At 36.7% G+C, this 72,089-nt stretch overlaps 2 protein-coding genes across 3 annotated transcripts in view; one reads left to right on the plus strand and one right to left on the minus strand.

The window, feature by feature from the left end:
* Window positions 1-900: 900 nt before the first annotated feature.
* On the plus strand, window positions 901-34,583 carry LOC106069526 (collagen alpha-1(XII) chain-like). Of its 2 annotated transcripts, none has more exons than XM_056010279.1 (19): window positions 901-1,049; window positions 2,304-2,372; window positions 4,626-4,846; window positions 6,656-6,806; window positions 6,978-7,169; window positions 8,249-8,381; window positions 8,922-9,073; window positions 10,745-10,965; window positions 11,790-11,940; window positions 22,243-22,434; window positions 22,895-23,036; window positions 24,475-24,749; window positions 25,425-25,645; window positions 26,861-27,011; window positions 27,354-27,545; window positions 28,665-28,806; window positions 30,779-30,930; window positions 32,017-32,152; window positions 33,779-34,583. In XM_056010279.1, exons 2-19 carry the CDS (start codon window positions 2,312-2,314, stop codon window positions 33,903-33,905), a joined length of 3,012 nt encoding a protein of 1,003 aa, XP_055866254.1. In that variant the 5' UTR covers window positions 901-1,049; window positions 2,304-2,311; the 3' UTR covers window positions 33,906-34,583. The 2 variants fall into 2 exon arrangements, with proteins under 2 accessions (XP_055866254.1, XP_055866253.1); XM_056010278.1 differs by having other exon boundaries at window positions 905-1,064.
* A 24,476-nt stretch (window positions 34,584-59,059) lies between these two features.
* LOC106065892 (von Willebrand factor A domain-containing protein 2-like) overlaps window positions 59,060-72,089 on the minus strand; it is a 23,499-nt gene continuing 10,469 nt past the window's right edge. The window contains exons 8-13 of the mRNA XM_056010960.1: window positions 71,469-71,601; window positions 70,688-70,860; window positions 69,103-69,220; window positions 67,163-67,341; window positions 64,371-64,491; window positions 59,060-59,335 (exon numbers count right to left, since the gene is read on the minus strand). Of these exons, the coding sequence (XP_055866935.1) occupies window positions 59,266-59,335; window positions 64,371-64,491; window positions 67,163-67,341; window positions 69,103-69,220; window positions 70,688-70,860; window positions 71,469-71,601 (794 nt within the window). The 3' untranslated portion in view covers window positions 59,060-59,265. The remainder of the gene's footprint in view (window positions 59,336-64,370; window positions 64,492-67,162; window positions 67,342-69,102; window positions 69,221-70,687; window positions 70,861-71,468; window positions 71,602-72,089) is intronic.

Below are 72,089 nucleotides of genomic sequence, written 5' to 3' on the forward strand. Positions count from 1 at the left end.
CGTTTACTTTCCCCAACTATAGTCAGGTTCCCATAAGAGTTGGGTGGACTCTAAGAAAAATCCAAGTATTCACCGAGATTCGAATCCAGGATCCCAGTTTCGGAAGCCGAGCGCTAAACCACTCAGCCACCGCGCCCCCTAGACTTGTTCATACGTTATTCGAAATGAGACAAAATCAAAGTCACATAGTTACGTCTGACGAGTAGATCGACCTAGGATTTTTACTATTTTCATAGTGCCGGTTTAAAAAGGCTGAAAAACCCTAATTTTGAAAGCCGCAGTAGCTTGCTCTTTTTTTTAAAGCACTTAATAATAAAAAAATGCGTGTCCAGCCGCCTTTGTGAGAGCTCTTCAACTGTCTCTTTCCTAGGCCATCCGCTACCAGCCACATTCCTCTAGGTCATTTAAGGCGAAATGGTGCCTGAGTTGATCTTTATAGCGCTTACAGGGGGGCAAGAAAATTTAAACTAGACCCCCGGCTGACAACGACTTTGTCAGATGTAGAAAAGTTTGTAGATTGCAAGTGCGTTTGCGTACCCATGTGAAACAGTGCATTCAGCATTAATCTTCGGAATCGAAGACATTACCATTATTATTATTATTATTATTATTATAAAAACTGTAAACTGCCATATATTCTTGTCTTATAAACTAATAAAGTTTCTAAAAAAAAAAAAGAAGAAGTCTATAACTTTCTACGCCTTTGGAGTCGATAGATCACTTTACAATAAAGCTACATTTATTAAAAAGTTTTGAGATTGTTATTTCTGTTACTACCATAAAAAGAAATAATTAAACACAATGGGGCAGTAAGCTTCTCTATACTAAATGCATATCTCTATAATTACTTCAAGCCGAGAACTGCATATTTTCCCATTGCTGGATAGGCGTCGACATTCAATACCAAAGTGGTACCCCAGCTGTTTTACCTTAATTACTGATTAAGTTACAGATCGTGAGCATTCATTACTAGATCAGTGCTACAAAAATCCGTTTCGTTAGAACGAAGGGGCTTTCAGTTTGCCAGAAGTCAAATCAGAAAGAACAAAGTGTTTTTACTGCAGGTAGGTAGCTGAACTTAGGTCACTAAGTTTAATAGTCATATGTCTTTTTTTTTTTTTTTTTTTTTTTTTTTGAAAATCAATAATTACATGTAGATCTAATTGAAGTCAATATTTCTTACATAGATAAAATTATGTTTTATGGAGGATTTCAATATTTTAAAAGAATTTTAGTGGGGAAAAAATGGAATAGATTGGGTATTTTATAATTACTAGATTAATTAGTGCTTTACTTGCAATACCTGCAACCAGATTTGACTAAATTTATCGGTCAGATGCTGTCTCTTTCAACATCGTCATAGCATGGCTCTAATAGCCAGTATTAGTTTTTTTGTGGTCTGTCTGTCTGTCCGTCAGTCCCGTTTAGATCTTAAAACCTAAAAACGATATAAAAAATCCGATATTGTGATGCAACAGCTACTTTATTTCTTTTCTGAAAGCGAAAGGTTAAATTGATAAAATTAACTATGTCAGCAGGTTTTTTTTTCAAAAGAAACTGTCTTTCTGCATTTTGAATGCTAAGCGTAAAAAAAAAAATGAATTGGTTACTGATATCGCATTCGCAGAATATGGGCAGAAATTTCAGCCTTTTTTTCTGTTGGTAATTAGCAGAAGTAGAACTTCTGTGAGTGAAAGCTCGAAATAAATTACTTTCAGAATTCTTTTGAGCTAATTTGCTGAGACACATTCAAGATGTGTTAACTAATGCTTGTCAAATGAATTTCATGGGGGCATTTGATTGTAGAAAATATATTCAGATTTACAGAAAGCGAGTGAAGGATAAATAGACATAGAAAAGAAAAACTAATTTATAAGATAGATGCCTTGACATTATAAAACTTACCTTCTTCTTATCTTATGAACTAAAGACGTCCCTTCAGAACAGAAGATAATTACGTCCTACGCGTAATCCTGTGTCAATCTTGTCGTGCATGTTAATTAGAGACCTAAAATATGCAAACACGTTAATTTTCCTGTCTGATTCAGGCAACTTATTCTCTAATGATACTAGGTAACAAGGAGCACTTGCAAGAACCCGGCTGGGCATTTGTAATAAGAAATGTGCAGTTATCTTTGTGTCTTTTTATATGTATTTTATTTGGTTATGGTTCAGTGTTTTATTTATTATTTATTAAAATTGGAAAAGTTTAATGTTGTAAAGCTTAATAAACAAAAAAAAAAAACAAAAAAAAAAACAGAATTAATTAAAACGCATCAAAGTTTGTATTTTTCTCTTCGCAGTTGGCAAGATGCTACTACCTGTGAACATTTTCGTTAGTTGTCTGTTACTAACCAGACAAGTCCTCTCAGGTAGAACATCGTTTTAATCTTACAAATGTTTTGATACCTGGGCATAAGCTATGGTCTTCTGTGTGAGGTCGTCAATACAGCAACCTCTCTTCCTTATTTCCTCGCCGCTGATGTATCAGCAAGTCCAGTTTGGGGTCAGCGTCGTCGTAGGCTCTGCTCAAGGTTTAGCGTTGTGTGCTGCAAACTGCCAAAGGGTCGCCGGCTCCTGATTTTCCTCAGGGATATCTCCCGAAACGTTTCCCAAGATTGGGTATAGTTGCAAAGCAGCAGAGGTTTGAATTGAGTTTTTCCTTGGTGGGTAGCTAACAAGCCCCTCCTGCCCGAAGCTTTCTGGTTAAGGCGCCAGTAACTGGTCTTTGCCCCTTCTCCTGTTAGTAGGCCTATCAACAATTCCAACGGACTAAAATCCGAGCCACACGCATCTATTGTATAGATATAGTATACATACAATGATGGATTAATCGTAAGGCCTGGAGGGTGATTGTTAGGTTCCTAATGTGCTAGTTTGAAGAACTGGCGTTTTAGAATGTGTGTGTGTGCCTGAAGATTCTTCTTCTTCTTCTTCTAGCCATCTTTTTGCTGCTGAGATGTGAGCTCTTTAGCATACTGTGCCAAGTAAAAAAAGTGTGAATTTGGGAAGGGGCATTCAAAGAGGAGTGCCCGGAGATAGAAAGAAACATTTGAATAGAATTATCGCTAATGAGTGGATTCAAGGGGAAGAATGGAAGAGAAATCGATGATAGAACCTCGTGACCACGTGTGTGTATTGTACCTTGAAAGCAGATGTTTTGAAGTGAGTTGAAATAGGCCTATATTGAAGTCGCTCAGTGGTCGCGGTGGTTGAGTGGTTAAACCCTTGGCTTCCAAACCTGGGATCCTAGGTTCAAATCTGGGATATTGAATTTCGGGATATTTATGGCACCCCTGAATCCACCGAAATCTAAAGGGTAGTAGATTTAAGGCGGTTGGTCGTTGTGCTGGCCACATGTCACCCTGCTCGTTAACCGTTTGCTAAAAAAAAAGATGACCTTAACATCATCTGCTCTATAGATAGCAAGGTCTGTAAGGGGAACTAAACTTTTTTACTTTATTTAAATCATTCAACATTTTATGTCAAAAGTGTTCTCATATTAGTACATTGAAATAGAAAATATCTGTTAAGTAAAGGTAAGTATATTTCGCTTGAGCGAAAATGTTTGAACGTTGTCCAAGTTTCTATATCAAGTTAAATAATACGCCTGGTAAGTTGGACTAGATGTCTTAAGCTGCACCCCCCCCCCCACACACACACACAGCTCAAACAACAAATGATAATGACATTAGGGTCGAAATTCAATACATGAGCCCTGCAATATATTCACTATTTCATAATCGCTAGTTAAACGCAAAACAACATTTAAAAGAAAAACATTAAAAAATTATTAATGAAAGTAAAGTGCCCATTCCAGACTTTGTGATCTAAAGGGCAGATGATGTAAAGGTCATCTGCTGCTGTTGCCGAGGGATGGCTGCATAGTCATGCGGTTTGCGCGCTGGACTGTAGTTCAGATTTATTGATGGTCCGGGGTTCAAACCCTGCACGCTCCCATCCCACGTCGTCCTGCGGGAGGTTTGGACTAGAAAGCAAATTATCTTTAACTTTGAAAGAACATCCGAAACATAACATTTCTACAAAAGCATAACATAAAAAAAAAAAAACTTAACACTTTTACAAAAACATAACATTTTTACAAAAACATAACATTTTTTACAAAAACATAACATTTTTACAAAAACAACATTTTTTCTTTTACAAAACATAACATTTTTTTACAAAACATAACATTTTACAAAAAAAAATATAACATTTTTACAAAAACATAACATTTTACAAAAACATAACATTTTTACAAAAACATAACATTTTTACAAAAACATAACATTTTTACAAAAACAACATTTTTACAAAAACATAACATTTTTTTTTTACAAAACATAACATTTTTTTTTTACAAAACAACATTTTACAAAAAAAAAAAACATAACATTTTTACAAAAACATAACATTTTTAACGAGGGAGTCATGTAGTTTACACAACGATCAACCGTCCCGAAAACCACGAAGTTCAAATGAAAAAGTTTGGAGTTTTTAGCCCGTGACCCCCGCCACCCTTCAGTTCGGATGTCAAATGCTTAATCACTTAACCATCACGCCACATGTGTAACTAAAATACTAAATATAGATCTAGCTGTTATTGATTTCTACGTTTTCAGACACATCCTGCCAAGGTCAAGCTGACATCCTGCTGATCGTCGATGAGTCAGGAAGTATCGGGAGTGACAACTTTGACCAGGTGCTTGACTTTTTGGCAGATTTTTCAGGCAAATTTTCAGTGGGAAAGGATTTCATCCACTTCAGTGAGCTGACGTTTAGTGACAAGAGTACAGTCGTATTTGACTTCAACAAGTATCAGACCAACGATACGTTAAAAAAGGTAAAACACTTTTTGATCTCGACTGTATACAATGAGCCCTCTCTCACAAAAAAAAAAAGATTTAACAAAAGTCGTGATATGCAGAGAATACATTATATTGCTATTGATTATTTGTAAAAATTACAGTTCTCTTTTCAAACCTTACGATCTATATGACTGATGATGTTAAGGTCATCTGTCTCTTTGGCCAACGGTTAACGAGCAGGGTGTCATGTGGCCAGCACAACGACCAACCGCCTTTACTATACACAACTAAAGTTAGGTACCCATTAGAGTTGGGTGGACTCAGGGGCGCCCTAAAAATCCCGAAATTCAAAATCACAGTCTTCACCGAGATTCGAACCCAGGACACCAGGTTAAAAAGCCAAGCGCTTAACGACTCTACCAACACGCCCCATCGTGCAAGCCATGGTAAAGTAATTGAACCCCAGCATTACAGTAAGAAACAGTTTCTAATAATGTAAATATTGTAATACACCGGTTCTAGAGGGCCAGCAGAGACCCTATATAAGGAATCGAGGAGTCACAACTTACCGATCTACGAGAAGGTTCACTACAGACGGTTCACTACAGCCCGGTTCACTACAGTCCGGCACAGTTCAGTGTGGTTCATCGGTGCGGTTCTGTACGGAGCATTACGACCGTTCAGTGCGGAGTACTGTCAAGTACAGTCAAGACGATCTTGGTCTGCCATCGAGTCCGACACAACGAGCCCTGTGTGTGAAGTCAGTCCTGAATTATAGAACCCAGTGCAAGCCCGGAACGAGACGGAGAGGCCAGTGCAAGAGTTGATACGTCGGTACGGTGTTAACGGAGAAATATTTGTACTGCCTGTGTTACGTGTTGCCAATTGTACAGTCTTGGCTGTTATTTATTCAACTATTAAAGTGTTACGTTACTTTGGAGCCCTGAGTTGTCAAGCTCTTTAAGTTGGTGGTGTAAGGTGCAGTTTGTAGTGAGCCTGGATAGTGAGATTCGTTACAATATCATGTAAATGACTCGAATAATGTAAATGGCAGCAGCATTATACTAATATTAATCGTAATGACACTGACAATGTTAATGACACCATTTAGGTAGATGACACCTAACCTAACGCAAAAGAAATTTAAAATGGAGATTCAGTCGAATCCTATTGGTTGGATCACTGTTTCATTGTACCAGACGATTCTAAAGATTAAGAATGAGTGCAGTGTTTCTCATCACTATGCAGACCCAGTTGCGACCTTCATTTTTTTCCGCAGCTTGTGTAGACAAAGCCGTTGTCCGCTGGAAGTCTATTGAAGATTTCTTCCCGTCTTCTGCGCGTGTCTTCAACAATGGCTTTCCTTCGAGTCTCAATAGTTTGTCCTTTGTGAGAGCTCTCCAACTGTCTCTTTTAGAGACCATCTTCTGCCAGCTACTTTCTTCTATGCCAGTGAGGGCGAAATTGTGCCTAATTTGATTACAAAAAAAAGGACCGTTATTCCAAAGTACCCAAACAAGTGTTATAGCTCGTTTTTTTAATACCAAGTAAAGTTAAAAATGTGTCTAGCCTTTGCTAAGCATTCTTATGTACAATACCAATAGGCTACAGACGGAAGAAAAAGTATCTTGAATTTACTTGAATATAGCTCTTCTAACCCGATATGGATAGTCTTTACATCTTTATCAATTACTACGAAAACTCTTAATCACGATATTAAGTTAGAGTTGGGTTAGACCCCGCCTTTGACATAAGCCAATCAGCCACTATACAAATATAATATCAATCAATTTAAAATTCATAATCCGTTATACTTATGCTAACATAAAATTAAAAATCTTAAGGCGATTCTAAGCACTTCCTACAATGGAGGATCAACCAACACTGGAGAAGCGTTGAACAAGGCAAGAACATTTGCATTCACGTCTGCTAATGGCGCCAGGTCTGGTGTCCCAAAACTTGCTTTGGTTTTGACAGATGGCCAATCGAATGACAGTAAGTACGGGCAAAGCGAACTATGTAGACCTAATTACTGCCTTTGCCGGCGTAGCCGGTGGTTAAATGCAAGAATGACGAAATGATATTTTTAAAATTTATTTTAGCCCGATAAATTGTAAACTGAGTAATCTTTGTTACAATAAATGTCTCCATCTTTTCATCAAACAGGATCGTACACTGTACAGGAGGCAGGCCTCTTGAAAAACTCTGGCGTGATTGTCGTAGCCATTGGTGTTGGCTCTCAAACAGACGACATCGAGCTGAAGGCGATAGCTACGTCACCATCTTATGTGTACAACGTCAAGAACTTCCAGGGACTTGACAACATTATATATAACGTATCGAATACAGTGTGCAGAGGTTTGTTCTGTGACTTTAAGATGTTTTCTATATGAAATGTTGCAACCATAGACATAAATAAATATAGACTGGCCGAAGGAAGTAACTTCATGTAACTTGAAAACATGTATATCTATTGTATTCGGATTTCCGAATTATGAAAAATTGCATGATCTTCATTCTTAGAGATTAAACAAAACTACACTGCCTCCTTATTTACAATATATATAGGTGTGTGGCTGAAATAGAGATGAATACTTAACTTTTATACTGCTCATAAATGCTGTATAATAAAGTACACACAATTGCAAGTCACAAATTTTCGTTTCATAAAACTCTTTAATCGGCCAGTCTATATTTATTGATGTCTATGGTTGCAACACGCAAACTAAGAGACATGGGGACATAACTATGATTTTAAACCAGTTTAATGACTGTGGCATTTAGGCAGAGGCGTAGTGAGCACAACGTGCGCCCGGGGTAAGAAACTTTATTGGCGCCCTTTTACCCCCATTTTCCATGAACATTACATAGAACTATAGACTTATAAATAAAAAGTATTTAATAATAATATAAAACAAATAACCTTAGAACGTATTACCTAACTGAAATATCTACATTATTTATTTACACCCATCTGCGTGTGGATATTTCCACATGTTAGAAATTAGGGCATCGTACTCCCTCTGCCCACCCTACTACGCCTCTGTATTTAGGCCTACTAAACGCTAAATAAAGGTGCCTTTGAATAAACGCTTAGATGTCAATGGTATTGGAATTGACATAAAATAAACACTAAATATCAGTGATATTGACTTAAATCTGTAATATTAAATAAACATGATTTGTCTGTCATTTTAAACAAACAACCAGATATCAACAACTTTGATTCAACTCATTAATCAGAAAATGACGATTCATTTTAATGGATACTATTACTATATGTCAGTGATTAAACACTAGATGACACCACATGACTGCTATTGATTAAGCACTAGATGACAGTAGATGAGAGCGACATGTATTTAACGCTAGATGACTAAATGACATTAGTTGAAATACTAAAATAAATCTACTTTTTTTTTCAAATGTGCCTCTAGTTCAGACAGAAGCCGCCTTCAACGTCAGTTCTCTGCTTTGTTTCGGGAGAAAAGATGGCGACTACCCTCCTTGTTCATCAGAGTGTGCAGATGGCTTCTATTACTCATGTGTCAATGAGGTCGCATTTAAAAGGTCCTATTTTACATGCATAACAAATAATGAAACGCATTAAGGTAGTTATCATCTTAACCTTTTCAGTTCACAGAGACGTTATTCCTGGTCACGGCAAGATCCGCAATGCAGGGCCGGCCTTAAGGCCGATTGCTCCGATTTGGGCCCCGCGCCAGGCAGGGGTCCGCCATTTACATTTATCATATCAACATCATCAATGGCTCTTTTCACAGGCTTTAAAAGATGTAGTACTTAACCGTTTAAGTAACCGTAAGTTTAATTAGGCCACCCTCGCCTTTGCGTTTGAGTTGCTTCTTATGCATGTTGTATAATACATGTTGATATAATGATCTAAAATCTAAATGAATACATTCATTGTTAATTATGATTGCCTCAGTGACACAACTAAGCCTGAGTAGGACTTGATATGTAAGATTCTAGACAGCTGGATGCGCTCGTTGAGCGTGTAATGTAATGTAGAACTATTACTTATAAATACTTTTTCAAGTAATTTCATTTGGTTTCTAGTATTTATTTATTTTTTGATTGATTGGATTGTAGGCAATGCAAGTCGAATATCTATGTGGATGTCAACAAACAAAGCCTTGAGGCCAAGATGGTATTTGAACCAGCTCTTACAAGTTGCCAGCCCACCTCCCAGGCTTGCCCTAGAAGTAATTTAACTCCATCTATTACCCCAACAGTGGCTCCAGGTGAGTTTTTTTTTGACCAGGTGTTGAGTTTCATTTTGTTTGATTTAGTTGACCTTCTTTCTGGAGCCGTCACGAACACAAATCTCTGTATCTTTCTCTGTTCCCTCGTGTAAGGCTTTCTTGCAATGGTAACCCTAAACACATATTGAAAATACAGAGTAAAAATTTGAAGGGTTTACTGTAATATCGATCCCATTTTTTTTTTTGAAAAGGGGGGGGGGTGGAGCAAATAAGTTGAAGGAAAGAAGCCAGACTTCCATAAGGTTGGGATAGAAGACTTCCATAAGGTTGGGATAGAAGACTTCCATAAGGTTGGGATAGAAGACTTCCATAAGGTTGGGATAGAAGACTTCCATAAGGTTGGGATAGAAGACTTCCATAAGGTTGGGATAGAAGACTTCCATAAGGTTGGGATAGAAGACTTCCATAAGGTTGGGATAGAAGACTTCCATAAGGTTGGGATAGAAGACTTCCATAAGGTTGGGATAAACATAAAGTCTAGCCCTCAGAGCTCTTCTTTTTCCGAGTCACTGCAAGGCCTTCAAAACGGTCAAGAATCTCAAATCAATTTGTTTCGACTCGAAGAAGAGACGACACTAAAATCACAAGCACCACAAACAATACCAACACACACTGACACTTATATATCAGAACCAGTGGCGTAGCAAGGCACCCATTAAAATAAGTAAGGTAAAGTTCCCCCTCCAGACCTTGTGGTCTACAGGGCAGATGATGTAAAGGTCATCTGTTTATGTGGCCTACGATTTACGAGGGTGTCATGTGACCAGCACAATGACCAACAGACTTTATTTTCCCCAAAGATCCCGAAATTAAAAATCCCAGTCTTCACCAGGATAAGAACCCAGGACCCCCGGTTCGGAAGCCCAGCGCTTTACCGCTCAGCCACCGCGCCTCCATTGGCACCCATTGGTCATGGCTTAATGTGATGTTCGGCTCCCCTTATACGCTGAAAGGTTGAGGGTGACTAAAACCAAATTGAGCCATGTTTCGAGAGACACAAAGTCTCCCCACAGTCAGAAACAAATACCTCCTACAGTCAGAAACATATACCTCCCACAGTCAGAAACAAATACCTCCCACAGTCAGAGACAAATACCTCCCACAGTCAGAGACATCATATACCTCCTACAGTCAGAAACAAATACCTCCTACAGTGAGAAACAAATACCTCCCACATTCAGAGACAAATACCTCTCACCGTCAGAGACATATACCTCCCACAGTCAGAAACATATACCTCCCACAGCCAGAAACAAATACCTCCCAAAGTCAGAGACATATACTTCCTACAATCCGAAACATATACCTCCCACAGTCAGAAACAAATACCTCCCACAATCAGAGACAAATACCTCCCACAGTGTAGCAGGTCTTTTATCCTCACGTTTGGGAACTTTTGATCATTGGATGGGCGCAATAAGCCCCTTCGAGCCATGTGAACAATACAATAGATCCTCTATCATAAACAGATAGTGTTCATAACAAGATAGAACACTAAAAGTAACCGAAATTTTACCAAAATGTTTATTTAAATTTTTACTCTAGAGCTTCTAACTCTGTCTTATAATCTACTTGTAAGCATATTTATTTTATATCATCCTTTCTAGCATGTAAATGAGCTTCTACTACTTTGAATTATTTTTTTCGCAGTGCAATCCTGCCAAGGTAAAGCTGATATATTATTGATAGTGGACGAATCAGGAAGTATCGGACTTGCCAACTTTAACCAAGTGCTCAGCTTCTTGGCAGACTTCTCCACCAAATTTGCAGTTGGCAAGGACACGATCCACTTTAGCGGGCTTAAGTTTAGCGATGCCAGTACTGTCGTTTTTGACTTCAACAAGTACTTGACCAACGACACGTTGAAAAAGGTGAGACTACAAAGGGCAGGGGTGTGTGGTGGTTGAGTGATAAAGCGTTTTGCTTCAGAACCAAGTAGCTTTGAACTCCGATAAAAATTGGGACTTAATTCGGGATTTTCGGAACTTTTCTCAGTACATCCAACACTAAATTTTGTGGAAAAATAAGGTGGTGGGGTTGTTGTGCAGGTCACGTGTCACCCTGTCACCATAGAAACAGATGAGATTTACGTCATTTGCCCCCTAAAGATCGCTAGGTTTAAAAGGTTTGACTTATAAGATAGGGCAACTAAGTGGTTGTGATGTTTAACCATTGGTTTGGCACCACAGATCTTGAGGTTAGAATCTTACCAACGCCATTAACCCAATGTTTGCACTTCTTTTTTTTTTTTTATTGAATCTAATTTTTTATTTTCTCTCATAATTAGCTTCCTTTTTCTTATTGATCTGTGTGTCGTTTCATATTGAACAAAGCTAGTCAATCATTATAGGTCAGTGAGTCTTTATGTTTGATGTTTACATTTTAAGGCTTTTCTAAATATCAAGTAGGCCTACAACTGTCGGACAACGAACACAGGTGGCGCCCTAGGCTACAGACGAAAACAAAAAAATCTGTTGAATTTCTTGAAAACAGCTCTTCGAACTCGATGTTGATAAAGTCTATGCGGCATCTTTAGCAATTACTATGAAAACTCTTATCACGATATTTTGGGTTAGAGGTTAAGGTTAGACTTCCCACCTCAGCCAATCAGCCACTTTACAAATATAATATCTATCAATTTAATATTTCAAAATTCGTTAAATGTCATACTCAACATAACATTTAAAATCTCAAGGCGATTCTAAGCACTTCCTACAATGGAGGATCGACCAGCACTGGCGAAGCACTGAACAAGGCAAGAACATTTGCATTCACGTCTGCTAATGGCGCCAGGTCTGATGTTCCAAAACTTGCTTTGGTTTTAACTGACGGTCAGTCGAATGACAGTAAGTATCTTCTACTATAACTATAAATAATGGTATATTTTTAAAAAAAAGAATACATACGAAGAATATTAATGCGCATGATACAATAATTCGCTCCATTTTCTCGTTAAGTTGTAATGATCTTATATCTAGAATCTATATATGTGTCTTTATTGTTTCTTCCTATTCTCGATTCGTATTGTTGTGGTTATTGGTTCAGACGAGTAGCTCTACATCCGAAGAGAACTGTGCAGTGAATTACTGATCAGGCATCTTTCCTTATAGTTTCTGTTTAGGTTTTACATGCATGATGTACACAAATGTCTTGTTTGGAAAGGTTTAATGCCAGGGTTTGTAGTTTCGGTGTTCTATTATCAGTCTACCATCAGTCTATCATACATCTATCAACAGTCTACCATCAGTCTATCATACATCTATCAACAGTCTATCATCAGTCTACCATCAGTCTACCATCAGTCTATCATACATCTATCAACAGTCTATCATCAGTCTACCATCAGTTTATCATACATCTATCAACAGTCTATCATCAGTCTACCATCAGTCTATCATACATCTATTAACAGTCTATCATCAGTCTATCATCCGTCTATTATCAATCTATCATCAATCATCAATCATCAGTCTGTCAACGGTCTATCAACATTCCATCATCAGTATTATCATGCTATCATCAGTCTACCATCAGTCTATCAACATTCTATCATCAGTCTTTTATCACGCTATCATCAATCTATCATCAGTCTATCAACATTCTATCATCTGTCTATTATCACGCTATCATCAGTCTATCATCAATCTTTTATCAATCTATCATCAATCTATCATCAGTATATTATCAATCTATCATCAATCTATCATCAGTCTATGATCAATAATCAATCTATCATCAGTCTATCATCAGTCTATCATCAGTCTATCACCAGTCTATCATCAGTCTATCATCAGTCTATCATCAGTCTATCACCAGTCTATCATCAGTCTATCATCAGTCTATCACCAGTCTATCATCAGTCTATCATCAGTCTATCATCAGTCTATCACCAGTCTATCATCAGTCTATCACCAGTCTATCACCAGTCTATCATCAGTCTATCATCAGTCTATCATCAGTCTATCATCAGTCTATCACCAGTCTATCATCAGTCTATCATCAGTCTATCATCAGTCTATCACCAGTCTATCATCAGTCTATCATCAGTTTATCATGTCTATCTTTAATCATCAATCTAGATCTTTTCCCTACTTCCATTTTGTTTTTAAGCAGCAACACCTTATCTTATCTTATCTTATCTTATCTTACCTTATATGGGCTATTAATATTTTAAGTGTCTATTAAACATGACGTAATTGATCTTCTGAAAACTATCACGATATTGATCCTGTGAGCCCTTCACTTTTTGTTACAAAGTGGTTGTTTTACCCTAAAACGTTAAGATTTTGCATCATTTGATGTTTCGTACTAAAGTCATGATGAGTATACTAATAATGATAATAATAATAATAATAAGGCTAGTCTTCGAGTCCGAAGATCAGTGAGGAATGCAGTATTTCCCGTGGCTGCGCAGTCCCATCTGTGACCTACATATTTTGCCACATCCAGGGCAAGCATAACCATTGTCCGCAGGTGGTCGATTTAGAGTATACTAATTGCAATATGACATGTCAGGACGTAACCATTTGAGATGTTACACTGCAAAGACTTTGTTCCAAGCCAATAGTTTTAGGCAAAACATGCAACGTAAAACGACACGACGTGAGCTGTGTAGGGGGAATAATCACCGTTTATAATGTCACATAGAGCTAAAATAACACAAAAGCAACTCTTCGGATTGGTTGTCTTAACCCGATCGTTTATTCTCGTCATTACAAACATATTTACAAACTGAGCACGTGTACATATCCTTCCTTAAGAATTTATTTAACCGAGCGAGGCTCGGTCACCTGGTACTTATCGTAAAGTGGTGAGTCCTAACCATATATGCCTCAGCTGCAGTTGCGTGTTTTGACTTCTCTCGTGAGTTTCTTGGTGTGTATAGTGGGCGATACGCAGAGGCGTAGCTAGAGTGGGGGAAGGGAGAGGGATAATTTGAAAATCCCCCCGGCCACCACTTGAGGGGGACCCCAAATGAGTGTTTTTTTACATTAGATTTTAAATATTACGCAAAATGCTGGGGCCCCAAAAGAGGTCAACCCCCAGGCCCTCAAACGATGGAACATTCCTAGCTACGCCACTGGCGATACACTATTTATTTTATATCATTGAAAGCCTCAGATAATACCCTATTGTGTATCTACGTTTTCTCTTGACCTATACGAACATATTCTTTCTGTGGCATTTTACGTCTCGAGAGACGATCTTTTCCCTTTGCAACTTCTTGTGTGACTAAAGAGGCCAATCCTTGATACACAGCTGCGATCGCAGGTTGGGCATATATAATCACCAGGCGCCGTTGCTATTTCACCCTTCTTTCTGCTTCTGTTGTGTATGACATCTGCAATCCGTGACCCTTCCTTTATGCTCTCTCTCCATATGGATTTATCCAGTGCCACCTCTTCCCAGCTGCCAGTGTCGATTTTGAAGAGCTTCAAGTCGCGTTTGCATACATCCGTATAACGTAAAAGTGGGTCGTGCATACATCCGTATAACGTAAAAGTGGGCGACCAGCGGCTCTCCTGCCTTCTATTAGATCGCCATACAGGATGTCCTGTGGAAGTCAGTCTACTGGTATTCTACGAACGTGGCCAAGCCAGCCGAGGCGTCTGCTGCTGATAACAGAGCGGATGTCCTGGCACCCTGCTCTTGGTAGCACCTCCTCACTGGTTATCTTATCTTGCCACCTTATTTTAAAGATAATTTTATTTTTCAACAATCAGATAAAACCCTTGTCTTCTAAACTTTAGTGTTTGATTTATTTTATAGACAGCGTATAGACTAGAGAGCCCTTAACAATGGATACAGGAATAGTTTCAATCATTTTGGAGAAAGTGGAAACGAACAAAATGTCTTAAATTTGGCCCCATATCTTTAATGGTTTAGGGCCTTTTTTTACCTTTTACCTTTACCTATCCCTTAGTCTGTTGGACCGTTGGGGCACCAGGCAAGACTTTTCGACCGTCTTTCTCCATTCCTCCCTTTTTTTTTTTTGCCTTGTTTAGAACCTCTCTCAATGGCAGGCCCGTCCATTCTTTAATGTTGTCCTCCCATCGCTTTTTCTGTCTGCCTCTTCTTCTTTACCTGGCACTGTTCCCTGAAGGAAGGTCTTTGCGAGCCCCGTAGATCTTGTAATGTGGCCATAGGTTTTAAGCTTTCGTCTTTTTACAATAGTTAGCAGGTCATCATGGGCTCCGATCGCTGCAGTAACCCTGTCTTATTAAGTCTAAATCAGGCTCTGTAACCGTTGGACTATCGCGGGTCAACTGTAGCTGAATGGCATTTGTTCTTGATGGTAGTGACACTGGGTGACCTATTGCTTGCCTTTACAACAATAGCAAAAGCAACTCTGATGGTGTTTTCTTGTCGCAGTGACCAGAACTTTATATACCTTGGGGTGCGCTCATACTTCACATATTTCAATCAACTGGGAGTAATATGCAAAACCAATTTTTCTCACACAAAAAAAAAACAAAAAACAAAAAAAAACAAAGAATCCCTGCGATTATGCTAAACATGGTTTTCTTAAATAGGCAATTGGTCACATACCTGTTTGAAAGTCCCATTTCATTTAGATAATCATTTAATTAACTATATCCGCTTTTCGGGATACATTCACCATTGCAAAACTGCCGAAGTTGTGGCGAGGCCGGAGGACGAATCCCAAAGTTAGTCCATCGTATAGCCACTAAAAGTTTAAATACTCTGCGTGCGTGCGCTGCATGTGAGGAGCAGCGTGTTTGTTTGATGGGACCTAGCACTAACGAACCCTTTTCTTCTTCTTTGCCATAATGGAAACGCCACTGAAGCTCATTCTACAAAGACACAAAACCAAGGTTTTGAAACTAGCAGAAAAACTTGTTAATACCATTGGTTTGATTGAACATGAAACTAAATCCTTCGAGTTATATAAAAGAGGTGCAAACTCGCCAGGATTCCGTTTCCATAAATTGCTGTTTCCATAAATTGCCCATCTTGTAGTCAAAATATTGAAGATCATATTTCTTCCAAAATTTGTTCTGAAAATGTCTAAGCTTGTCTGATTGACTACATTGCGGGCCCATGGGCGGACCTATTGTTATATGAACGAATCAAAGCAATCTATTTGGATTCAAGAAATATGCCTTTAAAACTGACCTATACAGAACGTAGTAATAATGGCACTTTATAATTCATCCAGGACCAACACATTGGACACACTTTAACTTTATTTTTTTTAAAATTCAGATTATACTTTCATTTATTTAGCACACAAGACAAGCATGTTAACGCATCCACGTCCAGACCATATATTACTGTTTATTAATGCTAAGTACATTGTCCAACTATTCCACACCATATAATACTGTTAATTAATGCTAAGTACATTGTCCAACTATCACTATTCATAATTTGTCCAGAGAATTAGGGTCTTTTTTTTTTTTTTTTTTTTTTTTTTTTCTCTTTTCTTTTTTAAAAGGAAACCTCAGAATTTGCGCTATTCAGTTTTAGCTTTATCATCATAGGAATCCTTGGGCTTTATGCCTCTTTCCTTTGCCTCTTTTTTGGGCTTTATATGTCTCTTTTATTTATTGCCTCTTTTGTGGGCTTTTTTTTTTTTTTTTTTTTTTTTTTTTTTAATATGTTTTTATTTGTAAGTTATCATAATTCACAAGTATTAAATCATAAACAATTGCAAAGTGATTAACCTAAAAATATAATAACAGTAATAGAAATATTATTTAATATCAAAGACATACTACCTAACCAATGAACCCACTAAAGACAGAAAAATGATACAAATATACTCTACTCCAGAACAATCAACACAATATCAGATATCCCTGACCCCCAACACCCTATTTCTGAAAAACTACATGAGCATTATACAGGTATATGAAAATCAAACTAGATAATTCTCTACCCTAAAGTCCATTATTTTTCTAAATGTTAATTCCAAGTGATTAGGATCAAACACCTTATTATTATGTAGACATTTGAGCCAGCTAGCCCAAACAAGATTCCTGTATTCGGAAACAATAATCAAGTTAAAGTTATGTATCATTTTATTTTTTAGTTTTGGCAGCTTGTTTAAAATAATAGACAAGTTAACATTTACATAATTGCCACAGTTTGCTTCCAATAGGTCCATTACAGTACTTCTAACTTGAAGGAATAATGGACATTCCAAATACATGTGTTTTTCGTTATCAGCATTTTCAAGGTGGCATAATATACATTCACGGTCATTTGCCCGTCTTCTAACCATAGGGGTCATCCCAAAGATAAGTCTATAACTAATCTCTCTAGCTTTTAGTGGGATATGTTTACTGTGTAGGTTTATGAATGTGTCCTTGAATTCTGTCACCCCAAGAACTCTCCCCCACTTAATCCTATTCACTAGGCTTTCCTGTAACAGCTTTTTAAGTGTTGTGTATGATTCTTTGGTTTTGTTGTGTATTAAATGTTCATTACCAGGTAAAACTCTTGAAATAGATCTGTAAAATGGATGAGTGACTGTACCAAAATAGTGAGGAGTATCATTGTGTATTGGAAGAAGACTACTTAATCTTAAACCATAATAGTAAATTGTCAAGGGAAAGTTTGTTGGGTTTCTAACTACTTGACCTACAAATTTTAGCCTTAGCGACTGTATTTTTGTTTTAACATCTTGCAAGTTTATCCCCCCATCCTCTTTGTTTTGAATGAGTGTAGTGTGCTTAATGCTCCTAATAGTGTTTTTAAATATAAAGCTTCTAATTAACTTGTTCAGCTTGTTTATGAATTTAGGAGGTGGCTCTGTAATGTTAGCTAAATAGACAATCTTTGGAATGACCAAACTATTTATCAATACAGCTCTACCAAATATTGTAGAACCTGTGTGCTGATAAAGTTTAATTAAGTTTGAGGCTTTGACAAAAATATTCTCCCACTGGTCTTTACAATAGAACAAAGGATTACATGTATAGACAATACCACAAATCTTGATTTTATCAACAATTCTGAAAGCGCAATTCTCTTTGAATTTCCATTTCCCTAGTCCCATTACAGAGGATTTATTTATATTTATTTTTGAACCACTAGCTTCTCCGAAAAGTGTAAATTTCTTTAGTATATTCTCAATATCTTGCTCTGAAGATGGAAAAAAGGTTGTATCATCCGCATAGGCTTTGACTTTGATGGTTGAGAAGGAACGACCCGGTATATTTATCCCAATAATAGATGGGTCAGATCTTACAGATTCCAAGAAGGGTTCCAAGCAAAGGATATACAAGAAGGGGGATAAAGGAAAGCCCTGTCTGACAGACCTTTGTATGAGGATACTCCTACTGAGAGAATGATTAATTATCAATCTACTTGTTGCATTGGTATAGACAAGCTTTATATATCTGATTAACAGGGAACTTATTTTACATTTCTCAAGCACCTTGAACAGGAAGCTATGGCTTACTCGGTCAAAGGCTTTTTCTTGATCTACAGATAAAAGAGACACATTGAGGTTTTTATCCTTACTGTACATGATAAAATCCCGTAAAAAATGCGTCATGCCGTCTATATTTCTGTCCTGGATACAACAGTACTGGTCATGTCCGATAAGTTGGTTTATGAGTGGTTTCATTCTTAGGAAAATCATTTTTGTGAGAAGTTTATAGTCCGTGTTGAGAAGTGAAATGGGCCTATAGTCGCTAGGTGAAGTGTTATTTTCAGATTTCTTAGGTAAAAGTGTGATGTATGCTTCGTTAAAATTTGGAGGAAAATGTCCCAGTTTAATGGCGTCGCTATATAGTCGCAGTAAGAGAGGACCAAGCAGGGGGGAGAAGGTTTTATAGAGTTCAAATGTTAAGCCATCTGGACCGGGTGATTTATTGTTCTTAGTCGAGTCCAGGGCAGTCCTGAGTTCGTCTAGCGTAAAGTATCCGCCATCGTGAAAAACGCTTTAAATGATTTGTACATAAGTACATACAATTTATGTCAATTTACATAGTTTTAGTTTTTTTAAATAAATAAACGTATTTAAAAACATTAAAAATACAAGCACATACTTGAAAAAAAAAACGAATTAGTTTGGATCAGTCATGTTATCAAATTTTTAATAGTTCTAGACTAATAATAATAAATATGTTCGATTAGAAATATTTTTTGACCAATTGTTTTTGTTTAGCGTAATCTCATGTTTTTATCTTTCTGAATAAGCAGTGATACTATCACTTGTCTGGATTTTGGCCAGACAGACAGACAGATAGAGTGAGTTCATATAAGCTTTGCAACAAAAAAAAAAAAAAAAAGAAGGTCGTGAAACTTGCAGAAAAACCTGTTGCTGTATGTATGAAAGTAGATTTACAATGTTTCGTATTATTTAAAGGGGAGAAAACTCACCAGGACTCCGTTTCCGTAAATTGCTCATCTTAAAGTCATGTTGTTGAAGACCATGAAAGGCTCACACATAATCTCATCTTTTAGGTCGAATTCTTTACAAAGTAAAGGCGCACCATCCCTCATTCATCAGATTTCACAATTACGGGTATTGTATCATGCCGCTTTTTTATCGCGCGTAGGATTGGCGTTTTCCATATTGAATGACACCCCAAAATCTGGTCTATATTTCTGGATATTTTTATGAATTGTCAAAAGATTTAATAATTTCCTGACATTTCCAGGACTTTTTCGTACATTTTGCAATTTCAGGATATTTCCAGGAGCTCCTGATAAATCAGGAGGCCGAGGAAATCTCTTATAAGTTATAAAATGGTTTCATTTTACAATTTACACCTAGAATTACGGAGGGGCTTATGAAAGTGCGTGGCCCACTGCTGTCGCATAGGTTTCAGTGGCTTACGGTGGCCCTGCTAAATAGCGGCATATGCTACGCCGCTGGTCGACTAGTAATAAATATAAGCCTTAAGCAAACCATTACGTTAAATCTGTTCTGGCGATAACTTTTCTCCCTTTAAAACCCGGGACAACCAATTACTACTAGTTAACACCGAGATCTTGGAGTTCTGGTTAACCACGGATACGTAGTGTACAAAGAAAAAAGTATCTGATAGTGGCAACTAAAGTATAATAATACATAGAATAACAGTACATTGATGAGTCATTTCTTGCACAAAATTATTGTAAGGATTTCTGCCTGGTCGTGCGGTTTGCGCGCTGGACTGTCGTTCGGATTTATCGACGGTCGAGGGTTCAAACCCTGCCCGCTCCCATCCCCCGTCGTCCTGCGGGAGGTTTGGACTAGGAAGTAAACTATCTTCAACTCTGAAGGAACATCCGAATTATGTAAAACATTTTACAACAAAATTATTGTAAAGAGTAACTTAACTGAACATGCCATATTAACAAGGAACGATGATAAGAATTACTACACCAGTTACTGACGTTACAGGTCTTTATAGTTAATAACAAAACTTTATTAAACCAATAAAAAACACTTTAATAAAATAATGTTACCATAATAAATAATGGCGAATCATTTATATGCAATCATAATAGGCAAAATAGAGGATAACTACCCAAGAACAGTTATAAAAACACCCTAGCATTAATTGAAATTAACCACCACCGTATTAGGAAATTGTAGACCTGAATATTATGACATTGCCCCGATATCACTACTGAGATATGTCCAGAGATTTAGTGTCTCTGTCTCGAAATAAATATGTTACAGACACAATGACAACACAAATATAGTGTAATATTTTGTAAATATGTAAAAAAAATATATGTTACATTTCATAGTTTTAAATTTTTACATTTTAACAATTTTTAAAACGTATTTTAAAAACTAGAAGAAAAAGATAAAAAATTGAAAACAAGATTAAAGAGTTTATATGGACTTTGAGTCGGTTTATTACTATACTAGCAATACTTCGTTTTTAGATGCTCACTGTGACTAGTGCTCTAGTCTTGCATATGTTAAAGTTGTTCATTGTTGATTGTGCTTTATATTTATATATTGTATAAGTTCACAAATGATCCCTATTCTACAATGGTTGATTCCTGACAACTTACATACGTTCAGGACTTAGGACTAAAGTTATGAGTATTTCAATAGGGCCGGCATTATAAAGTTATGAGTATTTCAACAGGGCCGGCATTATAAAGTTATGAGTATTTCAATAGGGCCGGCATTATAAAGTTATGAGTATTTCAATAGGGCCGGCATTATAAAGTTATGAGTATTTCAACAGGGCCGGCATTATAAAGTTATGAGTATTTCAATAGGGCCGGCATTATAAAGTTATGAGTATTTCAACAGGGCCGGCATTATAAAGTTATGAGTATTTCAACAGGGCCGGCATTAGTCATAGGCAAACTAGGCAGCCGCATGGGCATTCGATTGATGTGGACCTCGCACAGGACTCTCTACGTTTTAGAGAAAAAAATTGTGAAAATTCGTTCAAATCTTAAACTAACAAAGCTCTATGGCTCTATGTCTACTTGTAGCACTGTCTCTTTCAAATCTTAAACATAGCATTGCTCTATGGCTCTGTTTAATTGTCTAGATCTCAGTTCATAGATCAAACAGTTTGGTTTTGAATCCATTGCGTAATTTGTTTCAGTCTTAATTTTATATATTTGGTTTGTATCAATTTTATATTCCATTGGGGAGCCACCAAATTCACTTCGCCTTGGGCGTCCATTTACCTAAGGCCGGCCCTGATCTAAAAGTAGTTAGATCCACTACATTAAGATTTATAGGTTTTACAATGGCACAAATATTAATGGGTGTACTAACATTATCATTGTAGCAAAATAAAAACAGAGCATAATGAATGCATAATAAAGGTCGTAAATTTACATTTAAAATGACATGCAGACATGCATACGTACGCCTTACTTTCTGCTTTATATTATAGATTTATTCATATTCTAAGTTGAAGACTGTACTTCAAAAGAGAGGATGATTACGTCTTACTCATGTCCCTGTGTCAATCTAGTCATGCGTGTTAAACAGTGACTTAAAGTCATTGGTTTTCCTGGCTGACTCAGGCAACCCATTCCATGCTCTAATAGCTGGGTTTCTCACACGCACACATCTTCGTAGTCTGTAAATGAAGCCCCACTTGGATATAAATAAAACTCGAATTCAAAAACGTTCGATGAATAATGGCAGAGTTTAGAATATTCAAATACTAAAATACGAATTCCTTTTTGTTTTCAATTAGGAGCAACTACAATGCAAGAAGCAAGTCTGCTAAAGAATTCTGGAGTTACTGTCTTTGCTATTGGCGTGGGCACAGGAATCGATTACAAGGAGTTGCAGTCCATCGCCACAGCCCCGTCTTATGTGTTCAATGTCAGCAATTTCCAGGGACTTGAAGCCATCATCAACAATGTCTCCAACACTATCTGTAAAGGTTTGTCGTTCTTTGCAGTTTTAGGGTGTTTGTAGTAGTGTAGACATCATTATGTCATTATCATTACTAGGATTACCTGTATCCTTTTAGGGCTTGTATCGTTGGTCCGGCCGGAACCGGACAAAAAATGTCCTTGCATCATTACTAGGGTTACCTTAATCTTTTTAGGGCTTGTATCGTTGGTCCGGCCGGAACCGGGCGAAAGGGTGAAAATGTCCTGTTTTCACTTTTGTCTATCGCGGTTGCATTTTATCCATTAACCAAATTCAATACTTTTTTTGTATTTATAAGCCTTTATTTCTATGCGATGTTCATAGAAAATGGGGGGGGGGGGCGCCAAACAATTTTCTTTCCCCTGAGCTGCAGAAATTAACGTACTATCCATTAACACAAATTAACGTGATATTGTTGTTTTTATTATCTCATTAATTCTAGGAATGAAACTCTCATTTTATTTCAGTTCAGACAGACGTGAACATCAACACTGTCAACGTCAGTTCCTTGTTTTGTCTTGGAAGAAGGGACGGGGACTATCCTGCCTGCTTATCTGAGTGTGTCGACGGCTACTACTACACGTGTACTCGTGAGCTCGTGTACAAAAAGTAAGATACAACTGTTTTCTATCAGAAGTCAAACATCAAAGATTAAAAAACAAAACAAACACACACCGTGATGATGGTCTATTACATAACAATGTACTGTGTTAACAATTTCTTTTTAAAAAGCTTACATTAAGTCTCTCCGTCTGTATGTCTGTCAGGATTCTTTTACACGTTTAACCCTTATTCTGTTTAACCGTTGGGGCACCACGCAAGATTTGTCAACCGTCTTTCTCCCATTCCTCTCTGTCTTTCGCCTTGAATAGAACCTCTTTCAATGGCAGGCCCGTCCATTTTTTAAATGTTTTCCTCCCATCGCTTTCTCTGTCTGCCTCTTTTTCTTTTTTTTCCTGGTACTGTTCTCGTTCAGATTGGTTAAAACTTTGCGTAGTTATTAATGAAAGATGGACCTATTATACATTACAATCAAGCGATGAAAAGACATTGAACTTGAATTAACAGCCGAGGTATGATCAACTTATAGTTGCTTGCATTGTGATACTAAATCATTCGTTCTATTGCATAGCTCTCGCGTTAACCCTTTCATTGGATATCTGTTCAGGTAAAACAGAGTAAATTAAAGTCATTTCATTCTTGAATAGAAATGAGTCATACAAATATTGAACACCAACTAGATATTAAGCAATACTTTACAATGCAAATTTAATAAAGATTCAAATTAGTACATATTATAAGCATGACAGGGCCGGTCCTACAGGTTGCGGGGCCCTATGTGAAACGGATTGCGCGGGGCCCAGTATGGGTAGCGAACCTAGGCATAATGACAATAAGTGAAAATTAAGATTTTGTATTAGAAACTAAATATTGAATGACACCTTTAGTGACAATTTTGTCTTTTTTTTAAGGAGATTTGCATGAGTTTTCAGAAGATTTTAATACTTTCAGGTGATTTTCATGACTTTTTCGTATATTTTGCATTTGCAGAATAATTCCAGGAACCCTTTTAATAATAAGTTAAAATGGTTTAATTTAATATTTTTCATCTACTATTCGCGCGGGGCCTATGAAAGTGCGGGGCCCACTGCGACCGCATAGGTTGCAATGGCCTAAGGCCTAAGACCTGCCCTGAAGCTTGAAATTTATGGACTGAACTGACTATTTTTGGACCAGATGTAAGATTGTTTCCCGTATTTCTAGGTTCCTTAACTCAGAAATAGAAAGTTCTCCAACTTTTGGGTATCGGATATCGATTATCTCCCCTTAATTTATCTATCTTCTATGCAAAAACTGCAAAACTTTAAGAAGACAAATTAAAAAAAAAACAAAAAAAAAACTTCTTGTTTAAATTGTGTGGCTACCTTTATGTGTACATCACGAGACTATGGTCAATAATAATAATGTTTTTTGTTTTTTTTGCAGAACCTTTTATGTATTATGTCCTGTTAGTTAATTACTAATGAGTTTACATTGAATCTCACAGGCAATGCAATCTCGGAACATACACTAATGACAACAAACAAAGTTACACTGACAGGATGGTCTACGATCCGATAACTCGTAGTTGTCAACTCAAGTCCGTCGCTTGCCCCAGAAGCCCTCCTACTACAGCAGCACCTCCCAGCACAACCACGACCACCACCACGACAACTACTCCGAGACCAACCACCACTACCCCAACGACAACCACTACCCCAACGACAACTACTACCCCAACGACAACTACTACCAAACCAACAACGACTACAACAAGCGCAGGTAAGAATGTAGAAATACCAACTGGGAAGGATATGCAAAGCAAGGTACTTTGACATTTATTATAACGATCGCTTTAGTACTCGTACACATTACCACAGAAATGTAAACATGATTTTTTTTCCACACTTTGGGTTCTTTTTTAGCGTCAAGTTTCTACAAATGATTATATTGCAGCAAGCCGGGGTGGCTGAGTGATAAAGCGCTTGGCTTCTGAACTGGACGGTCATGGGTTCAAATCCTGGTGAAGATTGTGATTTTTCATTTTGGGATGTTTTGTGCGACTCTGAGTCCATCCAGTTCTAATTGGTACCTGACAATAGTTGGGGAAAAGTAAAGGTGGTTGTTAGTTGTGCTGGCAACATGACACCCTTGTAAACCATGGGCCACAGAAATAGATCTTTTACATCATCTGCCCTATATCAGTCAGATACAATTTATTTCCCTTGTTTGAAATATCAAACAATATAACTCATTAACTTTAGTTAATTAACTAATTGGTTAATTTTTGTTTTACTGATTCTTGTTTTGGCATGTAAAACATAATTTTGCAAAATTTCAGCTTGATCCGAGATTAGGTTTGGGAAAAGGTATCCGTGAGTTAATATAAGCTTTGTAGAAAAAGTTCTTTAAAATGATCGGTTTTATTCTAAGATGATTTTCTCTTCTTGTTTTCAGTGTCCACATGCCAAGGACGAGCTGATGTTCTTTTCGTCATCGATGAATCCGGAAGTATCTTAAAGGAAAATTTCAACCAAGTGCTCAAATTTCTAGCAGACTTTGCATTTCAGTTTTCAGTTGGCAACGACTCGGTTCACTTCAGTGAGCTGACTTTTAGTGATGTCAACAAGTTGTACTTTGATTTCACCAAGTATTTGACTAACAGTGCGTTGAGGAAGGTAAGAGTTTGAGAACCTCTGGGCAGTCTGTCTTGTTAATATTCTGCCCAATCACTTTGAAGTAAGGGACCAGGCAACCATTCTCTCTCTCTATCTTTCTCTTTTTCAACCAGTATTTTTATTACTCTTTTTTTTTCTCTCATCAATTTTTATATGTTTATTTAGCTTTCTATTCTCTCTCTACCCCTCCACGCACAGCGCCCTATTTCTCTCTTTTCGTTTATATACCAATTTCTTACTTTATTTTTGGTCCCTTTTTTTTCTGATTATTTTCATATTTCTTTATTTTTTTCTCCATCTGTCTTGCTATGTGCGTTTATATCTCCATTTTTTTCCTTCGGCCCTGCTCTATCTCTCTGTCTATTTTTCTCTGTATCCTATTATACTGTCTCTCTATCTCCCAGTCTTTCTATTAGTCTAAATAAAAATATATATCTTTAACAATGAACCTTTTTTTCCCTCAAAATTTTGGCGTTTCTCTGTATCTCTCTCTCTCTCTCTCTCTCTCTTATTTCTCTCTGTCTATCTAGCTAATCTTCACCATCATCTATCCCTTAGTCGGTTGGACCATTGGGGTATCATACAAAAACTGTCAACGTCTTTCTGCATTCCTCTCTGTCCATTGCTTTAGATAGAATTTCATTCACTGACATGTCTGTCCATTCTTTGATGTTGTCCTCCCATCGCTTTTTCTGTCTTCCTCTTCTTCTTCTTCCTGATAAGTTTTTTTTTTTTTTAGCTCTGAGGACCTTGTGTTGTGGCCATAGAGTTTGAGTTTACGTTTGTTTGACGTGGCTAAGTGGTCATTGTTGGGTCCAATCGCTTTATTAATCATGTTTCTTATCTCTTTATTCGTGATGCGGTCTTTGTAAGTCTTTCTGTAGCATCTTAGGTCTAGTATCCTCTTCTCGAGATCTGCTGTCAGCGTCCAACATACGCATGCCGCATGCATATTAGAATTGGGCCGTGACCAGGGAGCGCATCAGTCTGATTTTTAGTGTCGAGGGCTATGCCCTTGTCGGTTCAGATTCATTATAGTTTTGCATATGCTGCTGTATACTGTGCAATTCCACCTCTCTATATATCAATGTATCTCTCTAGCTCTCTTTCTTCCTCTTTCTCTTTATCCCCTCAATGATTCTCACTCTTGCATTTCCTCCTGTCGTTGAAGTTTTCTACTCATTATCCTTCTGTTTGTTATACATATTTTTCCAGGCTATACTTAACACAACGTATGCAGGCGGTCAGACAAACACAGGTGCTGCCCTAAACCTGGCCAGAACTGTGGCCTTCACTTCTGCTAATGGCGCTAGGTCGGACGTTCCTAAAATCGCATTGGTGGTGACCGATGGTCACTCGTCAGATAGTAAGTACAAGAATAAGTTCTAGAGCAACGAATCACATCTAATCCAAATGGTTTAACTTTATATTCTATCTATACTGACAAATACTATTTCAGACACTACATTACACCTTAAATAGATTTAACTCTTTCAGTGCGGAGTTTTCTCAGGGAGTAAATTTGCTAGCGCAGCTGGTTTAGACTTATTTGTTTTTAAATAAAATCAAATATGTTAAATTATATAATGAAATACAGAAGTTAAGTTATTTTAGTAACTCTAACCACGCTGCAGATTTTGTTTGTTTAGCAAGACTCAATTGTTTCGATCAAATAATTCGCACTGAAAGAGTTAATGAATTTTCCCAGAGACAGTCACATTCAAAGAGGCGGAACTTTTAAAGAACTCTGGAGTCATTGTTCTTACCATTGGTATTGGCCCTGAGATAGACAACAAAGAACTGCAGGCGATATCTACGTCACCACTCTTTGTGTACAAAGTTTCGACATTCAAGGGACTTCAAAACATTTTGTACAATGTATCGAATACAGTTTGCAAAGGTTGGTGGAGTTTATCTATCTCCTGAAAAGTTTAATTTACAAAAAAAAAACAACAAAAAAAACAACAACAACAAAATAAAGCATTAAGACTATGTCCAGATAAGGAATGCCATGTACTAAGGATTAGTGTCTACTATATCTAGAAATGTTTCACATTTACGGGTTCGGTTAGTTGTATGCCTATTACATTTTCAAAACATTATTGTCCAATCTTATATTTCTTTGGCCTGTAAAGCATAGGGCAAATGGTGTAAAGGTCATCTGTTTCTGTGGCCCACGGTAAAGAGGGTGTCATGTGGCCAGCACAACGACCAAGCCATTAGAGCTGGATGGATCTAGCGGCGCCCTAAAGATCCCGAAATTAAAAATTCCAGTCTTCATAACGATTCGAACCCGGGACCCTCTGGTTCGGAAGTCAAATGTTTTACTACTGGCATTTCGTAAATCTAGGATGCATAGGCATTAAACCAGCGGTTCTCAACCTTTTATGCTCAGCGACCCCTTTTTACAATCACCCACTCTGCCTCGACCCCCCTCCCACACACACATACAGCAATAGAAGAATAGACAATAACAATTCATATTTTCGATGGTCTTAGGCGACCCCTGGCAAATCGTCAATCGACCCCCAAGAGGGTCGCGACCCACAAGTTGAGAACCCCTGCATTAAACGATATAGAACTATTTGAAATCAAAGAAAACCATAATGTGTGAGTCCGTGAGCATGTTGTCAATGTTTCCATATCACTAGGAAACCATTTTGTTACACGCGCCTCTCGCGAAAGCAATATACATTTTGCAAGGTCTTAATCAAATTTTTAAAACACTGGTAATGTTTTATTTTTCTTGGCTAATACTTTAATACACCCTCTTCGCACCGCCCCCAATCTTATCAGGGCGTCATGCCCCCTTCTCGCCCCTCCTGCATGCTTTTCTTTTGTGTCGTCTTCATTCCTATTCACATTTTTTAAAATTACGTCACAGTCGCTAAGTGTTGCTGCTAAAAATAAACTAAAGGAAATAAATCTAAAGTTTAAGCGCCAAATTTAAATATTAACTGCTGGCAACTACAAAGCAGAATAACTGTACTATTTATTGTGTCGATGATTTTGATTTTAGTGCAGAATGAGGTCAACATGAACGCTATAAATATCAGCTCCCTGGTTTGTCTTGGAAGAAAAGATGGCGACTACCCAGCGTGTTTATCAGAATGTGTTGAAGGCTACTACTACACATGTATCCGTGAAAGAGCGTTTAAGAGGTATGAGTAACATGCTTTCATGGGAAAACCATCTTGAAACTCTGACCAAGACAATTACAGAGCGTTTTTTTTTTCTTTAACAAACTTAATAGCCTTAAACTATATAAGATCTTAGATAACTTTTTACTGCGCGACAACGCAACATTTGTTAACATATGGAATGACATGTTTGTAAAATGTTTTGTAAAATGTTGTACATGTTTCGGATGTTCCTTCAGAGCTGAAGATAATTACTTCCTAGTCCAAACCTCCTGCAGGACGACGGGGGATGGGAGCGGGCAGGGTTTGAACCCTGGACCATCGATAAATCTGAACGACAGTCCAGCGCGCAAACCGCACGACCAGGCAGCCATCCACATGTTGGCAAGGCATCTAAACTGTTGCGCCGCTTAGACAACATTATACAAAGAGCATCAAAAACCTCACGCAGAACACTAACATATTAAAAAAGACACACTAACTTTGTGAACGAAAAATGTCTTAACAAAATCGTAAAAATCTGCCACCCGCTCCAATATAACTACTTCAAGTCGTCGCGAACTGGGCGACTGTTGTCAATCAAGACAAGAACACAACGGTACTAAAACTAGTTCGTACCTTACTCGGTCAGACTATATCAACGCCACTCGTTGATCAGGAAACATGAAAAGGACCAAGATGCCTTTGTGTAGTCGCTGAATGAACTCTGTAGGTTGTGTGTGTTCTATTTATGTGTATGTTTTAATTTATGAGAAAAGAGTCCTTGTAATCATAACAAATTGCCATAAAGATCAATAAAGCAGTCTTAGTCTTAAATAAACCTTGTCGCCAATGCAGTAACAGTGGCGAGGTAGAGTTGGGGTGAGGCGGAACAGTCTATGTATTGTTTATGATCATTTAACCTTGCTTACATTTTAAATAACTTTTGAAATTATATTAGCTCTATTACAGGATGGCTGCCTGGTCGTGCGGTTTGCTCGCTGGACTGTCGTTCGGATTTATCGACGGTCGAGGGTTCAAACCCTGCCCGCTCCCATCCCCCGTCGTCCTGCGGGAGGTTTGGACTAGGAAGTAAACTATCTTCAACTCTGAAGGAACATCCGAATTATGTAAAACATTTTACAAACAAACATTTTTACATGCATGGCTACAATTTTGTTCAATAAAAACTGACTTTTAGTTCATCTATTAATTCATCAGATTTAAGTGTCCGAAACACTTTATGGTATTTCTGTAGAAACCTACTACTAGCGTATATAGCGTTATATTCTAAATATACATGTCAAGAGTATTTTCATAGTTATTAGTTACACATATATCTAGAATGGCTGGCCCTTTGAATCAAATCGTTGTTAAGTTGTTTTTTTTTTTTGTTTAGAAACGCAGCGTTTCTCTTCTTACAAAAATATTAAAATTTAATTTTTTATTTGAACATAAGTGTACGAAAAGAGTTTGTACTACAGAAACCATAGAAAGAGAATATTGAACAATGTACTGTGAGCTGGCTGTGGTTATGAACATTATTACCCATTAATTACCTCATTTTCAATGTTAATTTTTTGGCTTCTTAAAATATGCATGTTTCTGCAAATTTTATCATATTAGAATGGGAAAAAAAATGCTTTTAAAATATTACAAGTAGCATTTCGATCTATTTGGGGTGGCTAAGCGATTAAGCGCTTGGATTCCGAACCTGGTGTTCAAAACAAGAAAAAAAAAATTCAATTACTTATTGTAATTAATTATTTTGTTTGATATGGAATAAGGGAACTAACTTTTACATTATTGATAGATATAGTTGTAAGGGGAGTTCTTCCACTTTAGATTTTTTTTTTTTTAAGATTTTTTCTTTGTTCTTTGTTCTTTGCTTGTTCTGCTATGTCCATTTCAATATATGTTTTTAAAAGAATGCTCTGAGTTGTAAGACATCTGACTCAACTACGCCAGTAGGTATCGTCTAATGTTTCTTCTAAAACCAATGTTTGCCCCACAGGCAATGCAACGTCAGCTCCTATCTTGACAACAACAACCGCAGCTACTCCGCCAGGATGGTTTTTGAACCAGCGACTCGAACTTGTCAGCAATCGTCTAAATCATGTCCAAGAAGTCACCCGAACCCAGTCATTCTTCGTACAGCGTCTCAAGGTAATACTGAAGAGATACATGGAGTGCTTTTTTAAAAACAAATACAATGCAGCAAATAAATTAATAAATTAGATTCTGAAATAGGCAAGTTGAGAGATGATTTTTAAAATTCATAGACAATCAAGATTGAAGAAATGAAGGAGTTAGTAGATGAATGACATATAATTTGAATGATTCTCACATTGATATTTTAATTGATTCATTAAAGCTTAAAAGGAGTACATACTGACAGAGGGACACCCGCTGGATAGATCGATATACATATATATATCATCATTGGCCTCCTTCAGTCGTAGAACGACTATGGTTCATCTCGCACACTTCCTCTTGTGGCTGTAGAGCCCTATTTTGGAGAGACACTCCCGTCCACAGATAGCGCAGGTTAAGGTGGCTTTTGCTTCGGTGGTAGAGGAGCTGGCCATTTTTCGCATTGTCTGCTTTTCTTCCAGGGCTGAGGCCCTTGTTCTTTCGCTATCCATAGCTTTCTTGGTCACTGTCTCTCTTCATCGGTTGCGGTCTAGAGCTATGTCTTCCCAATGGTCATATATATAGAGAGATAGATAGATAGATAGATAGATAGATACATACATACATATATATATATAGATAGATAGATACATAGAAGACAAAGATAGTATTTAATGTCTCTTTATGATGATATCGTTAAAATATTTTGTGTGTGTGTAACTAGGGCCGGCTTTATACATAGGCAGACTAGGCACCCACCTAGGGCCTCCTATTGTTGGGGGCCTCATACAGGGCTCAAAACAAATGTTTAGAGAAGAGATAGAGAACTTTGTGCCCATTGTTATTGGTGAAGTAGACTATGTATTTTTCTATCTCATTTGTGGGCCACCAAAGTCAATGCGCCTAGGGTCTCCAATTATCTAAGGCCGGCTCTAATGTAACCTCCTGAGAATGTGTTTACAACATAGAGATATAGCTATAGATAGTCCTCTATTTGTATTCTACCTTCACAATGTTTTAAAATTGTGTTTCTCAGACTTGCTATTGTCATTTGTTTAGCACACTCTTATTTGGCATGGCTAAAAGACTTAAAATTAATATTAATGGTTTACTAAACAGATGAAACACCGGCTCGTTTCACTGAATGTATCCCATCAAACTGCCAGGGGAAAGCTGATGGTGACTATCCTGCCTGTTCACCGGAATGTCAGCTTGGTTACTACTACAGCTGTGTCAATGAATATGCCTACCAGAGGTAACAACACGTAGACCTCAGTTTCAACATCCAATAAGTCAACAAACGAAGCAATAAATTACTAAAAGAATTCGTTTTTTTTTAAACTAATGTGGAGGCAGGTTTAAGCAAACATTTTGTAGCCTACAAGTGGCATATTGATTTATATTGATTTGATGGGCATCTGCCGCGGCAGCAACACCTGTCGACCCCCTCCCCTCTTGTAATAATTATTCTAGTATTCTTCTTCCATATCTGCAATACGTTACCCGTAACTTAACGGTAAGCAATAGAAAACTTACATATTCTATAAAAGAATTAAGAGAAAAAAAAAGATTGTGGCGACAGAATTATAGGTATATGTAGTCTTTTAATGCTCATTTTGGCACCCTCCTTCGCTCCACGAGCAGGGCGGCGATAACATAACCAGTCGCGTAGCTAAGGTGGAGAAGGGGGGGAGTCCAATTTCGAAAATCCCCTGGACCCCACTTGATGGGGGGCCCCTAAATGAGTGTCTGAAATTTTTTACGATAAATATTACGTCATTATCTCATGTCATAATGTGGAATGTCAAAATGCATGGGCCCCAAAAAGGGGTCAAGCCCCCCGAATCCCTAGCTACGTCACTGCCATAACCACCGCCCCTTCTCCTTACTACGCCATAATTTATGTACACATGTTGCTTTATAAATAAACATCAACAAAAAACAGTGACCAAAAACATGACCACGGTTGTATAGATCATATCCGACCCGTACCTGGATCTGAAACATGACTAATACATTGTTTCTCAAACTGTGTTCCTGCCAAGCCCTAGTCTTCCGCGAGGCCTGTTTAGGTGTTGCACGAACAACGGTCATATTTAACCATTAGGCCACCACGTGAATTATATATGTCTAAAACAATAAACACAGTTTCCTGTTACGTACTTAGAATGTGTGAAGTAATACGTTAAGTAAAAAAGTTTGGGAAACACTGTACTAGTATACAGCCCCCCCCCCCAAAAAAAAAAATATAGAGAGAGAGAGAGAGATAGATAGATAGATTTATGGCGACAGTGGCGTAGCTAGGGTAGGGGGTAGACTTATAAAATCCCCTGTTTTTTTTTTGTTTTTTTTTAATAGAAAAAATGTGGCTGAGTGGTTAAGCGATAGGCTTCTAAAACTGAGGTCCTGGTTTTGAATCTCGGTGAAGGCTGGGATTTTGAATTTCGGGATTTTTAGGGCGTCCCTGAGTCCACCCAACATTAACGGGTACCTGACTTTAGTATGGGGAAAGTAAAGACGGTTGGTCGTTGTGCTGGCAACATGACACCATGCTCGTTAACCGTTGGCCATAGAAACTGATGACCTTAACACCATCTGCCCCATAGATCGCAAGGTCTGAAAGGGGAAACTTTACTTTTTGCTTACTTTTTTAAATTAAAATTTACGCAAAATACAGATGCCCTCAAAGAGGTCAAGCCCCCCCGGGACCCCCAAACGATGGAATATCCCTAGGTACGCGCCTGTATGGCGAGCGGAGAAAAAATCCCTGCAGCCGAAAAAAAAACAACAACCCATGTCTACGCCCATGGTAAGCTTCATTAATAGCCGTACATTTTAACTAAAAATGTAAGCTCTATAAATATGAAATTATTCCCCGCAGGACTTGTGCTCTGAGGTGGCAACTGAATGGCCAGAACGAGCTGTACACGGAACGTCTGCTGTACAACCCAACTACCGGAAGCTGTGAATACAGTGTACCGTCCTGCACTTCAAGTCAATCAAACTAGATCTAGGTCACCTCTGGGCAATTGGCAACATCAAGTTTGTAGGTGATCAAGACTGGATTTCTACTTTTTGAGCCCTTGATAAATCCAGATTTTATTTGTTTTCGGTTACCTGTAAATTTCAAAATATGGATAGTGAAATAATAAATCTTTAGCTTATAATGTCTATTATTATAACACACTCAACTGCACAATTTTTGATGTCTCCCCAAAAGGTGGGTTCCTAAGGAGAGCGGTCCTCAAACTATTTTATATTCAAATCTTGTGGTAAAACTTCATAATTGCATAATATATGTTACAAATGTAAAAAGTACAAGGTTACAAAGAAAGTCTATGTGGAAACACAAACTGAAAATCGGCCCCCGAAGTGGTCCACCTAGGCAGGTAAAAAGGCAGGTTTCAATAATATCAGAATGAAATTCTATCAAAAACAAATGACAGAAAATAATGGAGAAAAAAAAGGTTAACAAATCTTGTGTGGTGCCCCAGCGATCCAGCAGACCAAAGGTTAGGTGAAAGTGAATGTGAAGTTAGATGTGAACCTGGCCTAACTGATGTCTTATAATGAATATCTAATTGATCTAATTGTTTTGCAAATGCCCAATCTCGTATTCCTCGAGAATAAAACATTTCCGTAAAAAAAAATATAAAAAATCCATAATTAAAAATGTGTTTTCTTTGGTTAAGTGTTATAGTCATCTTGATTGATCTGTCTTATCAGGTTCAATGAATAATTGTGTTTAAAATTTTAATTCAATCCGAGAATGGTAAATTGGAGTGAAAAAAAAACAAAAACAGACAGACAGACAGACAGGATGAGTTAATATAAACTTTGTAACATTTTTTTGAAGGAGCGTTTATCGAGATGATAATTTTGGACAACTTAAAATTGTAAAAAAAAAATAAAAAAAAAAATGATGACTCTGAGGATGTTGATGAGATTTTATGAAAGGGTTTATGTCCGGGTTCATGTTTGTAAGTAGCAATCACGAACCTCAACGAGCACACACACACATACACACACATTTCTAGTCGGTTTCTTTGATGAGGCTCATGACGGCACTGTATCCTTCTAGTACCAAACACGAAGACGGGAAAGCAGTCAACAATAATGCAGGATATAAAATCTCATCCTTACTACTATAAGTATGAGATGTATTAAAGGAACGTAACTCCTAAAATGTGTGTACAGCATTTTAATAATTATTAACCTGTTAGATGTCTTTAACTACTACTAATAATATTAGATAATAATCATAATTAATACTAATGATACTATCATTACTAGAAACTTTAAATAAGTAAACAATGTGAAAGAACTAGATAAAATGATTTTTGTCTTTATTGAAAAATTAAATCAGGATGTCTGTTTTAATATTACTAAATGTGTGACCTTGTTGTGATTCACGAATAATAGTCATAAGTAGAAAGCAAGTATAATGTCGTCGTTGCCATAGTCCCGCTTTTATGCCACTAAGTTATACCTTGTGCGTAGTGTTAACTCATAGAATTTCAGAACCGAAGTAGCCTAGGGCAGGGGTCGGCAACCTTTTGAGTCGGAAGAGCCAAAAATTACAATTTACAAAATTTTAAAATTTTAAAGAGCCACAACGGTTTTTTTTTCTTGCCAACACTACGTAGTACTCACATTACTATTTTTTAATGAAAAAAAAAAGATTTTTTTCAAAAGACAAGATATTTATTTATTCATATTTAAGTAGTGTTTTCACAGCAAAAGTAGAAAATATATATTTATATATGGCATTATTATATAATTGCTTTGTTTATGTTGGTAGCCAATAAAGCAGTTAAACATTTTATTTGCAACACTAACTTGTACTTCAATACCAAGCAATTAAGCAAACAAATTCAATGGGAGCGATGGCTTTGCATGATTTTAGAAAGTTTGGATACACTTGGCTCATAACTTGTTGTTTTTAGTTTCAAACACGACTCTAAATTTTCATTTGTTTGTTGGCTTCTTACTTTTAATAATATCATGCAAGAGAACGCTTGCTCGGGCGAATATATAAATCCGAATATAACACTCGAAATGCCAAATTCTTCACCTCAATGTTGCAAACTGGAAGATTATTCCTTGCGCCGAATCAACTCGCGGCATTTTTTTTTAAAAAGATGTCCACTTGATGCGTTACGTACATGCATTTCTGGACTTTCAACTCTTCCAACTTGCTTTTCAACTCTTTACATTTTCAACTCCACAAAGTTTTACTTTCAATCAATGGCATTTCTAGAAATCCAGTATCAATTTCAAATGGATCAATGTGGATTTCGTTACTACATGTGTTGATTTACTAGTAATGCTAGAATGATTTTGCGCGGGCACGTTGCCCTGCCTCATCGTGGCGCCCGCGTGGAAACGGCCATTTGAGGAAGTGGCTAGGCTAAATGGGTAGCAAAACAGGACTCCCGTGGGGATGCCCACGGGTAGACGAGAGTCCACTCATTGCACGGGCGGGGTTGTAATAAAGTCCCCATAAACACGTCACCAATCCATGCGCTGTTCCTCAAAGGGACCGTTACATAAATGGCGGATCCCGCACAGTTAGCTTGGTACATTGAAGGAAAATGGCAGAAGTCCCCGGTGCATTCTCGGCCTTCGGCCTTTCTCTAGTCCACGTGTCGGGGGCCGAACGCATCGGTCAACAGCAATGCCTTACATAGGCATTGTCTAGGGTCTCTCACAAACAGAACTGTGTGTTCACACAGGTTTTTTTTTTTTTACTGTTTGGCGTCCAAACAGGTTTTTTTTCAAACTTAGAGCTCGAAGAGCCTTCGGCTCAGCTCTTAGACATCAACAAGAATTAATTTGTTAGTTTCTAATTCCTTGTGTCCATTACAGAATACTTTCAACAAATTCATCTTTGAATTATTTTTGTTGTAACTGTGCTAAAGTAATTCGTGTCAACAGTTGCACTGATCTTATCGCGATATTTCTTTAGACATTTAATAAAAAAAGTAACTTACCGCTCTTCTGCAATAATTTTTTTTTCAAAAGAAGCCTAATCTTCTACCCAAACATCGGCTGGGTTTCCATTTCCTTGTGGTTTAACATTCAGCTCATTTAATTTCGCTGTTATGTAAAGTTGAAAGTTTTGCAACCTTTTGCTGTTCTCTAATTCAGGGTGATAAATGTCTTTTTCATTTAGAAATGTATTTAATTCATTCAAGCACAAGCCAAAACGTTTCAACACCCTACCTTTGGAAAGCCATCACACTTTATTGTGAAGGAGATCGAAATACGGAGTTTCCATTTCGCTTAAAAATTCTTTAAACTGACGATGGTTAAGTGCTTTTGACAAGATGCTAATAACAATCTTACCGAACTTATGACTTCAACTAATTTGGCCTGAATCGTTTGGTGTAAAAGCTCTTCTTGGTGTAGTATTCAGTGAAACGTAAGAATTTCGCAATTTATTTTGTTTCGAAGAATCGTAGTTGCTCTTTCTTATTTAAACGATTTTAATGTCTTCAATGTATTTTTGCTCGGCATACGCTCTATCATCCCCTCTAGTTTGTCTCCAGAGCGGTAGCAATCCAAATTCTTCTTTTGGAACTTGGGAAGACATACATGACAAAAGGGTCAACTTATCCTGTCTTTTATGTTGCCAATTCAACTATAGCAAGTGACAAGACAGAAGAATATTGAATATCTTCCACCTGCAAATATGTTACATTTAAAGACATTTTAGCTATTCTATCTTATACTGTTTTAGCTTTGATTTTTTTTCAATTTTTTTTTTTTTTTGAAATCATGAAAATGTTTTCCACATGCACATATAAAGCTATCTTTGACATACCATATGTAAATGGTTTGTCTTTTTGTACGATTTCTAATGGTACGTACTAGCCTAACGTTTGCCAGATAAGCATTACTTATAGATTGCTTCTAACTTTGAGAAGATAATTCGCTTCTAACTCATTTACCTGAAACAATAAACTATACGTCACAGCCAAAAGCGATTTAAAGCGTCATTCAAGAGTTCCGACGGACTGATTACAGTGACGAAGCGTGTAATGGGGGAGGAGTGTGGTGAAAAGTGAGTACAAGTGGCTGAAGATAGAATCAGTGCCTAATCCTCGTTAAACGATTCAGAACTTTTTGAAAAAAAAATTTCGATAAAATAAATAATATTTTCGTATGGAACGAAAGAGCCGCAGCTTCACATCCAAAGAGCCGCATGTGGCTCGCGAGCCGCAGGTTGCCGACCCCGGGCCTAGGGCAGGGGTCGGCAACCTTTTGAGTCAGAAGAGCCAAAAATTACAATTTACAAAATTTTTTAATTTTAAAGAGCCACAAAGTTTTTTTTTCTTCTTGCCAACAATACGTAGTACTCACAGTACTATTGTTTTAATGAAAAAAAAATAATTTTTTCATCAGACAAAATATTTATTTATTCATATATAGGCCTAAGTAGTGTTATCACAGCAAAAGAAGATAATATATCTTATCTTATCTTATATAATACAGACGTTACTTCAAAAAAGAAGATGATTACGTCCTACGCGTCATGCATTTAGTCATGCATATTAACCAATGACTTAAATTCTGTCAAGTCACTGGTTTTCCTGGCTAGCTCAGGCAACCCATTCCATGCTCTAATAGCACTAGGGAAGAAGGAGTATTTGTACAAATTTGTCCTAGCATATGGGACGAGGAATGTGCCTTTATCTTTGTGTCTTTCAGAGTATTTTATTAAATTTTGTTTTTGTATTTGAAGATTATGGTTCAGTGTTTTATGTATGATTGCTACTTTACTTTTGAGCCTTCTGTCCTGAAGGCTTTCTAAATTTAGTGATTTTACTAAAGGTGTTACTCTAGTCAAATGTGAATATTCGTTTGTTATGAATCGCACTGCTCTATTTTGTGTCTGTTCTAGTTTCTTAATGTTTTCTTGAGTTGAGGGGTCCCAAACAGATGATGCATATTCTATTATTGGCCTAACCAAGGTTAAATAACATTTTAGTTTTATGTTCTTATTTGATTTATAGAAATTTCTTTTAATAAATCCTAATGCTTTGTTTGATTTTTTGTAGTTTCATCAATATGTGGATTCCATGACAGTTTTTCATTTATTATAACACCTAGGTATTTTGCGTTTTTAGTCTGTGTTACTGGTTTGCCATGAATAAGATAAGTGGAATTAATTTGTTTTAGTTTTTTTGTTACTCTTAACAACTGACATTTTTCTGGGTGGAAAGACATGCTCCAATTTGATTCCCATTTCTGTAATTCATCTAATTCTCTTTGTAAAATATCTGTGTCTTGTGTTGTTTTTATTGTTCTATATATTATGCAATCGTTTGCAAATAATCTGACTTTTGTTCCTGAAGTAATGCAATTTGGTAAATCATTTATTTAAATTAAAAATAGTAGTGGACCCAAGACTGTTCCTTGAGGTACACCTGAGTTTACTGTTATCGGTGTTGATTTAGAGCCATTTATTATTACAGTTTGTTCTCTCCCTATCAGAAAGTCCTTAATCCACTGATGCAGTGGACCATTAATGCCGAAATATTTTAATTTTTTAAGCAAACTATGGTGGTGAACTTTGTCAAAAGCCTTAGAAAAATCTAGTAAGATAGCATCTATTTGTTCACTATTATCTAAACCTTTTGAAAAATCATCAATTAGTCCTATTATATATATATATATATATATATATGGCATTATTAGATAATTGTTTTGTTTATGTTGATAGCAAATAAAGCAGTTAAACATTTATTTGCAACACTAACTTGTACTTCAATAACAAGCAATTAAACAAATTCAATGGGAGCGATGGCTTTGGTTTTAGAAATTTTGTATACATTTGGCTCATAACTTTTTTTAATTTTCAAACACGACTCTAAATTTTCATTTGTTAGTTGGCTTCGTACTTTTAATAATATCATGCAAGAGATCGCTTGCTCGGACGAATATGTAGATCCGAATATAGCACTCGAAATGCCAACATCTTCACCTCAATGTTGCAAACTGGAAGATTATTCCTTGCGCCGAATCAACTCGCGGCATTTTTTTTTAAAGATGTCCACTTGTTGCGTTAAGTACATGCATTTCTGGACTTTCAACTCTTCCAACTTGCTTTTCAACTCTTTAAATTTTCAACTCCACAAAGTTTTACTTTCAATCAATGGCATTTCTAGAAATCCAGTATCAACTTCAAATGGATCAATGTGGATTTCGTTACTATATGTGTTGATTTACTATTAATGCTAGAATGATTTTGTTAGTTTGTAATTCTTCATAACTGTCATAGAAAACTGTCAACATCTTTGAATTATTTTTTTTTCTAACTGTGCTGAAGTAATTCGTGTCAACAGTTGCACTGATTTTATCGCGATATTTCTTTAGACATTTAATAAAAAAGTAACTTACGGCTCTTATGCAATAATATTTTTTTTCAAAAGAAGCCTAATCTTCTACCCAAACATCGGCTGGGTTTCCAATTCCTTTTAAAATTCAGCTCCTTTAATTTCGCTGTTATGTAAAGTTAAAATTTTTGCAACCTTTTGCCGTTCTCTAATTCAGGGTGATTAATGTCTTTTTCATTTAGGAATGTATTTAATTCATTTAAGCACAAGCCAAAACTTTTCAACACCTTACCTTTGGAAAGCCATCACACTTTATTGTGAAGGAGATCGGAATATGGAGTTTCCATTTCGCTTAAGAATTCTTTAAACTGACGATGGTTAAGTGCTTTTGACAAGAACTTATGACCTTAACTATTTTGGCCTGAATCGTTTGGTCAAAAAGCGCTTCTTGGTGTATTATTTAGTGAAACGTAAGAATTTCGCAATTTATTTTGCTTCGAAGAATCGTAGTTGCTCCTTTATTTTTTCCTGTCTGGCTCAATCAGTTGTTATTTAAACGATTTTAATGTCTTCAAGGTATTTTTGCTCGGCATACGCTCTATCATCCCCTCTAGTTTGTCTCCAGGGCGGTAGCAATCCAAGTTCTTCTTTTGGAACTTGGGAAGATATACATGCCAAAAGCGTCAACTTATCCGTGTCTTTTATGTTGCCAGTTCAACTATAGCAAGTGACAAGACAGAAGAATGTTGAATATATTCCACCTGCAAATATGTTACATTTGAAGAATATCTTGTACTGTTTTAGCTTTCATTTTTTTTCAAGTTTTTTTTTTTTTTTTTTTTCGAAATCATGAAAATGTTTTCCAGATGCACGTATAAAGCAATCTTTGACGTACCATATGTAAATGGTTTGCCTTTTTGTGCAATTTCTTATGGTACGTCCTGGTACCCCAACGTTTGCCAGATCAGCATTACTTGTAGATTGCTTCTAACTTTGAGAAGATAATTCGCTTCTAACTCATTTACCTGAAACAATAAACTATACGTCACAGCCAAAAGCGAATTAAAGCGTACGTAGAAGCTTCAGACGACGGCGTCATTCAAGAGCTTCCGACGGACTGATTACAGTGACGACGCGTGTAATGGGGGAGGGAATCAGAGAGAATCAGTGCTTAATATTTGTTAAACGATTCAGAACTTTTTGAAAAAAAATTTTTCATAAAATACATAATATTTGCGTATGGAACGAAAGAGCCGCAGCTTCACATCCAAAGAGCCGCATGTGGCTCGCGAACCTGCGGCTCGCGAGCCACATGCGGCTCTTTGGATGTGAAGCTGTGGCTCTTTCGTTCCATACGCAAATATTGTTTATTTTATCGAATTTTTTTTTTTCAAAAAGTTCTGAATCGTTTAACGAGGATTATGCACTGATTCTATCTTCAGCCACTTGTACTCGCTTTTCACCACACCACTTCCCCATTACACGCGTTGTCACTGTAATCAGTCCGTCGGAAGCTCTTCAATGACGCCGTCGTCTGATGCTTCTATGTACGCTTTAATTCGCTTTCGGCTGTGACGTATAGTTTATTGTTTCAGGTAAATGAGTTAGAAGCGAATTATCTTCTCAAAATTAGAAGCAATCTACAAGTAATGCTGATCTGAAGAAGGACTTGGATTGCTACTGCTCTGGAGACAAACTAGAGGGGATGATAGAGCGTATGCCGAGCAAAAATACATTGAAGACATTAACATCGTTTAAATAACAAGGAGCAACTACGATTCTTCGAAGCAAAATAAATTGCGAAATTCTTACGTTTCACTGAATAATACACCAAGAAGCGCTTTTAGACCAAACGATTCAGGCCAAAATAGTTGAGTTCATAAGTTCGGTAAGATTGTTATTAGCATCTTGTCAAAAGCACTTAACCATCGTCAGTTTAATTAATTCTTAAGCGTATTCTGATCTCCTTCACAATAAAGTGTGATGGCTTTCCAAAGGTAAGGTGTTGAAACGTTTTGGCTTGTGCTTGAATGAATTAAATACATTCCTAAATGAAAAAGACATTTATCACCCTGAATTAGAGAACGACAAAAGGTTGCAAAAATTTTAACTTTACATAACAGCAAAATTAAATGAGCTGAATGTTAAACCACAAGGAAATGGAAACCCAGCCGATGTTTGGGTAGAAGATTAGCCTTCTTTTGGAAAAAAAAATTATTGCAGAAGAGAGGTAAGTTACTTTTTTTCAATGTCTAAAGAAATATCGCGATAATATCAGTGCAACTGTTGACACGAATTACTTCAGCACAGTTAAAAAAAAAAAATAATTCAAAGATGAATTTGTTGACAGTTTTCTATGACAGTTATAAAGAATTACAAACTAACAAAATCATTCTAGCATTACTAGTAAATCAACACTTATAGTAACGAAATCCACATTGATCCATTTGAAATTGATACTGGATTTCTAGAAATGCCATTGATTGAAAGTAAAACTTTGTGGACTTGAAAATTTAAAGAGTTGAAAAGCAAGTTGGAAGAGTTGAAAGTCCAGAAATGCATGTACGTAACGCAACAAGTGGACGTCTTAAAAAAAAAATGCCGCGAGTTGATTCGGCGCAAGGAATAATCTTCCAGTTTGCAACATCTCAAAAAAAGCTAACAAGATCCTCGAAATAAAGAATCACCCTTTGTGTCAGGATTTTGTGATTTTACCATCACAAAAGAGATACAAGACACCGATAGCAAAGACAAACAGACACAAACACTCTTTTGTTCCCCTGGCAATCAAATCATTAAATAAGAACAATCTGGTATAAACTTTGTCACATGTAAATTATGAGTGAGTCTGGTGTGAATGTACACTTTGGTTTCTTATAGTTATAATGTTTTTTGTTTGGTGTAATGCACAAATTGTAAGACAAATTTCCTTACGGATAATAAAGATTATTATTATTATTATTATTATTATTATTATTGAGGTGAAGAAGTTGGCATTTCGAGTGCTATATTTGGCAACCTGCGGCTCGCGAGCCACATGCGGCTCTTTGGATCTGAAGCTGCGGCTCTTAAGTTCCATACGCAAATATTATTTATTTTATCGAAATATGTTTTAAAATAGTTCTGAATTGTTTAACCGAGGATTAGGCATCAAGTCAGCCACTTGTACTCGCTTTTCACCACACCCCTTCCCCATTTCACGTGTCTTCACTGTTGTCAGCCAGTGGGAAGCTCTCGTCGGATGTTTCTATGTAGGTTTTAATTTGATTTCAACGCAAGACGAATGGCATCCTAACCACGTGCTTTGACTGTGACGTAGAGTTTGTTGTTACAAGTCAACGAGTCGATTATCTTCTCAAAGTTAGAAGCAATCTACAAGTAATGCTAATATGGCGAGCTCTGCGATACCACTAGAAATTGCTCAAAAAGTCAAACCATTTACAGATGGTGAGTATGTCCTACATGCATCTGAAGAACTGTTTCTTGATTTCAAAAACAAACCAGAAATTTTGAAAAAAAAATCAAAGGCTTGCCACTATCCGCTGAAACAGTACAAGATAGTATAGCTAAAATGTCTTCAAATGTAAAATAAATGCAGGCGGAAGATATTCAACTTTCTTCTGTCTTACCACTTGCTATAGATGAGCATTGCGACAGAAAGACACGACAAAAGTATACCTTTTGGACAGGTATATGTCTTTCCACGGTCCAAAAGAAAAACATCTAGGAATGCTACCTCTCTCATGACCAACTAGAGGGGACGATAGAGTGCATGCCTTGCACAAATACCTTGAAGACATTAGGATCGATTTAAATAAAATCGTTTTAATGGCAACTATTGGAGCCAGAGGTATAACAGGAAAAAATAAAAGGGCTACAACGATTCTTCGAAGCAAAATAAACCAAGAAATTTTTACGTTTCACTGCATAATACACCAAGAAGCGCTTTGTGCCCAAACATTTTTGGCCGAAATAGTTGAAGTCATCAATTTGGTAATCAAGATTGTTAACGGCATCAAATGCACTCTACCATTGTCATTTTAAAGAATTCTTTTAAAAAAATGCAGACTCAGTTTTCCGACCTCTATCTTCCCAATAAATTGAGGTGGCTTTCCAAAGGTTGAAACGTTTTGCTTTGTGCTTGAATTAAATAAATACATTCCTAAATGAAAAGGCATTAATCACCCTAAATTAGAGAACGATAAATGGTTGCAAAAATTACTTTATGGTAAATATAACATCGAAATTAAATACGCTGAATCTGAAACTGCAAGGAAATGGAAACTAAGCCGATGTTTTGGTAAAAGAATTGTTTTATTTTGAAGAATAAATTCTTTTTGCAAAAGATATTCAGAGCGGCAAATTACTTCATTTTCCATGTCTAAAACGCGATAAAATCAGTGCAACTTTTGACACGAATGACTTCAGAACAGTTATAAAAAAAAATCAAAGATGAAATTCTTGACAGATTGGAGCAGTTCAAAACCAACCATTCAAGCATTCCTAGTACACCATCTCAACACAAATCTATCGAAAACCACATTGATCCATTTGGAATTGATACTGGATCTCGAGAAATGTAATTGATTGATTTCAAAAGTAAAGTCTTACGGGGTGGAAAATTTACAAAGTTGAAAAGCAAGTTGGAAGTCTTGGAGGTCCAAAAATGTATGTACGTAACGCAAAACAAAAGTTGACAGCTTTAAAAGGAATGCCGCGAGTTGATGAGTTGAATAGTCTTAAAGATTGCCACAGTCAGGTGAAGAAGTTGGCACTTGGAGTGCTGACTATCAGTGGATTGACACATTCTTGCGAGAAAGCGTTCTCTTGCATGAATATAATTATATGTAAAGTAAGAAGCCAACTAGAAAATGAAAATGTAGAGTCGTGTTCGAAAGTAAAAACAAGTTATGAACCAAATGTATCCAAGCTTTCTAAAACCATGCAAAGCAAAAGCTCCCATTGAATTTGTTTGCTCAATTGTTTGTTATTTGTTAATGAAGTACATGTTAGTGTTGTTAGTAAATGTTTAACTGCTTTATTTGTTTCCGAAATAAATAAAAAAATATCTAATAATGCCATATATATATATGATCTAATTTAACACTATTTATATAGGAATAAAAAGTTTCGTTGTTTTTTTTTTATTATAAAAAAGTATTTGAGTCCTATTTATTGTTGGCAAGAAAAAAAATGTTGCGGCTCTTTAAAAATTTAAAAAATTTGTAAATTTTAATTTTTGGCTCTTTCGACTCAAAAGGTTGCCGACCCCTGGCCTAGATCGATTCTCACAGTAATTCCTACTTGAACTAAATCCCTAACAGGTTAAGGTTAGGGCCCAAATCATGTAGGTTATAGGTTTGGATGTAATGTCTAATAATTCGTCCTAGGAAACACCAACTCCATATTACAATTGACTTTCTAATGAGAAGGAATATCAACGATCTTAACAAATGTGTTCCAAAATATAAAACTCAGCCTCCTGTACAGTTGACGTAATCTATCACGTCCGAACCTTGCTTTTGTTTTCCCGTGCATTTGATGGCTCAGTTAAGGGTTCAATGGCTCAGTTAAGGGTTCAATGGTTCAGTTGGGGGTCCAGTCGCACTCACACTATCAGAGCGCACCGCAGTATTCCTTAACCTGAACCCACAGTGACCATTCCACGTCACTGACTATATGGAAGGATACCTTAAATGCAAAATTTTTTTATAATGAAAAGACATAAGATACTAGATTATTATTTGAAGGGGCATTTTCTTAATTTATCTTATACCATACCGACGCTCGTTAAAACAAAATAAAAATTTAAAAAAATATTACGTCCTAGACGCTGACGCTCATGTTTTCATAACTAACGAATGTTCACATTTGACCAGAGTAACACCTTTAGCGAAATCACTAAATTTAGAAAGCCTTCAGGAGAGAAGACTCAAAAGTAAAGTAGCAATCATACATAAAACACTAATCCATAATCTTCAAATACAAAAACCAAATCTAATAAAATACTCAGACACAATGATATTCTTCGTTCCATATGCTAGGACAAATTTGTACAAATACTCCTTCTTCCCTAGTGCTATTAGAGCAATGAATGGGTTGCCTGAGCTAGCCAGGAAAACCAGTGACTAGGCAGAATTTAGGTCATTGATTAATTAATATGCATGACCAAATGCATGACGCTATCATCTTCTTTTTTTTTGAAGTAACGTCTGTATTATATAAGAAGAAGATTGGTAATTCTGCTAAGTCGTTGGCTTTCCTATCTGAATCCGGCAACCCGCTTGATTCTCTAATGGCACTAGGGACGAAGGAGCAATTAAAAAATGTGTCCCAGCATATGGAATAAGAAATATGTCTTTAGTTTTGTCTCTTTAAGTATTTTTTAGGCTGTGTTTTAGTACTGTTAAGTTACGGTTCAGTGTTTTATGTATTATTGGTGGTACTTTTATTTCTGAAAGTCGGACTAGAGTTATCCCACGTAACTTTCACGGTGACAGAGAGCGAGACTTAGACATAAAAAAGGGGGGGGGGGAAAGAACAAGTAATCTTCTCTGTATTTACCCGTCAATAAATAGCAGGGCCGGACTTAACCATTGCCGGGCCCTATGCTGAACGGATTGCTCGTGTTCCAGTTTGAGTATGGATACAGTAATAAGTGAAAATTAAGAGTCTGAATTAGAAAATAAATTCGTCTTTACATTCTAGTCATTCTTTACTACGTACAGAATTACTTTACGAGCCTTGCGTGTTGCGAAGTCATACTGTATATCATAAAATTTATGTTTCACTAATAGGTCACTCTCAGTAGCAAGAATTATTAAATGTTTCCATCTATCTTCGAGAATCGTTGACCTCAAGTAATTCTTTCACCAGATTCCACAATTACGGGTACTGTATAATAGTTTTGTTTTTTATCGCGCGTAGGATTGAAGCATTCCATATTGAATGACACCCCAAAATGACAATTGCGTCTATATTTCCTGAGATTTTTATGAATTTTCAAAAGATTTTAATAATTTTCTGAGATTTCAGGACTTTTTCGTATATTTTGCAATTTCAGATTTTCAGGAGCTCCTGGTAAATCAGGAGGCCGCGTGAAATCTAATAAGTTATAAAATGGTTTAATTTAATAATCTACACCTAAATAATAATTTACGCGGTACCTATGAAAGTGCTGCGCCCACTGCGGTCGCATAGGTTGCAGTTACCTCAGGACGGCTCTTCTAAATAGCGGGGTTTGCTACGCCACGAGTTGACTTTGTAATAAATATAAGCCTTAAGCAAACCGATTCGTTAAATCTGTTCTGGCGATAAGATGTCTCCCTTGAAAAGCCGGGACAACCAATGACTACCAGTTGACATTGAGATCCAGGAGGGTTAGTAGAATCACCATAAATACAGACTGTAAAAAGAAATTATAATCATACATAGCCTAACAGTACATTGATGAGTCATTTCTCGCACAAAATCATTGTAAAGAGTAACTTGACTGAACATGTCATATTAACAAGGGACGAATTGTTTCACCAGTTGCTAACGTTACACGATCGTCATAGATAATAAACAAAAATTCACTAACCCAATAAAAAACACTTCAATAAAATAATAGGCTACCATAATAAATAATGGCGAATCATTGATATACAATCAGAATACTTTAATAGTAATAGACTATATAGAATAATATTAGTTGGAATTTTGGAACTTATTAATCTAAAACCTATTATCACTACTAAATATTTGTCCAGAGATATAGTGTCTCTTTTTTTTTAAAAATGTATTGCTCTTTTTATTTTCCAATCAAATTGTACGAAGGCTGACAATAGAGCCTGGTTTTTCCTTTTCTCAAATATTCTTTGATTTCCCCAGCCTTGCAGGAGATAATGGATGGGAGGGGGGGGGGCCTATATCATTCGTTGGAGAAGTTGGTCTCGAGGGTTTTACCACTCACCCCGTACCTTGTGTAAGATATTAATATAAAAAAAAAGAAAAATGTTCACAAAGATGATAAGAATAAGTTAAGTAATAAAAATCATAATTTTTGCAAATTGTGAATGTTCTTTCGGGGAAATTTCGTAATGTTATGTTTGAGTTTCGCCCCTGCACCCCATGAGGTACACTTCCTTTCATTACACTGTGCGTTGCGGTGCCAATGGTTTCATGAACGTATTGACATCGGAGAGAACACGTCATTTTTTTAAATTTTTGTTAGTTTTATAAAGCACTAGAATTATAATACTAGAATTCTAGATTACAATCGTCACATTATGTTTATGTACATAATTGTGTGTGCATATTGTATAATGTATATGTGTGTGTGTTTAAATATGTATCTTAATTAAAAAAGCAACCAATGAATATGAGTGAACATAAGGCTTAATATTATATTATTAAAATTTGTAACATGTCAAGTTCCATGCGGCCATTCATTATTTATACTTAAACATATGCAACGCTTACATTACAGGAAACATGTTTTTTTAATATGGTAGTGATAATATGCTGCTGTGTATATAAATTCGTCTTAGTGTGTATGCTACAATGAATGTAGCATAAGAAAGTGGTAGATGAAATTTGCATAGAAGGTTGCATTATTTACTACAACTGTTAGCTCTGAGAAGAAGCAGCAGACATAAGTAGACTAACTCAATAAAGTTCTTTCACTGGGAAGACATAAGCCTAATGACATCAGTACGCTTTCTTTGGCATTTGCTGAAGCGTCCAGTGGTAAGTGTCTCTCTTCACAATGGCCTCTGTAGATAGGTTTAATGTGGCTGTGAGAAGGGCACGTCTTCCTATGCTCTGCCATTATATTACCTCCTGTTTGGTCATTACCTCATTACGTTTTATCTTGTGTCCTTTCTTTTTATTTTAGACGGAGGAATGGAGACAAAGTATTGGAAAGAGTATGAGAAATATGGACAAATTAGAAGAACTAGGGACAAAGTAAGAGAACTTATGACAAAGTAGAAGAACTAGGGACAATGTAAGAGAACTTATGACAAAGTAGAAGAACTAGGCACAAAGTAAGAGAACTTATGACAAAGTAGAAGAACTAGGGACAAAGTAAGAGAACTTATGACAGAGTAGAAGAACTAGGGACAAAGTAAGAGAACTTATGACAGAGTAGAAGAACTAGACATAAAGTAACAGAGCTTAGGACAAAGTAGAAGAACTAGGGACAAAGTAAGAGAACTTATGACAAAGTAGAAGAACTAGGGACAAAGTAAGAGAACTTATGACAAAGTAGAAGAACTAGGGACAAAGTAAGAGAACTTATGACAGAGTAGAAGAACTAGGGACAAAGTAAGAGAACTTATGACAAAGTAGAAGAACTAAGCACAAAGTAAGAGAACTTATGACAAAGTAGAAGAACTAGGGACAAAGTAAGAGAACTTATGACAAAGTAGAAGAACTAAGCACAAAGTAAGAGAACTTATGACAGAGTAGAAGAACTAGGGACAAAGTAAGAGAACTTATGACAAAGTAGAAGAACTAGACATAAAGTAAGAGAGCTTATGACAGAGTAGAAGAACTAGACATAAAGTAAGAGAGCTTATGACAGAGTAGAAGAACTAAAGTAAGAGAGCTTATGACAGAGTAGAAGAACTAGGCACATAGTAAGAAAGCTTATGACTGAGTAAAGGAACTAGGCACATAGTAAGAGAGCTTATGACTGAGTAAAGGAACTAGGGTTAGATGCATAGGAATACATGACTTAAATTTCCGTTCATTCATCTTTGCTTCTAAAATGATAGAATGTATATTTAGTAGTTTAGAAATTTGACTTATACAAATATAACGTTGTTTAAAAGATCAAAGAAATAAATCAATAATTCTGAATTGAATTTATCTCATAATTATTAATAGGGCTTAAATACAAAATATCTTCCTAATATGTAGACTACACAGACCTATATTTATTATTTCAAGACTGGAAATGAAGATCTTTTAACACTACAAAAATATTTCGTGAAAAACTATTTTAAAAATCCAACAAAGCATTAGGGTTTATTAAAAGACATTTCTATAAATCAAATAAGAACATAAAACTAAAATGTTATTTAACCTTGGTTAGGCCAATAATAGAATATGCATCTTCTGTTTGGGACTCCTCAACTCAAGAAAACATTAAGAAACTGGAACAGAACTCTGGACTTATGTTACTGTAACATCAAAGGAGCATTCACATCTCGTGAAAGGCCACCACTAGGATCATCGGACCACAAAACAATACAACTGCTGCCTACATACCGTACGAAACTTAAAGAAGGAAAAATCATTCAAAAAAACGTACAAGAATGGACTCAAGACAATATTCTCAAACTACAGGGATGTCTAGACCACTTCAAATCTGGAAGAATGGGTCGACGCAGTGACAAATTACATCCAATTCTGTGAAAACATGTGCGTCAGTACTAAGAGCATCAAGATATACCCCAACAATAAACCATGGGTCACTGCAAAAATAAAACGGGAAATAATCAAAAAGAAAAGAGCATTTATGAGTGGCGATGGACAGACAAGGAAAATTGCTCAACGAAATCTCAACGTCGTTCTTGAGGAAGGGAGGAGAAACTACCGCACCAAGCTGGAAGACTCAATTAATACAAGTGACATGAGACAGGCTTGGGGCATCATGAACAAAATGGCAGGAGCACAAGTCAAAATTAAAAATAATCTTGCTACAAGAGACGAAAAAACATAAGCCAACGAGTTAAATGATTTCTATTGTCGCTTCGACACGAAAGATTTTAATTATCTAAGACTCAAAGCCCTTGAGGATGTCAATGTTAACAACTGTTTAGAATTAGCGATTACTAAAGAGCAAGTTTGTAACATTTTCAAAAACGTCAACCCAATGAAAGCTGGGGGGCCTGATGGAATAAAAGGGCGAATCTTAAAAGAATGTGCTGAACAACTAGCTGAACCTTTCCAAGATATTTTTTCTACTTCATTACTAAACCATGAGATACCACCTGTGTGGAAGTCATCTATAATTGTACCTGTGCCAAAGGTTTCCAAACCGAAGGAAATGAATGACTATAGACCTGTTTCACTTACTTCCATTGTGTCTAAATGTTTAGAAAAATTGGTTAAAATGTTTCTTCTGAATGATCTTTGTAATAAGTTAGACCCTTTACAATTTGCTTACCAAAAGGGTAAAGGTGTAGACGATGCCATTCTAGATATTCTAAACCGTGTGTACAAACATCTGGACTTACCGAACACTTATGTAAGATTGTTCTTTATTGATTTCTCATCAGCTTTTAACACTATACAACTTCATTTACTCATTGAAAAGATGAAAGCGTTGCAGATTAGTCCATACATAATACTATGGGCTAATGAATTTTTGACCCAGAGAGCTCAGAGGGTTAGGGTAAACAATGTTATATCTAATGAACGCATAGTTAACACAGGGGCGCCCCAGGGGGCTGTGACATCGCCATTGTGGTTCATTTTGTACACCAATGACTTTCAATCCGACAGTTCTTGTTGCTCGTTCACAAAATTCGCTGATGATGAGGCTCTTCTTGCCCTGCTCTCAGAGAGCTCAGACGTAAATGAGTATTTCAAAGAAATAGAACACATTGAAAAATATTGTAAAGATAATTTTTTATTATTAAATGTAAAAAAAACCAAAGAAATGATAATCGACTTTCGTAGGGACAAGAAGGAATATGATATTGTTTCTGTAGCTGGAGAGACTATTGAAATTGTGCAAACCTTTAAATACCTTGGTACTATCCTAGACAATAAACTAAATTTTACTGCAAATACTGATTATATCAGCAAAAAAGGGCAGCAAAGATTACGATTACTAAGAAAACTGTCCTCGTTTAATGTTAGCGAAAAGGCCTTGGCTATGTTTTATCACGCTCATATCTGCAATATTTTAAGTTTCAATATCTCTGCCTGGTATGGCAATCTGAGCATTAAAAATAAAAATAAACTTTATAGAATCCTAAATGCTGCTGGCAAAATCATTGGCAAAAAACAAACCCCATTGGGGCAGTTGTTTGAGACAAAGATCTCAAAAAAAGCTAACAAGATCCTCGAAATAAAGAATCACCCTTTGTGTCAGGATTTTGTGATTTTACCATCACAAAAGAGATACAAGACACCGATAGCAAAGACAAACAGACACAAACACTCTTTTGTTCCCCTGGCAATCAAATCATTAAATAAGAACAATCTGGTATAAACTTTGTCACATGTAAATTATGAGTGAGTCTGGTGTGAATGTACACTTTGGTTTCTTATAGTTATAATGTTTTTTGTTTGGTGTAATGCACAAATTGTAAGACAAATTTCTATACAGACAATAAAGATTATTATTATTATTATTATTATTATTATTATATAGAGCAGTGAGATTCATAACAAACGAATATTCACATTTGACTAGAGTAACACCTTTAGTAAAATCACTAAATTTAGAAAGCCTTCAGGATAGAAGATTTAAAAGTAAAGTAGCAATTATACATAAAACACTGAACCATAATCTTCAAATACAAAACAAAATTTAATAAAAATACTCAGAAAGACACAAAGATAAAGGCACATTCCTCGTTCCATATGCTAGGACAAATTTGTACAAATGTTCTTTCTTCCCTAGCGCTATTAGAGCATGGAATGGGTTGCCTAAGCTAGCCAGCAAAAACCAGTGACTTGGCAGAATTTAAGTCATTGGTTAATATGCATGACTAAATGCATGACGCGTAGGACGTAATCATCTTCTTTTTTGAAGTAACGTCTGTATTATATAGGATAATGACGTATTGCCGTATTTCTGGTCTGTTCTGTTTCTGTGTATGTTTCTCTTGTGTTGTCTTTATATGAGAAAAGAGTCCTTGTAATCACAACAAATTTTCGTAAGGATCAATAAACCAGTCTTAGTCTAAGTCTTAAAAAAGTATTTTTAATGTTTAAAAGGTCTTAGACAACTTTTTTTTTTACCTTTAAGCATTTCAGTATCAATTTTTTTAGGCTCTACGGTTTGTAACACCAAATAATTTCAGTTATGAGTACGCATTAGACTTTCACTTTATATAAATTAAAACTTTTTAAAAACAAATCGGAAAATAACTACGGTAATAAAATAGATTCAATACAAAGATAACGCACTGAAATATTGTTAAAATTATAGCTCAATTCTTTTTTTTTTTTTTAAATAGTTGTCAACAGTGAAATTCCATTCAGCGTCCTTGACATTGTTCCAATAATATCTAACATTACAATGATCCTGAATACTTCAATATCATGAAGCCAGATAGTAGATACATCAAATTAATTGAATACTGCAGTGAAATAATCAAACATTATAATCAATACACTGGCAAGATCGAACTTCAATTTCCTCGCAAGCACCGATATTGAAAGTACATTAGGACTTCTTACGCTGGACAGTTACGCTGGGCAAGGCACGTATTCCCTTTTGGTGGACTAACGTATGTCAAAAGCAGTCCTTTTTGGTGAGCTAAACAAAATGATCGACGTAACAGAGGTGCCCCACAAAAACGCTTTAAAGACCAGCTTAGGCGCCAACTTGCCTTAGCTGACATAGAAGAGAGGCCTAGCTGCTGGCGGCTTCGGAATGAAACAACTGGAGATCACTTAAAAAGGCCGCGGGTACACATTTGAGGCCTAAAGAAAATCCATGCCGAGTACAGGCGTAGACGGCGTGTTAATTATTATGAACGAATGATAACAAGACTCTGGATATAACTTATAAGACATGAAATCAGCTGTTTAATCTAACGCCAAATTGGTTGACAACAACAGTTACAAGGGATGTTACTTCCAAACACCGATTGGTGCAACCTATATAAAACACACATCAACAGGCGTAAATCGACCACCATGGGAAAATGGTTATGTTTGCGTTGGATGTGGAAAAATATGTAGGTCGCAACTGGGGCTGCGTAACCACGGAAAATACTGCATTCCTCATTAATCTTTGGACACAAAAAAAGTCGTATTATTATGTCTTTATCTATATCTATCTAGATACGACTAAAGATAGATAGATAGATAGATAGATAGATAGATAGATAGATAGATAGATAGATAGATAGATACAGCAACTTCACTGTGACAATGTCTATTAAAAAGTCCACATAAATCCAAGAAACTATCACTCATACTAACACTAGTACCTTTACTAACATTGATGAGCTAGGGATTGAACTTGAATTCAACTATGCACCTATTCGTGGGAAATCACCATATGAGACAAAATTTGTATACTAAAGCTCAACCTTTAATGCCACAAGTGAAGTAAAACCTCAATGTTTTAGTAAACAATCCCCAATTACCCTTGAACCGAATGAAACAGCTCGATTCCAGGTAATCCTCACCAAGAGTCGAATTACCGTGCCCTACGCTGCCATGGTTACCACCAAGTTTTCAACGGAAATGACAGGATTCCTGCGATGGGAGAATGGTCAAGGTAACTTCCATCCAATTTATATAACAAACAGCAGCAGACCCACGCCTCTGTTCCATTTTACGAAGCACTAAAAAAACAAAGTGATAGAAACGAAGGTCCCTGGATGTGGGGAATGCTATTCCAGAAATTCCCCAATGCACGTCACGTGATTAACAGACTCACGGATGAACCTCAGTACCAGTTTACTTTGACTGGCAAGCTGGAGAAAGTTGAAGGCACACATGTCGATGTTGAATGGGAGAAAATTTCACTAAGTCGTCGTGATGTCTCAAGGGATGAAGTACCTGCTAGCAATATTACAACTTACATTGCAACATCAGATCCTGCTGATAAACCAGCTCGTGTGGAGTACCCAAAGGTTGAGTTTAAGAGCAAGGAGCCTTTTGAATCTTTTAACATTCCAGTCTCAACAGTGAAAGTCTAGGACCTGGCTCAGAAACACTTTTTCAAAGTCTGTATTGAGACTAAGTATCTGATAAAATTGATAAAATTCATTGTTAATTAGATTTGTCATATAGCTTCTCATGACAAGAAAAAAAAATGTTTCAGAGATTTCGTCTGAAAATACAATTTTTCTTAAATTTTTTTTATGAATTAGAGATAAGAATTTAACTAACTAGTTAAGCTTACTGATCATTCTTGCTACTATCTACACAATGTTTATCATTGCAAAAAGATTTGCAATATAATGTATTTATTGCATTTTTTGACATGAATTTATTTTTTAGGAACAAAGTAAATATCTATTGTTAACCAATTTTACTGTTAATATTTTATTTATATAAATAGATAATGTACATAACGACCTGCTGATAATAGATCTCACAGAATGTATACATTTCGTTTGAAAAGACAATTTAGAAACGCTTAATTTATTTCATTTATAGCAAAAATAAAAAGACTGAAAGATGTGAAACATATACTCTTACTGGCAGTTCGGAAGGCAACTTATCTTCTTCTTATAAAATACAGACGTTACTTCAAAAAAGAAGTTGATTACGTTCTACGCGTTATGGATTCAGTCATGCATGTTAACCACAGACTCAAATTCTGCTAAATCACTGGTTTTCCTGGCTAGCTCAAGAAACCCATTGCTTGCTCTAATAGCGCTAGGGAAGAAGGAGCAGTTGTATATATTTACCCTTGCATATGGAACAAGTGCTACTCCTTTATCCTTGTGTATTTCTGGGTATTTTTATAAGTTTTATTTTTGTATTTTAAGATTATGGTTCAGTGTTTTATGTAGAATTGCTACTTTACTTATAGGTCTTCTATTCTGAAGGGTTTCTAAATTTAGTGATTTTATTAATGGTGTTTCAAATATAAAATGTTAATACTGCCCTATTTTGCGTCTGTATTATGTTTTCTTGAGGGGAAAAGCATTATTGTTCTACTTCGAGCGTGTCTAAAATAAGTGCAAATATCAACCAAGAGAAGTAACACATATTTTCAGGTTCGTTTCTTGTTGAATCGTGGTAGTTGTTTCCCTTTTTTTAGTAGATCTTTGAGTTCTTCAGACATAATGATAATTAAATAGTAAAGATCATTTGTCAGGCTTGTAATTTACACAAGTGACACAACATATAACTCTTGTAAATGTTTTTAACAAGTATGTATTGTATTCAGGGGCGGACTGGGTGTCAAAATCGGCCCAGGCATTTCTATAAAATTCGACGCACAAATTCTCTATCATGTGATGGGCATCCATGTCTAGGTGTACGTGTCCTCAAAATCATTGTTAAGTTTGATAATGTATCGAGATGCATGCATACAGTGAACTCTATATCTTAATAAGCAATATAGGTCTTGTCAAATCAGCAATTATGTAGGCCCTAAAAGGATGGAGCCTACTAGTAGCACTTTCTACATTCTACATTTTATTTTCGAAAAACGGTGTTATATCAAAATAGTATTACACTGTAATGTCTGTGAAAGATTTTTTTTAAACACGACGCTCAGAGGGCCTTTTATATATAAAAAAAATAATAATATAATAAGAATATTATAAAACCTTTAACAATTTGATATGTGCCTTAGTGGCTTCGATCAGGCCATTCCGGTGGCCCTACCGGCCCATTAGGGTACCGGCCCACCGGGCATTTGCCCAAATGCCAATATAGCCAGTCCGCCCCTGATTGTATTGTATGCAGTCAGTACGTGTTCCATGTACACTTTGACTGTAATGACTGTTAATTGTCCGCTGTAGATAAAGGAGCCACTATAAAACCTTAGATCTAGAAGTTTCTGATTTAAATAAAAGTCTTAACGGAATAGGGAACTAGGTTTAACAGCTTGTAATATACTATATAAGATAAGTAAACTTTCCCTTTCAGACCTTGTGATATATAGGATAGATGATGTAAAGGTCATCTGTTTCTGTGGCCCAGGTTTAACTAGGGTGTCATGTGGCCAGCACAACGACCAACCTCCTTTACTTTTTCCTAACTAATGCCAGTTACCCGTTAGAGCTGGGTTGACCCAGAGGCGCCTAAAGATCCCGAAATGAAAAATCTTCACCAGGATTCGAAACCGGAAGCCAAGCTTCACCAAAAAAAAATATAACCTATTTTAGTTAGGTAGTGAGCTAGCTAGAAATGACTGAAAGACTTGTAGGTCTACTAAGACCAGACATTCCCATCGCAAAACAAAAATTAATATCTCCATTGTCATTTGTCATTCAAAATAGACATAGATCTAGCTAGATTTAGAACTAGTTTTAGATCTAAATCTAGACTTAAGATATATGTCTATAGAACTTGATCTAAGTCTAGATCTAGATTTAACTTCTAAAAATAGATCTAAGTTGAGTCTAGAATTAGATCTAAGTCTAGATCTTGATCTAAGTGTAGATCTAAATTTAGATCCAGAACTAGAACTAGAATCTTGAAATAGAATCCACTGTATCTAGGCTGGAACTCCTATGAATTTACACGTTTAATCTTAAAATTACTAGACCTAGGCCAATGTTATGATCATGAATAGTAGGCCTTTTGTTACCTTCGATGAAGTCCAGTAGGGAATCGGCGCCGGAGGCGCCATTATCCCGTTGATGGTTAGAAAGGCTTTTATCCAACCACCAGGCCTGGACATGGGGCTCTTCACCCCTGTCCTGTCTGAGGGCACCCAACGGTAGGCGGCCATATCGGTTGACTGACTGGTAAAACCGGGCCGTGCCGTGTACACAGCGCACCGTCCCCGGTCCTGGCCCACTCGCTATAAGTGGCCGGGAACAGCGCTAACTGCGGGGAGCTTGTCTCGTATTCCTATACTGTAACCGCCATTGTTCCGTGCAGGGACCGCCCCTCCAGCTAACGGGACACTGATGACGGCCCCCTTTGTGGAACGGCGTGGCGGACTTTTTGGACTGGGTTGCAGGTTACTTTTCCATCCCCACCCCGAGTGAGATAAAAAAAAACAAAAGCTCACCCAGGGAGACCTGCTAAAAGGCCTGGTTCGCTACTCGTTCTTAGCCTGTCCAGATCCACCTCTGGATGTTTCCACCGGAGGGCCACGCTGAGGCGACGGGTAGCTGGAATATCCTCCGGCCTTTTGTTACCAGGTAATGCCACTACTAATGGTGTACTATGCTGTTCGTATCCGATTCATTTCATAAAGTGATATTATTGTTTACAAAACAAATACATCTGCACCCCTTAGCTGTCAGAAGTTAAGTTATCGCCTTAATAATTAACATTTTGTTAAAATTATTAATAAATTTATTATAAATATATCTAGATTTGCACTCTATTTAGTCATATTTAGACTGTCAAGTGTAGGCTCTTATGACGAGGATATGTCAAAACTGCGCGCTTTAAAAGTAGTTCGTTATTTTTGAAAATTACAACTAAAACTAAGTTCGTAATCAAAATTCTTTTTAATACAACATTTAAATCAGTATTCTATTCAATGAGTTAGTTAATAAATGAAAAATATATTTTATTATGAACCATTGACACTATTACCATTGTCACCTTCTATGTAAATTTTTTGTACCGATGCGCGAATCTATGAATGAAGCATGAGTTAGTAGTGAAGTAGTCCATAAACATTTTAGAAAGGGTTTACATCCCCTGAAGTGTTTCATTTGAAAGTGGTGTAATTTTTTGAAAAATCCGCTTGCATATATAATTTTAAAAAATTAGATGGTTCATTTTCGGAAAAGAAAAAGTAGCCGTTGGATCAGAACTTTGAATGTTCTAAAATATCATGATGTCCGATTTTCATTTTCTCTTCTAGTTTCTGAGATATAAACGGGATGGACGGAAGGACGTACGAACAGACGGACAGACAGGCCACACAAAACTAATAGCGTCTTTTCCCCTTTTGGAGGCCACAAAAAAACAACAACTCAAAAAGACACACACAAACAAAACATAAAATTGTTTAATAGTGGTTGAATGTTGAAATTGTATACTTATTCATTTGTTGTCTATTTCTTAAGACATAAAGTGAAATATATGAAGTGTTAATTTTTATGGTGAAGTAGTCTATTCCAAACAAATGCGTAAAATAAATTTTATAAACATTTTTTTTGCAACGTCTTTATGATTTGGTTTTACAGTACAAGATTTAACAGGCACTTGTTTGAGGGACACATTTCTTTTGGCTAGGGTTATAAACTTGACCAATGTTGCAGGTACTGTGGGAAAAAGAAATTAAAAAACTTTAAAGAAATAAACATTAATTTATTATAAATATAAATCTAATGTAAGGACTGTAGGATTGTTTCACCAAATGACATGTCATACACAAGTTGATCCACAATTTTGTAAGTACCATTATGTCTCTACTTACACACTGAATAAACAGAGTAAATATGCTTTTAAAATCAATTCAATAAACAAATAATACAGCGATGAAATAGCAACAAAATACAAACCACTCGTACAAATATAAAAATAATTTGAATACCAAATACTATTTTTATTGAATTTACAAAGTACAAGGAAGATACTGACGATCAATAATTATCCATCGTTACAGAATACTAATGAAGCGCTGTGGCTGAGTGGTTCAGCGCTTGGCTTCCGAACTTGGGGTCCAGGGTTCGAATCACGGTGAAAATTTGGATTATGAATTTCGGGATTTTTAGAGTGCCCCTGAGTCCACCCATCTACAATGGGTACTTGCCTTTAGTTTGGGAAAGTAAAGGCGGTTTGTCGTTGTGATAACCACAAGACACCCTGTTCGTTGGCTATGGAAACATGACCTTAACATCTCCTGCCTCATAGATCGTAAGATCTGAAGTGAAAACTTTACTTTTTTTATGTTACAAAATACTGAACGCTGAATATAAATGGAAACAAATACCCGTAAAGCTAGCTGTATATATTCATGCACAAAGACCTTTCTGTATTGTTTACACCATTTCAAATATTTGCTTCAAGTTTCTATAACTTCTATTTTGAACTCCTTTCTTTCTCTAAATATTCCTAAATTAGTTGCTTTAGTTCAATATACCCCAAGGTCCTTGAGATTTTGAATTTTACAATAAACATTTTTTTCCTTACACACAAAGTCATCTAACCTGTCCAGCTTTCATCTTCCGGCTCGCGCACTTTGGCGTGACCTCTAATAACAATACTGTAAATTGGGGCTTAGTTTTTGTGTATAAGGTATCAACGTATAAGCCCATCTTGTCAATGTTATCGATAGAACTAAGCGACTATCTTTCACGTAGTATCTTATGTGACTTGGAACTAATAATGTACATACTCATGGGCGTAGTCAGGGGGGGGGGGGGGGTTTGACCCCCCCCGAAATGAAATCCCCCGAGCGGGGGGGGGGGGGGGAGACGGACTTTAGTGACTGATTTTTTGCTTTGATTTTCTTTATTTTATGTAAGATTTTAATACTAAACCATCACTTGCCCCAGAGCAGCCAAAGGAGTTTTGAGTTTAAAACCCCTACCATGGGGTTTTGAGCTTGAAATCCCCTAACAGGGGGTTTTGAGTTTGAAACCCCCTACCACGGGGGGGGGGGGAGACGGTATTTTGTGAATTTTTTTTTTGCTTTGATTTTGTTAATTTTAGGTGAGATTTTAATATTAAACTATCACTTGCCCCAGCACAGCTAAAGGGGTTTTGAGTTTAAAACCACTACCAGGGGGTTTAGAGTTTAAAACCCCTACCAGGGGGTTTTGAGTTTAAAACCCCTAACAGGGGGTTTAGAGTTTAAAACCCCTACCAAGGGGTTTTGAGTTTAAAACCCCTAACAGGGGGTTTTGAGTTTAAAACCTCCTACCAGGGGTTTTGAGTTTGAAACCCCCTACCAGGGGTTTTTGCAGTTAAATCCCTCTCTTCTATAAAACAAAACACACAAAAAATGCAAACGATAATCCCCAAATTCCAAGTGCACAGTTAAGGAAGATTTTGATTTTAAAACCCCCTTCCAAAATTTACGATAAACCCCCTCGTCAATATGGAAAAAAAAATAAAAAATTATGCACTCCAAATGTTCTGAGCGTAGCTAAATGGGTTTTGACTCAGTTTTAAGTTTAAACTCCCCTCCAGTGGAGTTTGAAGCTAAAAAATACATCTTCAATAAAAAAAAAAAGCTAATTACACACTCTAAAATTTAAGAGCGTAGCCATATGGGTTTTGAGTTTAAACCCCCCGCCAGCGGGATTTGAAGTTAAAAAATACATCATCAATGTAAAAAAAAAAAGCAAATTACGCACTCAAAATGCTATGAGCGTTGCCAAAAGGGGTTTTGAGTTCATATCCACCCTTCACAAGGGTTTGATGCTAAAAAATACCTCTTCAATATAAAAAAAGCAAATTACACACTAAAATTATTTGAGCGTAGCCAAGCGAATTGGGGGTTTTGAGTTTAAACTCCTTTCCTCCAGATGGTTTTGAGTTTAAAATCCCCCTACAGAGTGTTTTGAGGTGGAAAACCTCTATTTCAATATTACTCTAAAGCTAACTACAGTTACCAAATTCTATGATCGTAGCTAAATGGGGTTTTGAATTTAAAAAACTACAACGAAGTCCTGAGATTTTTAGTTTAAAACCTCTAACAGATGATTTTGACGATAAAACTTCATTTTTCGATATCAAATTTAAAGCAAACTACATTTGCCAAATTCCAAGAGCGTATCCAAGAGAGGTTACATTTCTACCAGTGGCGGGGCTCCATTAATAAAGTGCAGTGAATAGTCATCTGCCGAAATTGAAAAACACTAAATGTGGCTCAACAAAGATGGCTAAGACAGATTTTAGGAGTTAGTTATTGAGATCGGGTCTAAGTCAATGAAATCCTATGCCGAACTGGGAGTCGACCCCTTAGTAAAATTGTGACAGAGCGTCGCAAGAGGTTTGAGGGACATGTTCTCCGACAAATTAAATTACGCATAATAAGAGTTGCGATGACATCCTAGTAAAACTTGGGGCCACACATTCATGGAGGTCCTCGGAGCAGGTGGGAAGAGGCTTCAGAAATTACCAGTGACAGATTTTTGTGGAAACAGCTTGACGGCAAATGCGCCGAACGGCGCGGCAGGGTCTTAGTCAGTAAAAATAGCACATACATTTTTGAAATAAGACTTTTTAATGCACCGTAGATACCTCAGAATATGCATTTTGTTGACATTCTATGCCAGAAATAGTGCTTGGCGGCGGGGCTCCGCCCCGCTCTAGGGTGAGCTCCTAGAGCTCCCCCAGAGCCCCTTGATGGCAATGGCGGGGAGTCAACAATTTTTTCACTAACTCCAGGAAGAACCTATTCTAGGGCACAATAAACGTGTTCCAAAAGAATGAAGGGTCAGAATGTAATAAAGATTATGAAAACACACACACACATACATACAAATATTTTTTTTCGCGAGGGGGGGGGGGAGGGGGGAGAAAAAAATCCCCCCCAACCCCCCCCCCCCGAAAAAAAATCCTGGCTACGCCCATGTACATACTATTAATTATTTGCTTGAAACATATCCCTTGAACTGGATCCGGTATTTGATAAGCACTTATTGCTAATGAATATGGTTTAATTTCCTATAAATTCTCAGCTTTAACTCTTTCTCTCCGTAATTATTTATCCACGTTTTGAAGGAATTCTTCATTTCGCTCATTACTATTTCACTACCCCTTGATATGATTGGGCTTCAATAGCTTTGTTGTTTGTTATCAGAAAATGTTTTATTTGGTATAGAATTAAAGGGAAATGCATGCTCTTTTTATATAATTCAAAGTCAAGTTTAAAAAATTAAACATTAATTTAATTTAATGAGGTCAAAATCAATGATGGTATCATTGATTAGGAGAGAAAGGGTAAAGGGAAAATTCACAAATACAATTTTTTTAACAAGAACAAGAAAGATTTAATCCCTAAGTCCTTGTTAATGAAGTCAAGTTTCCCTTTCAGACCTTACGATCTATAAGGCAGATGTAAAGGCCATCTGTTTCTGTGGCCTACGGTTAACGAGGGTGTCATATGTCCAGCATAACTCTCAACCGTTTTTTCTTACCCAATATATAAAGGTGGGCGCCCTAAAGATCCCGAAATAACAATCCCACAATCCCATCTTTTATCAGATTTCGAACCTGTGATCCCCTCAGCCACCTTACCTCCCACTGTTCTAATGACATCAAAAAAGTTTTACATTTTTTTTTATCTTTTATGAAGCTGAGGACTCTTTGTAAAAGCCATTACTTCACTCTCAATATATACAGTATTGATATTGGGTTTTGATAAAATGTATAAATAAAATTGCATAATTATTATATAAATATGTATATTGTCACAAATTAATTAATTATCCCATCAAATGATTCCAACTTGCTCTATTCCAAAATGCTCTATATCTATATCGTCTATTTCTTCGAGAGGCTAAGTGCGCTAGAACTTGGCTTGACTAGGCTACCTAGAAGGGGGCTCGAGGTTCGACACCCGACTCAGGCAGAGTTGTGTTTGCTGAGCGCCTAAAGGCAGCACGGAAAACCAACTCCTAGATACCCCCTACCCCCCACTGGTCCACAAATGAGATTGGACCAAAAAGCGCTCTGAGCATGCTATAAGCATGAAAGTAGCGCTATATAAAAGCTATAATAATAATAATTAATTTATCTCTCTGCAGAGTTCATGCGGGAATTCCCCACTGACGTGTGTTCAAAATAGACCAATTTTCATTTCAAAGATTATTATATTTGAAAAAAGAGTTTTCATTTTATTTTCCTAAATAAACCATTTTAGAAAAATGGTTAAAGCCGCTTTAGTGATTTCTGTATATTCAAGTAACGGCGGAAATCCGAGCCCTCATTCATGAGAAGTGGTTAAAGTCCTGGCAGGAATCCGACAAAGCACATAGTGTCTGGCAGCGTATGCGTCACCCAGATCGCGACTATCCGTGGTGGCGGTTAAGGAGGTCAGAACAAGCATTTTAACCCGGTTCCGGCCGAACTATGATTCCCGATGCCGTCACTGTGGAGCGAGTGTCCCCAGCTCCGAGAGCTAAGGGGGGGGGGGCGTGTTTGAGCAGTCACTCGACTTGAATGGTAGCTACGAGGCATTAAGCCGAAAGCCCCAGTTTCTTGCCAGAGCACTACGGGAGGATTGAGTCCTTCCTGCTCTGAATTTTCAATAGGGGTTCATCTCAGGTATATCCAGGTTCCTGATTGATTCAACCCATGAATTTGCAAGCTAATAAGAGGAATTGAAAAAAAAAGCATTCTTACCGATAGTACGCTTTATAATTGCGGCATTCATAATAATGTATATTGTTACATCCAGCGCCACAAGGGGGGAAGACACCATCCTTGAATTGTTCACAATTGTCTTCTACCACACACGGGCCCTCTTTACGATACAAGGAAATAAGAACAGCATTAGAAATACTTTAAAAAAAACACCACCTCCTTTATGCAACTGCCAATACGACTTGAGTTTGAGTTCAAAGGTTAATGATAAGTGCAACTTATAGAACATCAACATTAATTATATATCCTTTGTTGTTTTATGAAGTGATGATTTGACTTCAATTACAATTTTTTATATATTTTTAGTGTAGAGACTAAAATGATAAATAACACATAAATAACACATAAATAACACATAAGCAGCTAAAGCAAGAAAAACTTGGAAATAGATTCTTTTTTAAATGGACTATATCTCCTTTATACAACTTACAGACACTGGCGGATCCAGGGGGGGGGGCGGTAGGGGCGATCGCCCCCCCCACTCGGCCGATCTTCCCCCCCCCCCCCGAGGGGGGAGGGCGGACGAACTTTAGTATAGGATTCACACAATTTGTATACGAATTTATTACTTATGTTAAAAATATATACTAATTATTTATATTTCAACCTATTTTTAGATTATTTCGCCCCCCCTCTAGTATGTTGGCCGATTTGGTGGGGTCGGGAGGGGGCTATGGTATCAATCCCGCCCCCCCCCCCTACACTTTCGAGTGGGGGGGGGCGGTCCAATTTTTTGGTAGAAATGTCAGCCTGCTAACAAAATCAATTAAATATCTATATCCTTGTAATTTGTTATTGATATTTTAACCGATCTTTATATTATGTCGTTCCCTGTTTGCCGATTGGTGGGGGAAGGGGGACGAATACCTCTTCTGCCCTTCCCACCTTCCCACCTAAACCCTTTGAGTGGGGGGGGGCGGTCCGTTTTTATGGAGAAATCATAGTTTGTGAACAAAATTAGTTGAATTAATATATACATTTTATATTATGTCGCTCCCTTTCTGGTATTTTGGCCGATTCGGTGGGGTGAGGGGGGGGGGGCGATTGCATGTACTGCCCTCCCCACTCTAGCCCTCTGAGTGCTGGGGGGGGCGGTCCTATTTTTGTGGAGAATCATAGTTTGTGAATAAAATTAGTTGAATATCTATATAATATAAACTACGTATTGATATGTGACCCATTGTAAATATGTCGTACCACACTCAAATTGTATCATTAGTAAATTTAAATGAAAAAGGGTTGTACCAGGTGGGAGGGGCGATACATGCAATCGCATTTCCCCCATCGGACAAATCAATACTTTTTCTTTTTGTATAATAGTTAAGAAATTACAAAATTTAAAAAATCTGTCACTAATATAATTTATATATACTATAAATTAAATTCTTATATCGAGTCGCCCCATACCTATTCTTTAATGACAAATGCAATCTTTAGCAGAAATTAGTAAAGGAGCGAGGATTAATCGTTTTCACTCTACCGCCATTCCCATTTCCAGACAGAGTTTTTGTAATTTCACATGAAGTTATCATAAGTATTTTAAGAAAGACTTTGCATTGGAAAAGTTAGAATTCAAACGAAATTTTTCAGTATAAGAGTCATGATTGAGATGAGTTCTAAACTCAAATAACATTTTCATAGTCGCCTTTTCCCAACCTTTACTCAATCTGATATTTTTCTAGCTAAATAAATTTGGGACTATTACTCACAATTTATGCTATAGTTTTCTTAAATACTATTTATCGAATAAGTTTTTTTTCGGCAGCGATCCTCAAAGCAAAAATCTAAATACGTGGGGTATCCTATCTTTTCAAGGAACAAATCGGTTTTATTTGCAATGTATTATGGGCCTATAAATTCAAATTAGAATATTTTTCAAGTACAACATTATTCGAAAGGTCGTTTTTTAATAGTATGAATAATGAGCTTCAGGTCAGGAGAATGCGTTTCTGCAGTGAAGAATGCAAGAAAACGCTTTTGGCGTCGGGGCTTCGCCCCGAACTCCATTTATGAGTAATGAGTTGTAGATGTCAGGAGAATGCGTTTCTGCAGAGAAGAATGCAAGAAAACGCTTTTGGCGTCGGGGCTTCGCCCCGAACTCCATTGATGAATAATGAGCTGTACTTGTCAGGAGAATGCGTTTCTGCAGTGAAAAAAGCAAGAAAACGCTTTTGGCGTCGGGGCTTCGCCCCGAACTACATTATGAAGAATGAGCTGTACTTGTCAGGAGAATGCGTTTCTGCAGTGAAAAAAGCAAGAAAACGCTTTTGGCGTCGGGGCTTTGCTACATTGATGAATAATGAGCTGTACTTGTCAGGAGAATGCCTTTATATCTAGATTTAGAAGATGATGAGCCAAATGTTTTGAGTATTGATCTATTAAATGATTAAACTCCTGAATGAATAATAACATATATTCGGATATACCCGAAGAGCGAAGACATATGGTCCGATCAAGATAAATATTTTCTCTAGCCAAATTTAATTTTTTTTTAATTTGAAAAATTAAAACGGTCAAACTAGAGTTTTCCTTGTTACCAACAAGCTAGTAATAATTTTTTTCAACGATATACAGCAACTGTCATTTCTAGGAAAATCGTTAGAGCCGTTTTTGAGATCCGTAACCAGGTTTTAGTGTCAATCCAGTTTCCATGAAATTATGAGTTAAATAGTTATTGCAAAAAAATTAATATCTGACCTAGTCAATATATTAGTCTTCTGTGCCTCATTTTTTAAAATGTATATGTTAGTTGTGTACTATTGCGTAGATACCTGTGGTAGTTGTAGGCTCTGGTGTTGTTGTCGTTGTGGCGGGTAGTTCGGGGGCAGGAATTTGACCTCTTGAACATGAAGGGGCGCTGTATTCACAAGTTTTCCTGATGGGGTCGTAGATAAGTTTCTCTATGTAGCGCTGATTATTAGCATCCAGAAACCAACCAAAATTACATTCTCTGTGGAGTGATTTAATAATTAGTCGCATACATTTAATAAAATTATGAAAAGTTATAAATATGAAAAATATTTTATACAACTTATAGAGCGATTATTTCTTTTCTTAATACCTAATTGATGCAAGATAGAGGAGAATGGAGAACGGTGGTCAACAGATCTTGTGTGTCGCAATAACTGTTCAACGGGCTAACAGATAGGTGAAGATGATTGGGTAATTTAAATATTTTGCTACTTTCTTCAATTTTTCCAAGTCATCATAGTCATCATAGACATCATAGTCATCATAGACATCATTGTCATCATAGACATCATAGTCAGCATAGTCGTCATAGTCATCATAGTCGTCAAAGTCATCATAGACATCATAGACATCATAGTCATCATAGACATCATAGACATCATTGTCATCATAGACATCATAGTCATCATAGACATCATAGTCAGCATAGTCGTCATAGTCATCATAGTCGTCAAAGTCATCATAAACATCATAGTCATCATATACATCATAGTCATCATAGACATCATAGTCATCATAAACATCATAAACATCATAGTCATCATAGACATCATAGTCATCATAGACATCATTGTCATCATAGACATCATAGTCATCATAGACATCATAGTCAGCATAGTCGTCATAGTCATCATAGTCGTCAAAGTCATCATAAACATCATAGTCATCATATACATCATAGTCATTATAGACATCATATTCATCATAGTCGTCATAGTTATCTTAGTCATCATAGTCATCATAGTCATCATAGACACCATAGTCATCATACACATCATAGTCATCATAGACATCATAGTCGTCATAGTCATCTTAGTCATCATAGTCATCATAGTCATCATAGACACCATAGTCATCATACACATCATAGTCTTCTTGTCATCATTGTCGTCATCGTCATCATTGTTGTCATTGTCATCATTGTTGTCATTGTCGTTATAATCATCATAGACATCATTGTCGTCATAGTCATCATAGTCATCATAGACATTATAGTCATCATATACATCATAGTCATCATAGTCAGCATTGTCATCATAGTCGTCATAGTCATCATAGACATCATAGTCATCATAGTCATCATAGTCATCATATACATCATAGTCATCATAGACATCATAGACATCATAGTCATCATATACATCATAGTCATCATTGTCGTCATTGTCGTCATAGTCATCATAGTCATCTTAGTCATCATATACATCATAGACATCATAGTCATCATACACATCATTGTCGTCATAGTTATCATAGTCCTCATAGTCATGTTGAGTGGCAATCACAAGGAAGTTATATTTCTCTTGTTTTAGTGACTCAGGCTTGGGACTCTTTAGTAGTCAAGCTTGATCTAAAATTTAAACGCGGACTGCGGTCTTTGGGCGGGCCAGACTTGTACTGCATGGGCCGTATTTGGTATTTGATATCAAATTTTCATATCATGTTTTGTTAGGTACAATCAATAATTGCTTAAAGTATCAACTTGACCGTAGAATGCGTGTGGGAGAAATAAGCGTTAACAATTATTTAAGGGGATTAAACATATAAATTTAGCTATATCAACAGTAATAATTTGTCATTGATTCATGTCTTCTCTACGCCAATGAATAACTTTGCGAAGTTTCAATTTGATCCGAGAATGCATGTAGTAGAAATAGCTCACACATACTTTTTACCAGACAGACAGACAGACAGACAGAGTGAGTTGATAGAAGCTTGAAAAAAAAAAGTTATTTCTCACAGTTCCATCGTTTTGTGATTACTGCATTCATAATATTGAGCATTGCAACATTCAGCATCACAGGGTGGATAGAAGCCATCCTTAAATCCTTCACAGCTTTTATCTCTCACACAGGATTCTAGTAGAAAATGTAAAAAAAAAAACCACAAAATGTCATAGTTGTGACTTGTAATCCAATATATAAAATTGAAAGTAAGGAGTATTTATGTATATGTATTAATGTCCCGAATAAAAATCAAAACCGATTGACCAATCTTGATAAAATTTGGCATAAGTGTTCCTTAGATCAGTGCGGAGACAGTAGTGTATGTTTACTATCCCCTCCCAAAAACCAGAGGGGCCCTAAAATGAAACAAAACATATCTATTTGTATCTCTATTACAGATCGAATCTTTTTTAAAAAATCGGGTAAACCCGTTATCTCAGTATTTTATAGTTGATACTAATATATCAGCTGAAAAGGTAAAACCCATTCTCATGCTCCTTTTTTATTTTCGTGGCAACATTAAAATAAATGTGAAAGGAGCTTTCTCCTTGTTAAACATAGATCTAAATTCAATCCATTAGATCAATAATACCCAAACTAAGGCCCGCAGACCGCGGGTCATATCCGGATAGTAACTATTATAATGTACAATTTTATAGAACGTATAATAATAGATATGTTGAGATGCTGTGTGTCTGCTGTGATTTGAGATGTTGATGGTTGAATATATTACCTACTTAGTCGCGAGTTTTAATTACTTTATACATTACTAAACTGATTATTTAATATGCGCAGCAAAATCAACAGATGAATCGAATAAGGCCACTTTCAAAGAAAATAACTTATTCACAAAAGCAGGACACGGTCAACTGTCGTTAGATCTAGCAAACACGGCTTATCCTAAGCATTACTGATATGGGTCTCTCGCCGATAATCTTATCGAAGCTATTTTCATTCTAACTTTTTCATGTACCGTCATTAAGGAAATCAACGATTATTCACACCCATAGACATAAATAAATATAGACTGGCCGATAAAAGAGTTTTATGAAACGAAAATTTGTGACTTGCAATTTTGTGTACTTTATTATACAGCAGTGTAGTTTTGTTTAATCTCTAAGACTGAAGATCATGCAACTTTTCAGAATTCGGAAATCCGACAACAATAGATATACACGTTTTCAAGTTACATGAAGTTATTTCCTTTTTCCAGTCTATATTTATTTATGTCTCTGGGCCTACATTATACCCTTTTACAATTGTGTCATTACAGATTGTTTGTTTTGTAAATGTGTCGTGTAACTAAAGTAGAACTACGCGACGCATTCCTAAAAAACATATGATGAACCCGACATGAATTGTGACGTGACAAAATACAAAATAGTAGTATTGCGACAAGATCAAATGCAAGAAAGTTGGGCATAAGGCTCTATAGGGACAGCGAATAATTATTAACAAAGCACATTGACTGCTATTGACTTTTTTGCATTGCTTGTTTCGACGCTAAAACGTTTTACCAGACAAACAGACAGACAGACAGAGTAAGTTTATAAAAGCTTTGTAGAAACAAACACAATCACACCTCTGTTGCTAACATACCTGTGGCTGTTGGAGTCTTCTGTGTCGGATTGGTATCGATTAAGGGGCCACTATTTTGATCTCGTGGACATGAAGGCACGTCATACTCACAGCTTCCCTTGGCAGGGTCGTAGATGAGTCTTTCTGTATAGGGTTTGTTGTTGGCATCTATAAACCAACCGAGGGCGCATTCTCTGTTGAGACAACAAGTTTTAACTGTTAGGCACAAGCATTAAATAAACTTGTTGTTTGAGTCTATAGATAATAATAAGGCTTGTCTTCGAAACCGAAGATTAATAAGGAATGAAGTATTTCCCGTGACGAGCAACCCCAGATGTGACCTACATTCTTCTTCTTCTTCTTCTAGCCAGCTTTAGTGCTGCTGAGCTGTGAGCTCTTTTGCAGACTGTGCCAAGGAAAAAAAGTGTGCGGTTTTCTTCAGTTGTTCAGCACTGACGTACAGGATGTTGTTTATGTTGGGCTGTAGTGGAAGTAGGGTCTGCCTAAGGTGGATTAGGGAGGGGCATTCAAAGAGGATATGGTCTACGGATGTGACCTACATAAAGAGACGATAAAGCCTTATGCTTTTCTCTCGGTGTTAAGAAAAAGTGTGATATTTCAATATAATATTTAGGTCATCTGTTTCTGCGGCTGAATGTTAATAGTTAAAGTGTAAATTTTTAACAGACCTGCACGTGCTTGAAGCATTTGCTGCAGAGTTTAACTGCGTAATCAAAGTCCAATACAAAAGCGTAAAATGTACTAAAGACGAAGTATTACAACTACGATATGCTCCCTTTACCTCTTGTAGGCGAATTCATTCACACAACTGTAAAAATAACCTTGCTGGCACTCGGGAATACAAGCTGGGTAGTCATTGTCTTCTTTGTTCTTACAATTGTATTGAATACACTCTGTGGGTCTTGACTTTGGAGCTAGGATACACATTACAATTATTAAGGTAGATAGCTATCTCAAATAAGAGACATTACAGACGTTATATTTGGGTTAAGAAATTTAAAAATAAAACTCTAAACATTATAATGATAAATTTACTTTGCTGTGGCTAAGCCCAGAGGTATGAGTTGTCATGATCAGGTGTTATTAAAGAGTCATTATTGTCGAAAAAGAATTTAGATGGTGTCAGTTGCCATGACAAAACCAACTGTGTCTGTTGCAATAGCACTGTCTCATGAAAGCAGTAGCGGCCCTAAGGGTGGGAAGTTGGGCTACCGCCCCGCGATCGTAGATTTCCTTGTCATCTTCAGCTTCGCAATCCATATTAGTTTTCATAAAATAGGAACATGTTACTTAATTCTTTGGAAGCCATCTCGGCATCCATATGATACCAGTTAACATGCAAGCTCTTAACGTGACATTTTGGTTTCAAATACCGTTTCGGTAAAGATAGCATCTTATGACT

This window comes from Biomphalaria glabrata, chromosome 14, assembly GCF_947242115.1.
Source record: "Biomphalaria glabrata chromosome 14, xgBioGlab47.1, whole genome shotgun sequence".
In the NCBI taxonomy this organism is placed as follows: Eukaryota; Metazoa; Mollusca; class Gastropoda; family Planorbidae; genus Biomphalaria; species Biomphalaria glabrata.

Coding starts and splice junctions, on each gene's coding strand:
- LOC106069526 (XM_056010279.1), top strand. CDS start 2,312: ATGCTACTACCTGTGAACATTTTCGTTAGTTGTCTGTTACTAACCAGA. Junction 4,847..6,655: donor CCAACGATACGTTAAAAAAG/GTAAAACACTTT, acceptor AAAAATCTTAAG/GCGATTCTAAGCACTTCCTA. Junction 27,012..27,353: donor CGATGGTCACTCGTCAGATA/GTAAGTACAAGA, acceptor GAATTTTCCCAG/AGACAGTCACATTCAAAGAG.